This window comes from Nesoenas mayeri (genome assembly GCF_963082525.1).
Source record: "Nesoenas mayeri genome assembly, chromosome: W".
Taxonomy (NCBI): Eukaryota; Metazoa; Chordata; class Aves; order Columbiformes; family Columbidae; genus Nesoenas; species Nesoenas mayeri.
This window is the reverse complement of record NC_137553.1, coordinates 6,107,179-6,179,267: the sequence shown is the minus strand read 5'-3', so window position 1 is coordinate 6,179,267 and position 72,089 is coordinate 6,107,179. Positions and strand designations below refer to the sequence as shown.

Genomic DNA, 72,089 nt, shown 5'->3' with positions numbered 1-72,089 from the left:
CAGCACCCTCAGTGTAAAACATTTCTTCCTCATGTCCAGCCTGAATCTCCCCTCTTTTATTTTAAAGCCATCACCCCTTGTCCTGTCACAACATGCCCTGCTAAAAAGTCTGTCCCCATCTTTCTTACAGGACCCTTTTTTGTTCTGGCAGGAAATCAGCTCAGATCCCAATTGTTGTTTATCCAAAACATGATGACCGCAGAAGTCAAGATTCTTAGAAGCATCCAAAAGAAAGCAATTATACTTTATATCGGATTGATTAGGGCCTCTGGGTACTTCTGCAATCAAATAGCAAAAATAATAATAATTGGAGCTCAGGGATACTGTATAGTTATTGATGCATAAATATTTTTTTTTTCCTTTGCATCTTTCAGTCCAATTGGCTGAAGGGGGTGATTTGCATAATCACTCTGATTTTATTTCTCAGTAATCATACAATACACAGACTCCTTAACTCTGGATGGTTGATAGCTTTTATTACTCAATCAGGGTGCAATGATTTGCATAATCACTGCACTTTGATGGTTATTAAACTCATTCATTGTAAAAGAAATGATAACTTTGTTCTTAATGTGGTGGACTGGAGAGACCCCATCTCGATTCTTTGCCCTGCCACAGACTTCTGATACAATCTGGGTAAATTATTCACCCTTTATCAATATTATATCTCCATGCTTCAGCTCTGGGTTAAGATCCACTCACCAGCAAGTGCGAGATTATATGATAATTCAGTGATTAATTAAGTGTTGGGACCATATGATCAATAATGTGAATTAACCACAAAGAAACCCACACCTCAGCTGCCTCTTGCCTTCAGTTTTCCTTTCCAAAACTTTAGTCAATGATGTAGTATTATGCCCCTAATTAATCATTACTAATAAAATACATTACGTTTTAACAATTGGAACTGGAAGGGAGAGAAAGCACCCCATCAGCAGAAACACAGCATATTATCCCCCAAATTACTAATACTAAGTAAGGGGGATAAAGAACAAAAATCAAACATATTTATCAGAGTTTTTTCATCTGGTCAAAATATTTGTCATTTCAGTCTCAAAAAGAAATATATTCTCAATTCAGGGAAGTGAGTAAAATGTCTATTGCACTTCCAGTGAAATGGATATTATTTAAGCATATGCTGAAGTGTTTTGTTATATGAAAACTCAAAATATTCCCAGGTATTGGCTCTGATTCTGCAAACGTGTATGATTAACTTCATGTGTGCCAGCAGTTAGTGGCACTACTCGAGTGTGCTGGCACTTGTGAACACACACACTTGCAAGCTCAGGAATTCCAACATAACTCCTTTATCTCTCACATATTTTTATTCTGTGTATAACTACAAACCTCCTAAAAACTATTAGTTTAGCATTTAAAAATGGAGCCATTTCTCGCGACCCAGCAGCCCCCAAAGTTTACAAAAAGGGGTTTTTTTAATAATTCAAACCATCTTTTTTCGTATGTCTATAAATAATATGAAAGGCTGATCTTCATTTTACTGTCACAGTTGAGACGGACAAACGACATGGACCAAGTTCCTTCAAGATTGAAGTAATAGGGTGCCATTTATTGCTACAAGTGCATTTTTATACAATTCTACCAGTTCATGTGTCTTTTCACTATTGGTTACAAGTTACAGCACTAACATCTCATTGGTTAATTTTGCTATCATCCATGTTATTCTTCTATCCCCTTCTCTCTCACGGGTACAACTCCATACCTCCGGATACTCCTTTACTCCCATCCTTCTCAAGGGTAAATCTTAATATATCAAGGCTGATCTCTACTCTCATATTTTCTGTCAAGGATTCCACAGACCTGCTGCAGTTTCCCACATTTTACCAAACTCCACACACAGAGAGAAAATCAATATGGGGCTGAAAAGATTTAATCCCAAAGGTTGTCACTATTTTATAAGAAGTTATGAGTGCTGGCATATAATGGTCAGATAAATGGAGCCACCTTTTGTTCTTGGACATAATTTAAGGCATTATGGCAGTAATTCTATAATTAAATACAAATAAATATGAGGGGTCACGAACAGGCACATATAACCACCACCATAATCAAATAGCATTTCCTGGGCTACCTTCTTACAGTATCCAACCTATAAATAAATATAACCTCAGTGAAGAGCTAATGTTTAGAATTATGGCACTGAAAAAGAAAGAGGTTTTAAAAATAAGTATACAAGTTATGGCTTAGTATTTTTACCCATAATTAAGATGTATTTCCAAAGAGCAGTTGCTATCAAGCTTACATCAACTCAACATGATTTTCCCCTTTGTAAAATCCATCATGGCAACCACATGAGTCTTATCTCTGAATCATCGTCTTAAGTGGTTGAAGGGAAAACCGGATGAAGTTGCTTGCATTAGAAGGAAAGCTTTTATTTTTTATTTTTTATTCATTAAGGTATAATGTTCCAGGGCAGTAAATTCCTGCGGTGTCATCTGCAGAGTGCAGTCCATCACCATAAAGGAGAGCTTTAAACCACCTTACAGGTATCAAAGGATTAAACTTCAGGCTGGTGAAGTATTGTAAAGACCTTGGTATTTTTTCTCCTCAGTTTATTGCTCAATATTGTCAGACAGAGCACAGCTCCTTGGGTCTAACTATCCTCTACAATTAATGAGATTTGAGCTTGTTGCATCAAAGTTTTGAGGATTATGTTAGTTTATTTCTGATCAGCAAATACCAGGTCGAAGGAAGATTTCTCACAAATTCAGTCCCTGCATCCTTTGCCTCACTTCACAGAATCACACAGAATCACAGAATGTTAGGGATTAGAAGGGACCTCGAAAGATCATCTAGTCCAATCCCCCTGCCGGAGCAGGAACACCTAGATGAGGTTACACAGAAAGGTGTCCAGGCAGGTCTTGAATGCCTCCAGAGTAGATTCCACAACTCCCCTGGGCAGCCTGTTCCAGTGTTCTGTCACCCTCACTGAAAAGTTTCTTCTCAAATTTAAGTGGAAACTTCTGTGTTCCAGTTTGTACCCATTACCCCTTGTCCTATCATTGGTTGTCACCGAGAAGAGCCTGGCTCCATCCTCGTGACACTCACCCTTTATATATCTGTAAACATTAATGAGGTCACTCCTCAGTCTCCTCTTCTCCAATCTAAAGAGATCCAGCTCCCTCAGCCTTTCCTCATAAGGGAGATGCTCCACTCCCTTCATCATCTTTGTTGCCCTACGCTGGACTCTCTCCAGCAGTTCCCTGTCCTTCTTGAACTGAGGGGCCCAGAACTGGACACGATATTCCAGGTGTGGTCTCACCAGGGCAGAGTAGAGGGGAAGGAGAACCTCTCTCGACCTACTAACCACTCCCCTTCTAATACACCCCAGGATGCCATTGGCCTTCCTGGCCACAAGGGCACAGTGCTGGCTCATGGTCATCCTGCTGTCCACCAGGACCCCCAGGTCCCTTTCCCCTACGCTGCTCTCTAGTAGGTCATTCCCCAACTTATACTGGAACCTGGGGTTGTTCCTACCCAGATGCAAGACTCTACACTTGCCCTTGTTATATTTCATTAAATTTTTCCCTGCCCAACTCTCCAGCCTGTCCAGGTCTCGCTGGATGGCGGCACAGACTTCTCGCATATCAGCCACTCCTCCCAGCTTTCTGTCATCTGCAAACTTGCTGATAGTACACTCTATTCCCTCATCCAAATCACTGATGAATATATTGAATAATACAGGCCCCGGTACTGACCCTTGAGGTACTCCACTAGATACAGGCCTCCAACTAGACTCCGCCCCATTGACCACGACTCTCTGGCTTCTTCCCTTCAGCCAGTTCGCAGTCCACCTCACTACTCATTCATCCAGACCACACTCCCTCAATTTAGCTGTGAGGATGCTGTGGGAGACTGTGTCAAATGCCTTGCTCATGTCAAGGTAGACCACATCCACTGCTCTGCCATCATCCATCCATCTTGTTATGTCCTCATAAAAGTCAATGAGGTTGGTCAAGCACAACTTCCCTTTGGTGAAGCCATGTTGATTGCCCCTAATGACCCCCTTATGCCTAGGATGCCCTGAGATGGCACCAAGGATAAGTCGTTCCATTACTTTCCCAGGGATGGAGGTGAGGCTGACCTGTCTATAGTTACCCGGGTCCTCCTTCTTGCCCTTTTTGAAGACTGGAGTGACATTTGCTTTCCTCTAGTCCTCAAGCACCTCTCCCATTTCCCAAGACTTGGTAAAGATGATGGAGAGCGGTCCAGCAATGACCTCAGACAGCTCCCTCAGCACCTGCGGGTGCATCCCATCCGGACCCATGGATTTATGGATGTCCAGATTGCATAACTGCTCCCTAACCCAGTCCTCATTAACCGAGGCAAACTCCTCCATCGTCCTGCCTTCCTCTGGGGCCTCAGCGGTACAGGGCTCCTCAGGACAGCTTCTGGCAGAGTAGACAGAGACAAAGAAGGCATTCAGTAACTCTGCCTTCTCTGTATCCTCTGTCACCAGGGCACCCACCTCATTCATCAGTGGGCCTACACTGCCTCTAGTGTTAGTTTCATCTGCCATGTATTTGAAGAATCTCTTTCTGTTGTCCTTGACCCCTCTCGCCAGGTTTAATTCTAAGGAGGCCTTAGCTTTCCTAGTTGCCTCCCTACACCCTCTGACAACAGCCTTATATTCTTCCCAAGTGGCCAGCCCCTCCTTCCATGATCTGTAAACTCTCCTCTTTCACTTAAGTTCATCTAGCAGTTCCTTGTTTAGTCAAGCAGGTCTCCTGGCTCCCTTCCTTGACTTCCTATGTGTCAGGATGCTCTGATCTTGAGCCTGGTAGAAGCAGTCCTTGAACACTAACCAATTGTCTTGGGCCCCTTTACCTTCAAGCAGCCTTGCCCAAGGGATTTCCCCTAGCAATTGCCTGAACAGGCCAAAGTTTGCCCTGCTGAAGTCCAGGGTTGCAATTCTGCTTGCTATTCCGTTCCTGCCACACAAGATCCTGAACTCCACCATCTCGTGGTCACTGCAACCCAGGCAGCCCTCAACCTTTACTGCTTCAACCAGACCCTCCTTGTAAGTGAGGATGAGGTCCAGCAATGCAACTCTTCTAGTTGACTCCTCCACCATTTGCATCAGAAAGTTATCATCAAGGCACTGGAGGAACCTCCTAGACTGTGGCTGGCCAGCCGAGTAGTCCTTCCAGCAAACATCAGGGAAGTTAAAATCCCCCACCACAACCAGGGCCTGTGATTGTGAGGCTGCTCTCAGATGCCTGTAGAAGGCCTCATCAACTTCCTCACCCTGATCTGGTGGCCTGTAATAGACACCCACAATAGTATCACGCCTGCCAGCCTGCCCCTTAACTTTCACCCACAGACTCTCAACTCGGTCCTCATCCGTGCCTGGACAATACTCAATACATTGTAGTTGCTCTCTCACGTAAAGAACAACTCCACCACTATGCCTGGCTGGCCTGTCTTTTCTGAAAAGGACATAGCCATCCATAACCACATTCCAGTCATATGTGCTATCCCACCATGTCTCTGTAATTGCCACTAGGTCATAATCTCCTGCCCTAACATAGGTTTCTAACTCCTCCTGCTTATTCCCCATGCTGCATGCATTGGTGTACAGGCATTTCAGAGAGCGAGCTGAGCACTCCGATTTCACCTCAGGGGTATGGGGGGCCTCCCAGCCCTCATGAACTCTAGAGTGATGCCCTACTGCTGCAAGCCCAGCTACCACCCCATCCCCCTTCAAATCTAGTTTAAAGCTCTGCAAATGAGCCCTGCTGATTCCTGTCTCATCATCCTTTTGCCCCTGCGAGATAAACCTTTCCCACCTATCACTGTTTGGACTGCTGTCTTGTAAAACCAGCCCTTATCAAAGTACCCAAAGCCCTGCCTGTAGCACCAGTCCTGTAGCCAATTGTTTAGGGACTGGATTTTTCTATTCCCTCCCACATCATCATCCAAAACTGGAAGGAGGGAAGAGAAAATCACTTGAGCCCCAGACTCTTTTACCATCCATCCCAAGGCCTTGAAATCTTTCTTCATTCCCCTCAGACTACGGGAAGCAGCTTCCTCCCCATCTGTCTGGAAGACCAGCAGCGAGTAGTAGTCCGTCAGGCGCACCAGGTTGGGTAGCATTCTGGTGATGTCCCTGATCCGGGCTCCAGGTAGACTGCACACTTCCCTATGATGAGGATCAACTCTGCAGATTGGGCCCTCCATCCCTCTCAGAAGGGAATTGCCTACTACAATTACCCTTCTTTCTTTCTTATCTGAGGTGGTCTTGAGATGTGGGGTCAACTGCCTCTTTCTATGTGACCTCGTAGGTGGGCCTTGCACCACATCCTCATCTACCTCCTCTTCAAGATCCAGGGCCTCAAACCTATTACGGAGGGGCACCTGGGGAAGTAAAGCAGGTAGGGAGGGGGGTTGCCCATGGCCCCGAACTGGAAATAGCTTTTAACCCTCGTCATCTTTTCTGTCCCCTACCTCTGCCCGACAGCGACAGGGCAGGGGCTCTCTCAGGTCTTCTCCCTCCGCCCGACAGGGCAAGGAGTTCATCACCTTTTGGGGAGTATCCCCCTGGAGCCTCTCTGAGTGGCACGCCAGGGAGTTACTCCATCAGTCAATTTCCTTTTCACACTCCCTGATGGTCCTCAGCGTCTCAATCTCCTCCTTAAGCTTCGCAACCATGCTGAGCACTTGCTCACACCTCACGCTTGCCACCATTTTCTGAGTTTATTTCCCAAACTGACTTTGACAATTTCCTCCTTCAGATATTTTACACATCCAGACATACACATATCAGTAAGAATATTTTTGACACACAAAAAAGGCTGGAAATTGGCCCAACCAACCCCAAGCTGGAAGTGAAGAAATTCATTTTGTTGGTGGCAACTCTTGACTTCTGTCATTGCCAGTGGAAAGTCCCTTAACGGGAACATGGCATCAGTCTATTATCGGTGCTTCATGCCAAGTAGTTGCTAATTAATGTGTCTGTCTAGATGAGCTTTGCCAGTGAGCCAAGTCATACCTCATGAGCAATAAACAAACTTTAAATATTCTGAGTCCAGAAGGCAACTTGCTACATCATGGTTTTACCTTAACGAGGCACTGAACAGACACAAACCATCACATGATGTGGAATGGGACACTGAATCAAGGAGCTGAATCCTAACAAGTACCAACCTCTACCATTAGTAACTCCATGACCTGAAAAATTCTAATAATGTGAAAAATATAGGTTCTGTAGCTCACTTAGGTGCTATAAATAAATCCTGTAGCTACATTCCACAGTTAAACTAAAGCCTTTGTCATCCTTTAGCGATCAAACCCATCACGCTACAAAACTACTGCAGAGGTTCATGACGCATCCTACAGACATAACACGTCTCTTGTAAGCAGTGTATGGGTATTGCGCAAGAAAGGCGAGGAGGTTAAATGTAAATATGCTCAAGTGACTTGCAGCTGTGGTGTAGAAAAAGCACATACATCACACTAATTGTTTTACTGACCTTGTATGTCTGACAAGTAGAACCTCTGTGTACGATAACATGGGCCTGTGAGAAACTCTAAGGCACCTTATCACTATGCCTGAGATTCCTGCTTTGTTGTGAGAAAGTGCAAAAGGCTCTACCTGCCTGAAGCCTTGAAATACAGGCAAATGCAGCAGGCCCAGTGATCTTCTACCGGGGCTGAATTCTGCAGCGCCTGCGTGCCTGCTTGTTAGCTCTGCATGGGAGCTTAGGTGCTACTTCAGAGATTCCCCAGTAGAGAGGTAACTAAAATAAAACTTGCTCTTTGCAAATGCATTTGTGGCCTTTGGCTCTTCTTGTGACATGCCTGCGTTGGTCCACACAGCACAAATTGAGTATTTAACTGATTTAATGCCCAGTTGTTTACTTTAACGACCAAAGGTGGGAATGCAATAAGGTTTTGTATATTTGAGAGAATGTGTATCTGGTTCTTACCCTTCAGCAGCTATGTGTAGAAAATATATTTATCTTGCCCATGACTCTGAATGTGCCGTGCAGTATTATTTCCACTCTTGCTTATTTGGAAATTGCCATCCCCTTCAAAAACACAGCCTGCCGGCTTTCCTAAGATTTGTACCTTGAAAAGACGTTAATATCACTTCATACACAGAGATATTGAAGAACAAAGGAAAAATAAATCAAAAAACCTGAATTTACACCTGAATTTATTGATGCCATCTCCTAACTTTATTGTGCTTGGCTCTGTGACAGCCTTTAAATGCCATTTGTTGTCTAGTGCATGCACACACATGCATGCTGCTGTTCATCTTGGTATTATCAATAGCACAGTATTGCGAGGGTGAAAACTCATGGACTCCACACAATTCAATATGAATTCAAGTGAAGCCATTTATTACAGAAACAAGCCTCCTTATATATGCAGTTATTTCCTGATCACGCGTCCACGCTCCAAGCATGCATTAGCTGATTGGATATTGTCCATGTTCACGAGCGGTCCACGCGCCCGAGTCTCACTGCTGTTTTTCAGGGTGCTGTTTTTCAGCCTTCGAGCTGGCCTTGAGATTCCTTTGGCTAGTTCAGAAATAAATCTCTGTCTAATAGAAACCCATCCACACAACAATATCAAGAAAATCCCTCAAATCTCCCACAATTTCCCCTTTTTGTTTTTGAACCAGCCAGGCCTTGTTTACAATGCGCTGAATCATCTTTGAAATACACTGCAGCATACAACATACGATTAACAACAATGATTACAGTTACATATAATGTAGCTAAGCCTTACATAATAAGATCAAACAACTACCCACCATTTGTCAAACCCTAATTCTACTATGACAATCTCATTAACGTGCTGGGTTAGTTTGTCTAAAATACTATTAATAGATCCAGAATGATTAAACAAGTTAATACAACATCTTTATCTCAAATTCATCACAACCATGTCCTTACGATAACAACAGAAATCTATGGCAACATGATTTTGAAGTGTAACATGCCTAATACCATCAACATCTACTATTAATTGAGTTAGTATCTCAGAACTTAGATTAGCCTGTTTAAAAGACCAATAGCTTAACTTTGATATGTCTCCTAAAGCTTTACCAGCTGCTAGACTAAGGAGAAGGAGTGCAGTAGATACTATGGTAGGAATGTCTCATAATTTTACCTCATTTTTGCATTGACTATCTAAGTGTAATATCACCCTTTTGGCTCTCCTGCTGTTTGCTCAAATTGCCATTCTCAAGAGAAGGTACACCATCTGCTTGCTAATGGGCTTCTAGACAACCAGGTCTGTGAGCATCCATAACAGTGAATTAGGATCCATGGTTTACGTCTGAAACAGTCATCACAACTTAGCTTCCTCCTGTCCGTCTGCATCCGTTAAGTCTTTGTTGTCCTTATTCAGCCATGGCTTAACCCATTTTGTGGGAATCCACTTCGATCCTTGGCCTGTAATGACACAAGCATAACCTTTTCCCCAGGTTATCAATTGATGTGGCCTTTTCCATTGACCATTAACTAGTGATTTGACCATAACTAATGTAGGTTCTTTCTGATTTAGCATGGTTTTGGGTCATACTTGAAAAGTGTTTCATCACAGGACAAATTTAGGCTGCACCACTTAGATATAAGTGATTCATCACATACAATGCTTTTGACAACTGGTTTTGTGGTGTTTCCCCTACTTCTCCCCCCTTTTTCTTTAAAAACAAAAACAAAATTAAAAAAACCAACTCAGAATCAGATACATGCATTGGACCTTGACTACATACTCAGAATCACAAAGCAAATTTAGAGGTTCCTCCTTAAAAAGCTCTAAGTAATTTAAAGCTGTGCCAAGTTCTGCTAATTGGGTTGAACCTTCAATAATTTTTACAGAATGATGTCAATTGTTATCCTCACGCCAGACCACTACAGCTTTATGAGACTTCCCAGAAAAATCAGCAAAAACTTTGCAAGTATGTAGGATCAAACCAAATACAAGTATGGTCTGTGACCTGATATTAAAGACTTGCAGGTTCTGCAGCAGTTTACGTTTTACATTTATGCATGCCAAAAGCTGTGCTTTTAAGAAAATCAGCTAGTGCAATTTACAAAGATGTAGATTGCAAATAAAAAATCTAAATTAAATTTCACAAATGGTACATATATGACAAAAGGATCATGGCCTATTAAGACTTAAATTCATTCCCTGCATTTCTTGATCAGAGTAACAACTGCTATATCAGTCTGTTAGCAATCTCATCATACTGTCCCACAATAGCCACAGGTTGTGTCTATGTTGTAGCTATAAATAGACAAATCTGCAAGTCCAACTGAATGAAGTAAGCCTGTAAGGTTGTCATAAATTTATTCCTCCAAGTTTCCAACTCCATTTTAGCTCTCATATTTATTGGATATTGTTTTCCCTTACTGGATCAAAGTCCTGTTTCAGATCTATCAGTGTAGTATTTGCTTTATCGAAACATTGGCTGTTAATACTAGTGGAAATACAGCATTCAAAATTTCCCTGGAGATTTCTCACTTGCAGCAAGCAGATCTGCACCATCCAAGCAGCTTCTTGTAGGCCATGCAACTAAACAGAATTCTCAGAAAATGTTATTTGGGCTTACAATTTATTTAACAAATCTTGACCCAAGAGAGGTATAGGACTTTCTGGCAAATACAAGAATTCATGTATTAAAACTTTGTTCCAAATTTGGCATTCTATTGGTCTCAAAAACCAGCCTTTCTCTCGTTCTCTCCCATGACCTCAAAAACTAGCATGGTGAATTTACTAAGAAGTCACTTACAACTAATTACCACAGAATAAGTCTATTAAAAAAAAATAAATAGGTTTAATTTCCCAGCTTCATTAGAACTATGGATCCACTGGCAATGCCTTTAAATTTCAACCCTCAGACTCCTTGATGCAGTATTACAGTTCCCTAGCAGTAACATCGCTGAGGAGGGTGGAATAAAACCTCCCTCTTGCCCCCATCTGAGATGGCAGGATCTCCAGCCCAGCATGAAAACAAATCAGTTCAAACTCCACATCAAACCAACCCGGCTCCACTCCACACCCAAATCAGTACCACTCTGACCCAGATAAGCACTGAGCACGCTGACCCCCAAAGCTAACCAGTGTGAAAAGACCAACCTCAGCAAGGAGGTAAAATGATGAGCTCTCTCCCCAGATGTGCCAAAACCTAGGAGACAAGACAGAAGAAAAAATAAACACCACCAACACCACCTGATTCAAAGCCAAGAAGCAACACAGTGCCACAACAAGGATGGATGACAATACTCCAGGAAAAAAAAAAAAAAAAGGACAGAGCAGGGGGAGTAAAGCCCCCCTTTCTCCACTTAGCAGAGGGAAAACAGTTTTTTTCCATTTTTTTGTTCTTCTTTCTCTTCTTGCTGCAGTTCAGATATAGCCAAGGCCATGCAGCTGGCGTAATCGCTGGTACGAAGTGGGAGGTTCTGGCAAACTCCTCGGTTACAATGAGCTGAGTTTTATACACAATTCCAGTTAGCTCAACAGTTGTTACATTCCTCAGCCCCATTTACCTTTCACAATTTACAGATGTCAAAATACAGTATATTAAACATCAATCCATTATTCCATTTTCCTCAATCCAAATCAGTTCATATTCCAGCAACTTTTAAATACAACCTCACACAGTACCAGGTTCAAATCCATCATAGCATTTAGGTGTTTGTTTGGTTGGTTGTGTGTTTTTCTTTGTTGTTGGTTTTTTTTGTTTGGTTTTTTTTGGTTGTTTTTTTTTTTTTTTGCAAAGCAGAATTTAACAATTTAAATTCTTTTCTGGTCTCAAAATTACTAGATAACAATATAAGCAATTACTCTAATGCATAAGGATGCATCCTAAGGGGGAGCAAGGTGGACTTTTACCAGTGGAACCGGTTCCCATTTTGTAAATATCTCCCCAAGCAAAATTATTTTGGTACCAAATAGAAATATGCAAATTAAAATACTGAGCTCAGATATGAAAACCAAATACCAAGTTCAAATATGCAGATAGATCAGAGTTATAGTTATTCAAGATAATATCTCAAGTTTTGCATTGCACCTTTGAACCGCTTACTGCTCAGCCAGGTGGAGGCACCGCTGGGTCTCCCTGACAAAACAGGTCAGTGCACGCTGGAGCCCCATGGGCACGCGCCCCCCCCCGCCGCAGCAAGCTGGACTGGGCAAGGCTTTTATTAGTGTCTCATCTGGTGTGCTACAACTGTTATCCCAAAACCAGGATTCTTTACTTGGTATGCATACAAAAGAGCCAAATCCAGCACATCGAGATGAGACACAGCATATCACAGAGTTGTGCAAATCTGGATATCGGAATAAAGCTAGCATTCTAGAAAGAAAAGTAACAGCTATTACACACAAAATCTTAACATCACGTTCACGCACTAAGGAACTAAATTACTCATGATCTTCTGTACTATCACAAAACGCACTTTTTGAGTCAACCGATTCTCATGATTTAACTGTCTGTGAACTTACTGTACCATATAACAGACAAAGACTTACCAAGCTAAAATATGCTTAAACAGATAACTACAGGTTAATAAGGAAAACATTGTGCAGACTTCAGCAAGTTTACTGTGACCTGTGTGTTATCAGTTAACTCTCAGCTTGCTGAAGTTCAAACCGTTCCACCTGTTAAACTGTCTGAAATGATTTAATGATCTCTTGTAGGGATTTGTTTTGTCCTGCTCTTCTCACCTTAAAAACAACATGAATTGCAACAAAGTGTTATACTTGAAGATTCTATTCTCCGGACACTTTTCCCAATCATCTAACTTATACAGCAGCCACCATTAATTACAATATTTCACAGGATATTCCTTCCTCATATTTCCAAGTCCTTTCCTATATTTTAAAACACATCCCAATACCAATTTCTTAGGAACACGACTGAAAATAGTAATTTCTGACCCCATCTTGTAAGTAAAAACCATGAGAAGAGGGAGGGAGGGGGGAAAGCACAGTGCTGCTTGCAGCACGAGTGGGAAAAGTGGGGATAAAGTTTTACGGTGTACTTATACCACAAAGAAACAATTCTAACAACAACCACTAAAACAATTAACTCACATTCCTGACAAGCTGCTTGATTTTCAGAGGGGCAATACACAGAAGCATATAATATATACTGTAAAACTCGCAAATAACACGTTGATAGCAAACAATAGCATTCTCTCCTGCTAATTTCAACACCAGTGCTTCCTTAACTTCTAAGTTTTCAACCTGCTTATTGATAGCCTCTTGAAGATGGTCAATAAATTGCATGTAACTCTCACTGGGACCCTGATAGTAGTTGTAAAAGATTTGGCTGCTTTGTTGGTTTCAGACACCTCTACTATAGCTTGATATGCAAGGTCTGTTGACTGCCTCAGGATTTCAGAAACTTATCGTGCCTGTAATTGTGGTGTGTCAATTAGTGTCTGTTCCAAAAACTGATAACAGAGAGCAATAAAAGATCCTTTTTTTTTTTTTTTTCCTCTCCTTTATCAAATTCTTCTTCTTCCAGGTCTGGTCTAATCTTTGTCTGCAACTCAATTATCTATATACCAACTGTGCTGGGTTCTTAGCTTCTGTGGTCCTTAATTCTAAATACAGAAAACTTACAAGAATTGTTTTATACCTCAATATCTTGCTATCGGTACAAAGAACTGAAAGGGTCTCCCTACATCTGGTACATTCAAAACAGGAGCAGCCATATTTTTTTTTTTTTTTAAATTTCTAATCATTTTTTATTTTCAATACTTCATCTTGATGACTTTATAGTTATTTTTTCATACAAAGTTTTATCTTCTCACTTTAACTTTAATCCATTGTCTACAATATTCAAACAATCTTAACAATTGTCTTTTCCCTTTTATAAGCCAATGTCTTAAATATCTTACCTCTGGTTCTACAAACTTCAATTTACTCTCTGATACTTTTAATCTTTTGTGTCCAAAAAAGTTCAATAATCCTATGGTTCTTTTTCACACTGTCTCTTCTGCTTTTTCTGGCAATTAATAAGTAATCTATTATATTAACTTTACTCTAGAAGGGGGTTCAAATTCTAACAATAGTTTTTCTAATGCTTATTCAAGTACATTTTGTAATTCTGTAAAACCCTGTGACAATACGGTCTATCTTAGTTGTTGTTTTCCTCCCATTCAAAAGCAAAATAATTCCTGCTACCCTCGTCTAAGGAGCAGGCCCAAAATACATCTTTTAGATTTACTCCGCTATACTAAATGTTTTCTGGGGACATCTGGTTTAGCAATGTATATAGATTTGCTACCACAGGAAATTGGGATTTGGTTGGTTTTAACTTTGTCCTGCAGCGTTAATACATATAGTTTTATTCCTGTTCAATTTCTATAGTCATTCCTAATGCCACAATTAAATCTCTCCCCAATAGATTATTTTCAGCCTCTGGGACTAATAATAAGTCATTTAGGCAAATTCTTATTTAGATTCAATTTCCACATTATCCAGTATGAGAACTTTAAAGGCTTCTCCCTTTGCTTCCACTACGAGGGCAGTCTTTAAAATGCATCCTCTGGGAAGGCGTTGTATGGTAGACCTTCCTACCCCCATTTCCACTAAAAAGATCACTTCTTCTTTATGGGGGCCTATCTTGAGTTTTATTAAGGGCTCTGTTGTTGTCTTTGCCCCTAATATATATCGAGCCCCTGCTCCTCTAAACATCTTCTCATCTTGCTCTCTATTTCTACAACTTCGCTGCATATGTCCCTTTTTCCCACAATAATAACAAATAGGGACATTCTCTCTCTGTGTTCGATTCATGGGAGGTCTGTTTACTGGGACCGATCTCCCCCTTTGCTCACTTTGTTCTTCTCTAACTGGTGTTATTTTCTCTTTCTTTTGACTCTCCCTTACTGCGGCTACTAAGAATTTTTTTACTTTGCTCTTTGTTTCTCCCCATCTCTTTGAGTTTTCCTAATTTCTTTCTTATATCTCCCCAGGATTTTGCTATAAACTGGGGGTCTACTCCTGAGTATATTTATCCTTTTTCTCAAATACATATATTTCTACAGTTCTCAAACTTCCTTTCCAGCATGAAACATAATCGCTTTCTTCTTGACCAAAACGTTCTTTACCATTTACATACAGTAATAGACTATTTTCTCTTTCCCCTTCCCCTGGATAAATTCCTCATTCCAAAATTCTAACATGACCCCCTGCCAGGGACTGTCAGGGGGGTATCTCCAGCAGGTCACTCCCCTTCAACCTCTTGGGCCCCTTCTGTGGGTCCCGCTAGACCTAAGGACTTGCTTGTTCCCTGGCCTATCCTGACTGGTTCACAATGTGTGACTCAAATCCACAACCAAAAGAAATTGTTCACTCGCTTTGTCCCTTCAGTGGCCAAGCCCCTCGCGGGGTGTTGGAACCACACTTAGAAGGACTCCGCACTCACTTCGCAACCAGTTTGTGTCTCAGCCAATACCAGTCACACACACTACCCGACCCGGCGTGTCTCAGCCAACACACACCACCTGACCCGGCAGTACTTACAGTCCACTTTTCCCATCTGGACCTTCGTGCACTCTGGATTACGGGTGAACTGCAGTATGGGGAGGAGCTCAGTTCTTTTGCTTATGCTTTATCATGTAATAACATTGGATCTCCAGACACTCCGAGCACTAGGGCCACTGGTTAGAGTGGGGCGCCTCCCTGAGCTCAGAGTGGCACAGAGATATCCAAGGTTATCATGTCGGGGTCACCAACTGAAATAAACAACTCAAGCTACTCCAATCATGTGTCCTGGTTTTGTTAAAAACAAGACCAGTTCTCTTTTAGTGATTTTTCTTTCAGATACGTTCTTCTAGGTGGCTATACTTTTCTGAGTTTTAGCCTGCATATTTTTTCCTCGGATGCTGTACTCGGTGCTGATAAGAAGACCAACGGAATGCTGAAGAAGCTCGTGTTTAGATTTATTACTATGGTAGCCAAGAAAGACTGATAAGTTTTCCCACGTTCCGTTGTGAGAGGAGCGTGTTTGAGGAGGGGTGGATGGAACAGGTGACTAAAACTGACCAACGGAAGTATTCCATCCCGTAGTCATCATACCCCCTATATAATAGGGTGATCATGAGGGTCACTCTCTCTTCGACCATGGCCGGCATCTAGAGAGGACCTTGTCTGTCTGCCTGTGATCTGCAGGCCTCAGGCCCTGCATCCCTGCAACCAGTTTCCGGTTTGCTGCGAAGTCCCGCTCATGACTTCTGGGGGCCTGAGCTGCACCTGCTGGAGCCATGCCAGCTCTGCTCACCCAGCTCCGCCGCTGCTGGAGTGATGCCAACTCCACATTGAGCATTCGAGATTGGTTTTGTATATTTTGTATATATTCTCTGTTTATTAGTAGCATTAGTAAAACCCTTTAAAACTCTCCAACTTGAAGTCTAAGTCTGTCTTCCTTTCCCCTTATCTTTCCTATCATCTTTCCGATCTAAAGGAAAGTGGTGACAGGAAGTGAGGGGATAACAGGGAGCGTCTGCCACGATTTATTGCCGCCTTGCCTTAAAACTTGACATCACGGACAGCAGCACTTAATAGCATTTATTATAATGTGTTCGATAAAGCATAAGCAAATCAGCGCTGGGTGCGCGGGGAGTCTGCGCTCTATCAACATGCACACTAAGATCTCCAAACTGGCCTTTTTTATTGTCCTCGAGTTCCACATTTCGGTTAGTTTCAGCCTATTTTCGTTTCTTCGGTATTACTTGTTCTTTCCTTTGCGGTCTTCAGGAGGCCTTCTTGCAGTTGGTCATTCTGGAGGAAGTTCCTCTTTTTTCCTCCGTGTCTTCTTCTTACCTTGTTACCTTCTAGTTTCACAATTAGTCTTACAGTTGGTTTAAAGCAAACCAGGTTTACATTAGCCACAGTTTGCTCAAAGCTTAGCCGTTATTTCCTTTGTCTTAGTTCCATGCCTTATTTGGTTAAGAGGGGGTCTTATTAGCAATCGCAATGTCTTTTGTAACTTTCGTAATGTCCTTTTTGTAACTTTCCATGCAAGTAGAATAGCTGCACTCTTTTAGCACGAATCATAATTACATTTTTCACATTAACACACTCCAGATTGGCAGGTGTTCCAAAACTAATGTCATGGAGGGACCCTGAAGTTAGTTTTAGGTGGACAACCAGGTCCAAAACAGGCTTTTATTCTGTCCGGGAAAGTCCAGGAAAACAACCAATTAGAAACGGGATTTATACAATCAGTTACTCCGGTAACATAAAATACAGGTTCGGATATCAACTTTGAGGAAATTATTGAGGTGCAGCAAATAGTAACAACGGAGATCCACAGTGTGCATACATGTGGCTCACCAAAAACAATGCCAGAGCCATCCCTGACTCCAGGAAACAAATACACGTGCTCATATTTAGGCATTGAAATAAATAACTTACGCTTTTTCTATGGATAAACAACATTTAATCCAATTCCTTGTATTCCTTAAACATGTGTTCATTAGAGCATAAGCAAAACAGCGCTGGGTGCATGGGGGATTCATTCCACCCAACACGCGCACCTTTAAACAATAAGAAGTGTGCTTAAATACAGTAAGGTATTACATATTCATAATGACCCCAGGAACACCTATACATATTCATAAGCTTTCCCCGCTTCTGATTAAAATGAGTCTCAGATAACCATTTCCATAGACCCTCCCCTGTTGCGCCTGCGCAGTGCCACTTGGTGAATTTGAGGAGGGGTCTTTGGGGGTCTTTGGATGAAGGCTCCTTCAGCTTTGTCACAGTGAACTTTTTACCTTTGGCTCATTATGTTGAATTGACTGGGACTCAAGCTGCCAAGTCGATTGAAACCAGACTGGCGCCCCCTTTTGCTGTAAATCTTCGTTATCTTGTCTCCTCAAGTTTACAGCTAGGTGCAGTAAAACTTCTTATCTTGGCATTCGATGGGGTTCTGTTCTTCTTAACATAAAGCTCTAAACTAAGCATTTATTGTGTGACTAAGCCTTAAAGTGTTAGTTCGTTAGTAGGCACCCATTATAAGTTTTAGTTAACCCTTAAAATGTTAGTTCCCTCTGTCAATATAACTTCATATACAAGTTTCATGGAACTTAACCACCTTTTCCTTTTTCCAGGTTCAGAGCCCGTGCCTCATTTGGTTATATCTGTAAACATTAAACCTCTTACCACGAATCACAACTGCATTTTTCACAGCATGGAATATCCTCACTTTGCCTAAGTGAGGAAAAACAACACCCGGATTCCTGTGAGGAAATATTAAGAAGTTTATCACTCACCCACACGGTTCGGTGAGGCAATCCCAGTCCCGGGAGATTACCTTAGGCAGTGATCCTGCCTAAGGGAAGGGCTCTCGGCGGTAGCATTTGGCCTGCTCTCCGAGAGGACAGGCCAAGCACATGCCTTGGCGGGGGGGAGGTGTCACGTTTATATACCCAAGTCAGATCTGACTGTGGGCATTCCAGAAGCTTCTCTGCACCCCCACTCTGGCTGTGGGGTGCCCTGAAACTTCTTGGCACCCCCCCCACTCTGGCTGTGGGCACCCAGCAGCTCCTTGGTGCCTCTGTGCCCCCTCCTCCTCTCTCTTAATGACCCTGGCCAACAGGCTCTGGGGTCAAACAAAAGAAGCTGTTACCCCCATTGCAGGATGGGGGGAAGAGAGGATGTGTTGAGGGAGAGGGGGATGTGCCTGCACCTTCCGTATCCAAGGAAGGCGGGGGGAGGGAGAGAGGGGTGTGCATCTGCCACAACTAACAATAGAGGTTGAAGCATTTTTCTGTTGTGCCTTGATAAATAGCTGCAAAACAATTCCAGCTCCTCTTCCCTCACTGCTGATATCAAACAGGACCAAAGCACCTCTCCAAATTCCCTGGAGACTGTTTGGCAGGGTTTCAGATGTTCACAGTTCAAATCACTATGCACGTTTCAGTAATGACCATGGTTGTGAATTTTTCTCTGTGGAGTAAGTAAATAGCAAATGAACTACATTAAATAGATTTTATGGAGAGGTGAACAGCAGAGAGCAGGCCTGTAGATATATGTAGGTTTGTTTTTTGGTTAAGCCACACACCAATTTTCCATTCTGGACCTTCCATAGAGGAGGACACTCAGTATGTAAGTACCTTTTCTCTCTCCTCTGGGGCATCATTGGCCTTTTATTTGGCTTTGAGCCAGAGCAAGTATGATGTTAAAAATCATTTCCATGTTATACATGCCACAAAAAACTTCCTGAGAAGGGAGGACTTTCTATTCAGGCAGATGCCAGTGCTTTCCTTCTTTATCAAACAAACAGAAAGCTCAATCCAAAACCTTAAATTACTTTGTAGCTCACCATTCTGAGTCTGATTCAAAGCTCACTGAAGTCAATGGGAGTCTCTTTACTGACTCCTCTGGTGCTCAGACCATGGTCTGCAGGGAACAGATGCTCAATAGAAAGCAGACCTCATTCTTGCAAGTCACCGAACATCTCCTGAAGGGTACTTAAAGCCATCCATCATGTGTGAAGACATGATGGAAGTGTCTGAGACACGTTCTTCTCTGCTAACATCTCTTATGAATGGAAATTCCCTTTTATTGAACCTTTAGAGACATTTATTAAAAAAAGCAATGGGATGCTTTGAATATTCCTGAAGAGGATGTATAACGTCTTAATATTTTTTGTTTTGGTTTTGGTTTGGTTTCTTTTGTTTTTTCCTTTTTTATCCTGGTATCTGCCTGACTCCAAACTGGAGAAGCTTGAGATCACAGAGTCAGGAGCTGAGATGGAGAAGGCAGATCTTTCCTGCAGGAACGCGTTATCTCATGGGGACTGGGTGCAGTCCAGCACTGCAAATGGCCAGCACAGATAAAACCAACCTGGTGAGACCAGTGTTAGCAATCAGGACACATAACCACAGGCGTAGTTATATGCGGTGCTTTATTTCAGCGCTGGGAAACCAGGGGTTCGCACCCAAAGCTGGCTTCGACCACTGATTTGAACTCTACTACATTTATACAGTTTGGTTACATACATATTCATTAGAGTTACAACGTGTATACTGCATATTCATTAGGTTACACAATTATTTCACAATATCAGTTGCAACACCTTGGAACTACCCTAAGCATGCGCAGTGTCCTCTGGTGGTCGTTTTGGGGGTCTTCAGGATGAAGTAAGTAGTCTTCATCACTAGTGTACTTTTCACCTTTCATCACAGCACATGCGCACTCTTCACAAAATTATATAAATTCTTGGATGATAGTAAATGTACCTTCTCAGCACATCCTATCTTCTCGAGATAAGTACTAACTTTTAGTTCCCTAAAATATGAAACTCATATACAACCTGCATAGTTTTTAAGATAAGGTAAGAATCTTGGATACAGTTTACGAAGCAAAATGCAGCTAACTATAACATTTCCCCCCTTTGAAAATGCTTTTCTATTCCTAGACAATGCATTTTCACTCCATTGTTTTAATTATAGCTGGGTATCTTTATAAGCCGGAGGGTTGTCAAAAAGTGGGTTAGTATAATTTCTGCTAAGAACAGTAAAGATGCGATCGTTCCTGGCGTTTGATTGACCTATTTGACGCCTAATACAAGCATACAGCAGAAAGAGAAGAGCAACTGTAACTGCAAGCAAAAATAAGCTTTCCAATAATGAATGTACCCATCCTCCCAAATTCAGGTTCAATGTGCCTAGCAAGGCCCCAATCCAGCTCTGCTCTGCATCTTGTTTTTCCTTTTGTAGCTCCTTTTCCGTTTGAGTTAATTGGGAGATATCTCTCTCCACTTCAGAGGTTACGTTTGGGATATGAATGCAGCAATGATCAACCCTATCTTTTAAATATCCGCAAACACCATTTTCTTTTAGCAACATTATGTCAAGTGCCATTCTATTCTGCAAGGTCATTTTGGTCATAGCTTGCAATTGTATATTGAAATCTCGAAAACCCTTTTTGGTTATCCTTGCCAATCGATCCATCTGCCCAATTAATTTGTCAATCATTTCTCTGTTTCTATAAGCTGCAATTGGTGCAAAGAAAGATTCTAATGCCCAGCCGAATTTAACACTGCTTGATGGTTCATGCCACACATCATCTTCATCTATCTCTCGTTTGTGCCTAATTCATAAAAGTTCCTGCCTATTCTTCAAGGGTGACTTTTCCAAATGGGACATAGGGTTGGTAACCCCAAAGTAATTTCCCTTACAGGTCCTGCTATTGGTAAATGTGTTGCCCAGGTTCCATCACTTAAGGCCCAAACTAAATGTCCCACGCTACCTATGGCTCCTCTACAATCTAGTTTGTCTCCATCAATGCCTATTTTGATTGCTTCTTTTGGATCCAATTGTTTCTGACAGATGCAACCTGCAATCATTGCGACTTTAATGATAGACAGAGGTATCTCTCTCACATCTGTTTGGCAGGTTATTACTTGTGAGCAATTCCACCACGGTACCGTTACTCCTTTTGTTACATTGGACCATCGTACACACCATGGGAATGCTTCACTATATTGATATTGTACTATACTCAACGTCCACATATTATTCCATGATTCAGTTATGTTCTGATTATCCTGATCTTTACATTCCCAATAGGTTCGATTAACTTTTTCATGTACTGTCTTGGTAGTCCACTTTTCACGTATGCACAGTATCCCTACTGGCTTTCCTGATAGGCTGTATATGATACGCGTCACTTTTCCTTTATGATTTGTACAGTCTTCTTTGGACTTCACTATAGTTTCCTCAAGTCCACTTAATGCCCATTGTTTGGTTGGCACTTGCTCCAACCTGGTACGAGATTCACATACTATCTTACCAGTTCTATTTATTTCTGGTAAGGTCGTAGATATTATTCCCCATTGTATTGGGTCTTCGGCCGATTTTGGGATGGGAAGGCAAGCAGTGATGCTACTGGTATTCTGGGTCAGTGCAAAATCTCGAATTAATCCTATCATCAAATTCTCTACTTGGTTCTGTACACTCTGCACTATTTGTGGCATTTGAGAGTCGTCACTTTCTCCTATATCCCTTTGTGTCCTACATAATTGTTCTCCAGTGACTTTGCAGATCAGAGTGGCATTCTCTGTTCCTTCCTCAAGAGGTGTCCCCACAAAAGCAAACAGTCTGGGTACATTTACTACTATGAACACAATACGGTAATAAAAGCTAGACATCCTGCGTCATGATTTTAAGTGTGGTAGGACCCACTAATTGCGATTGCCACCGTTTTGGGACTTTCTTCACTCGGGTGTAGTGTATCCAGGAATCTACTTCAGCAACTTTGACTGCGGTAAATGTAGTTAAAAGTACTTGGTAGGGTCCGTCCCAACGTTCTTTTAAAGGATCTTCTCTCCAAGTCTTTACATACACCGTGTCTCCAGGCTCTATATCATGTACCGGATTCTCAAGTGCTAGTGGGCGATTCCACACTAGTACGGATCTGAGTCGATTCAATGTCCTGCCAAGAGACAACACATAATTGTATACATCCTGATTACCTTTTACATGTACACTTGGATTTGTATCAGGTGCTTCATATGGTTTGCCATACAGAATTTCGTACGGACTTACTGACATTCCGCTCCTAGGTTTAATCCTAATTCGCAGTAACGCTATAGGTAAGGCCTGAGGCCATTGAATTTTTGCTTCCTGGCAAATTTTGCTAAGCTGTCGTTTTAATGTCTGATTCATTTTCTCCACCTGTCCACTAGACTGGGGTCTCCATGGGGTATGTAATTCCCATTTGATTCCCAAACATCCGCTGACTTCCTTTACCACTTGAGCAACAAAGTGTGGTCCCCTGTCGGATGATATTCCCAATGGTACCCCAAATCTAGGAATTATTTCCTTCAGTAGCCATTTTACAGTTTCCTGTGCCCGGTTGGTGCGACAAGGGAAGGCTTCTGGCCATCCTGAAAAGGTGCATACCCCAACTAATAGATATCTGAATCCTCGAGTTTTGGGGAGTTCCATGTAATCTATTTGCCAATAATCTCCTGGTTGTACACCTGTCCTAATTTTTCCCATATCTACTTTTCTTTTCACTAGAGGATTATTTTTCAAGCAAATTTCACACTTGGCTGTGATAGATTTTGCCATTGTTAACATCTGGACCGAGATAATCCATTTTCTCAGATATGTTACCAATGCTCCTGCACCCCAATGACACTTCTGGTGCTCCGCCTGAAGTATTCCTCTCATGATTGTTATTGGCACCACAATTTGTCCATTGGAGGTTACATACCATCCAGAATTATCCTTGACGGCTTTTACTAGTCTTGCCAATTTCTCATCTTCTGTAGAATATTTAGGTGCCTCTGAAGGTGTAGGTAATAAATCAATTGCTCTTACCTTCTGGGAGACAAGACCCACCATAGTCCAGACTTGTCGTGCCACTGATCGAGCTGTCTGATCAGCAAGTCGATTTCCTTCTATAATTTTCAATGTTCCACTCTGATGAGCTTTACAGTGCATGATGGCAACTTGCGATGGCTTTTGAACGGCATTAATCAAGTTTAATATTTCCTTCTGGTACTTGATGTTTGTTCCTTGAGAGGAAAGTAGTCCACGCTCTTTCCAAAGAGCTCCATGCACGTGAACAACTCCGAATACATATTTTGAGTCAGTCCAAATATTGACCCTTTTGTCCTCGCTGAGCTCCAATGCCCTGGTTAGGGCAATCAACTCAGCTTTCTGTGCTGATGTGTTTGGTGGTAGAGATTTAGCTTCAATCACTGTTTTGGCAGTAGTAACCGCATATCCTGCGTACCGCACTCCGTTTTCCACAAAGCTACTGCCATCAGTAAAAAGTTCCCAATCTGTCTCCTCTAACAGGATGTCCTTCAGGTCAGGACGACTTGCGTGGGTATATTCGATGACCTCCACACAATCATGTTCCAGAACTACTTCTTCAGTCTCTGCGCTTAAAAACACAGCTGGATTCATTAGGTTAGTTGTTTTTAGGATAACATCATCCTGTTCTGTCAAAATCGCTTGGTATTTCATCATTCTACTTGGGGAAAGCCAATGGCCCCCCTTTTGTTCCAATACAGTAGTCACCATGTGGGATACAAATACTTCATTCCTTTTCCCCATGGTCAGTTTCCGGACTTCCTGGATTAATACAGTAGCAGCCACCGCCCACAAGCACGTCAGCCATCCAGCACTTACTGGGTCAAGTTGTTTAGAGAAATAACCTACGGGCCTTTTCCAGGATCCCAGCCGTTGGGTTAATACCCCCAGGGCAAGTCTCTGTCGTTCATGTGCGAATAACTGAAAGTCTTTACTCAGATCAGGTAGGCCCAAAGCAGGTGCTTGCATTAAAGCTTGTTTCAGTTTTTGGAAAGCCTCTTGCTGTGGCTTTTCCCACACTAAGGTCTTATTCTTCTGTGCCTCATATAAAGGTTTGGCAATAAGTCCATAGTCCATAATCCAGAGCCTGCACCATCCTGCCATTCCTAGAAAAGATCTTAATTCATGTAAGTTACGGGGTTCTGAGATAGCACAGATAGCATGCACACGGTTTATACCTAATCTTCGCTGTCCTTGAGAAAGCTCACATCCTAGATAGATCACAGTCGTGGATGCAATCTGAGCTTTGTCTTTCGATACTTTATATCCATTCATTCCTAATTGGTTCAATATTTCAATTGTTACCTGGATGCAGAGTTCTTGGGTCTCAGCAGCAATCAGAATATCATCCACATATTGCAGCAACAAATACCATTGTCGGGGAATTCCGATATGGCCTCTTGTAGTCCACTCCTCAAGCTCTTTGGCTAGTTGACTTCCAAAGATAGTCGGGCTGTTCTTAAATCCTTGTGGAAGGCGCGTCCAGGTTAATTGGGTCTTTCTTCCGTTGTGTGGATTTTCCCATTCGAAAGCGAATAGCTTTTTGCTTTCCTGGTCAAGGGGTATGCAGAAGAAGGCATCTTTTAAATCAAGTACTGTAAACCATTTATATTTCTCTTTCACAGATGTTAACAAGGTATAGGGATTTGCAACTACCGGATGTATGTCCTTAGTGATCTGGTTTATTGCTCGTAAGTCCTGGACTAGTCGATAGCTACCATCAGGTTTCTTTACTGGAAAAATTGGGGTATTATATTCTGATTCACATTCCTCTAGAATTCCATATTTCAAAAATTTCTCAATTAAAGATACTATTCCTAATCTGGCTTCCAATTTCAATGGGTACTGTCTTAACCGTACTGGTTCTGCACCTTCCTTCAGCTCCACTTTCACAGGTTTAGCTGCTTTTGACTTCCCAGGTATGTCAGTTTCCCATACCGTGAGAATCCCTGCATCTTCTATTGCCTGTGGTATTTTTACAAGCGGTTTTTCCTTTACTAGTAAAATTTGTCCTACCTTTGACTCTGGAATTTTCATTACCAAATCTCCATCCTCAAATGTTATTGTGGCGTCTAGTTTTGTCAACAAATCTCGTCCTAAAAGAGAAACTGGACAATCTGGAACATACAAGAATTCGTGGGTTAATTCCTTTTCTCCAAAGGACAAATCCAAGGGTTGCAGGAATGGCCGTACTTCCTCCTTCCCTGTGGCACCAACAATTGTTGTAGCTTTGTGACCTACTGCTCCCTGTAAAGAATTTAATACAGAGTAAGTAGCCCCCGTGTCTACTAGAAATTTTACATCCCGGTCTCCCACTTGTACTGTCACTAAGGGCTCCTTATTCTGAGTTCTCACTTCCGTGCCTTCATATAGTCATCTGTCAGTACTGTATTCTCCCAACACCATTGTTCGTGCCACATTTCCCGCAGCATTGGACACCTGACCCGCGGGGTCCCTAACCGGACATTCATTCTTCCAGTGTCCTTCTTGCTTACAATAAGCACATTGATTTATGCCAAGCCTCACAGGGGGTCTCAGGGGAGTTCCTTGGGTACTCCACAAACCACGTCCCCGACCTCCTCGACTATTTCCAGCTCCCCTGCCCCGGACTCCTACTCCCCTACCTTGTTCCTGGATCAAAGCTAACAAATTTTGCTGGTGACGCCTCGACTGTTCCTTTTCTCTATTATTGTAAACCTTCCAAGCTGTTTCTAGCATTACGTCCAAATCCCTTAATTGCGCTCCCTCTAATTTCTGCAATTTCTTCCGAATGTCATCTTGAGACTGCCCCAAGAAAATTAAAGCCAACTGAGTTTTTGCCTGTTCCGTTTCCACATCTAAATCCGTATATCTTTTGGCAGCTTCTTTTAATCTTTCTAAAAAGGCTGAGGGAGACTCATTCTTTTCCTGCCTTACGTTATACAATTTTGACCAATTCATTTGCTTCGGTATAGCATTTTGAACACCGATCAATAACCAATCCTGGTATCTCAGGAGATGGCATAACCCGCCTCCTGTATTATAATTCCATCGGGGATCCTCTTTTGGAAAGTTTTCATCAACATTACCCTCTACTCTCCTGTTCCGAATATCTTCTCTCACTTTATCCCTTGCAACCCGTATAACCATATCTTTTTCTGTGGAATCCATTAATGTATCCAAAATAACTTGTAAATCATCCCAATTGGGATTTTGTGTCTTAATTATCATTTTCATTACTTTTGCAACCTTATCTGGGTTTTCCCGATAAGGACCGGCTGACTGCTTCCAAATCACCAAATCCCCCGGCGAAAACGGGACCTTTACATAAACCGGTTCCCCCCCAACGCCTACCGCCTGTCGCAGGGGTGCTATTACATTTGATGATCCCCCCCCCTTTTGCACTTCCTTTTCTTTTTCCTTGTTTCTAGTTCGGTGAGACACTGGGGTTACGGTTATTTCTTTCACACCGGCTATTACCTCTTTTTCATCACTTGAATCATCATCACTATCAGTGAGAGGGATAGGCGCGGAGGACCTAATTGGTACCATTCCTTCAGAAGGCGCAACATCGAGGCATAGTAAACCCGTCTTTGAATCATTACCACTGCTATTTTCCACAGCCAAACACGTCATGCATTTATTTTTCGTTGTGCATCTCGTGCACTTATTACTGCTGTCATTCTGCACTAACATTAGCCCACAGCTCTCTCTCCAATCACGCTTTTGCTCCAGATAAAAGAAAAGATCAACATACGCAACTTCATCCCATTTACCCTCTCTCTGACAAAACCTCATTAATTCAGCAATAGTTTCATAGTCCAAAGTGTCCTCTGGGGGCCACTGTACTTCATTTGGTAACTTATACTCAGGCCACCTATGTATACAATACTCGATTAACTTCTTTTTATGCATAGACTGTTCAAACCCAGCCTCCTTCCAATGTTTCAGTAAACAACTCAACGGTGATACCTTTGAATTAGACATATCAACACAGAAGGATACAGATAAATGACACAGAAAGATAACACAGATAACTTTACCAGAACAACAATAAACAGGATCAAATCACCGGTTTCAACAGTAAATACAGATTAAATCACCAGAACTACAGACCAGGTGCTGAGCAGCACGAATAACCAGACCAGGTGCGCGCAAATAACCAGACCAGGTGCCGAACCTGCGGCACAAATAATCAGACCAGACCAGATGCCGAGCCTGCAGAGGTTTCCCTCCGTCTGACGGACGGCTGCCTAGGCAATACCCCGGGAGCTCCCTGCCCAACCGAGCGTGGCTTTCGCCACGTCTGACCGGCAGGCTACCAGATGCCTGACCAGCAGGCTACCAGACCAGAACCAGACCAGGTGAGTACCCAATAATCCAGATAAAGCACCTTCTTACCAGTCAGAGGTCCGTCGTGAGCAGCAGAGGGTCGGTCGCGTCCGATGCACTCCCCAAGAATACCTCAGTGCTAGCCGGAGCAGGATCGAGACGCGATCCGCCTCAGCAGCCCACAAAGTCCCATCTGGGTCGCCAAAATGTTAGCAATCAGGACACATAACCACAGGCGTAGTTATATGCGGTGCTTTATTTCAGCGCTGGGAAACCAGGGGTTCGCACCCAAAGCTGGCTTCGACCACTGATTTGAACTCTACTACATTTATACAGTTTGGTTACATACATATTCATTAGAGTTACAACGTGTATACTGTATATTCATTAGGTTACACAATTATTTCACAATATCAGTTGCAACACCTTGGAACTACCCTAAGCATGCGCAGTGTCCTCTGGTGGTCGTTTTGGGGGTCTTCAGGATGAAGTAAGTAGTCTTCATCACTAGTGTACTTTTCACCTTTCATCACAGCACATGCGCACTCTTCACAAAATTATATAAATTCTTGGATGATAGTAAATGTACCTTCTCAGCACATCCTATCTTCTCGAGATAAGATAAGTACTAACTTTTAGTTCTCTAAAATATGAAGCTCATATACAACCTGCATAGTTTTTAAGATAAGGTAAGAATCTTGGATACAGTTTACGAAGCAAAATGCAGCTAACTATAACACCAGGGCAACCAGCCAAGTGTCGACATGTCCACAGAGACATTTTGTTTCATATGAAACATTTCATATCAGTGTATGTATCAAGGATAATCTTACTGTAGTGGAAAACAAACAAACAAACAAAAAATACAAACTCTCAACAATGTACTAAATAATCCAAGCCAGTTGAGTAAAATTGTGTCAAAAGATATTTAAAATCATAGAATGGTTTGGGTTGAAAGGGACCTTAAAGATCATCTAGTTCCAATCTCCCTACCATGCTCATCCAGGCATAAACTCCCTGGACAAACCCCTTAGAGGTAAAAAAAAAAGCTACAGAAGATGATAGGAAACTAGTGAGACATCCAAGAGCTCTCCCAACAGTTTTGCTTTGCAGAATGATTCTGCTTTGAAAGCCCAGGGGGTAAAAGTGATTATCCAAGAGGGTCAGAGCAAATGCTGGGCTTTGTTTTTGTTAATTCCTTGTTGATAAAGCCTAAAAAATACAGGCTTGCTGAGAAGGTGCTACTTTTTCTACACTACAAAATTTATCCAAAACTGTTGGTACAACTGCCTTGAATTTGACATAAAAATTATGAAAAAGGAAGAATAAATTTTGAGGAAACGTGAACAGAAGACAAAATTCCGTCACAGAAGACAAAATTCAAAGAAACAGGTGAGTGTTGATCAGCTTTACAAAAAACACAGAAATTTGATTTACTATTCACTAGCAGGGCCTTATCTTGCTTGCCATACTGAGTTCAGACAACACTTCCTAGTCTTAACAGTAACACCTTTGTTAATTGGCCCTGTTCAGCTTTTTATAATAATCAAGGTATTGATTTGTCAGTACGATTGATCAGAAGAGCTGCAGGTGCTGTATTTCACCTACCATTTCAGAACAAGGCCAACAAAAGCACAAAAGGTCTTTGAGGGAGACGGTTTGAAGGCACCTAAACATAAGGTCCTGCAAGAAGGTTTGTTCCCATGATTTCATAGAACCATAGAATTGTTTCAGTTGGAAGAGACCCTCAAGATCATTGAGTCCAACCATAACCTAATTCTAGCACTAAACCATGTCCCTAAGAACCTTGTCTAAATGCCTTTTAAACACCTCCAGGGATGGTGACTCCACCACTTCCCTGGGAAGCCTGTTCCCTGCCTGACAACCCTTTCCGTGAAGAATTTTTTTCCTAATATCCAATCTAAACCTCCCCTGGCACAACTTGAGGCCATTTTCTCTTGTCCTATCACTTGCTACTTGGGAGAAGAGACCAACACCCTCCATACTACAATCTCCTTTCAGGTAGTTGTAGACAGCGATAAGGTGTCCCCTCAGCCTCCTTTTCTCAAGGCTAAGCAGCCCTAGTTCCCTCAGCTGCTCCTCATAAGACTTGTGCTCCAGGCCCCTCACCAGCTTCATTACCCTCCTCTGCACTCTCTCTAGTACTTCAATGTCCTTTTTATGATGAGGGGCCCAAAAGTGAACACAGTGTTCAAGGTGCAGCCTCAACAGTGCTGAATACAGTGGCACAATCACTTCTCTGGTCCTGCTGGCCACACTATTCCTGATACAAGCCAGGATGCTGTTGGCCATTTTGGCCACCTGGGCATACATTGGCTCATATTCAGCTGGCTGTCAATCAACATCCCCAGATACTTTTACCCCAGGCAGCTTTCCAGCCCCTCTTCCCCAAGCCTGTAGTGCTCCATGGGGTTGTTGTGACTCAAGTGCAGGACCTGGTGCTTCGCCTTGTTAAATCTCGTACAATTGGCCTCAGCTCAGCAATCCAGCTGGTCTAGATCCCTCTGTATGGCCTTCCTGCCCTCCAGCAGATCAACACTCCCACACAATTTAGTGTCATCTGCAAACTTACTAAGGGTGCACTCAATCCCTTCATCCAGATAATTGATAAAGAGATTAAACAGAACTGGCCCCAATACTGAGCCCTGGGGAACACCACTTGTGGCCAGCCAACAATTGGATTTGGCTCCATTCACCACAACACTTTGGGCCCAGCCATCCAGCCCATTCTTTATCCATCCAGGCCATGAGCTGCCAGCTTCTCCAGGAGAATGCTGTGGGATACGATGTCAAAGGCCTTACTTCGAGTAAGGGCAAGCACATGCCTTCATGATTTTGCTTGATGCACTTCTTCGCTGACGTAAATACCTGTGCTGAAGTATCTCAGAAGCAAATGAGATAAGTCGTAAGTCCTGTAAAAGCACCACCATGTGTGAAGGACAGAACTCCAAGCAGTTTGGAGACATGGGCAGTACAAGGAAACCCAGTTCTGTGGAAATAAAAGGAACTAATGAGATTTCTGTATCTATTTATTGTTCATTCAAGCACCCAGGAAAATTCAAATCACAGCCCATGCTGTGGGGTTTGCCATTCTCAGAGGATTTTGATGGAAGAAAATCTAAAATCTAAGATGTGTAACACAGCTATTGTTTTGCCTCTCTTGTGGTAACAGCTGTAAAATTAATATTTGGTCAACCTTGCAGCTTTCTTAAAGGTGTTGACAAGCTGCACATCACGTGTATGAAAAGATGAATGTTTATTTTCCACTCCAACACAGTATTAATTTTATATTATGGATGACAACAATATGGGCAACCCTGCACCAGTAAATTAATGGTTGCTGGGACCATTCGCACACCCCAACACCTGAACCTTTCAGCTCAGGGTGACCACATCCAAACTGCCATCGGGAAAGGCCACGGGGTTGGGTTGATGGGTCATCCATGCCAGGAACTGTTCCCCAGGACATCGGTGGGCTCAAAACCAACCCTGTCAGGGCCGAGGATGGAGAAGATCAGTATAGACACAGCCTTGGGGTGTCATATACAACCATATCAACTACTGGGTGAATCTTCCAGCATGCTTTTTTTTTTTTTCTTTTCTTTGTAGGATCATAGAATCATTTTGGTTGGATTGAGTCCAACTGTTAACCCAACCCTGGCACTAACCCATGTTCCTGAGAACCTCATCTCTGCATCTGTTCAACCCCTCCAGGGATGGTGATTCCACCACTGCCCTGGGCAGTGTGTTCCAGTGCCCGACAGCCCTTTCCGGGAAGAAATTATTCGCAATATCCAACCTCAACCTCCCCTGGTGCAACTTGAGGCTGTTTCCTCTCATCCTGTCACTTGTTCCTTGGGAGATGCTGGTGGAAATGTTGAGGGTTGAGTCTGTGGAACACAAGTGTTTAATGGGACCCTCATCACTTTAACATGCGCAAACTTTGGTGCAAGAGGAAAGCAAACAAAAAGCAACCGATGATAAGACGTTTCCTTAGAAGTAGATTTGTATAGGAGGTGGCTGCTCTGTGTTTGCTTTCTAAGATCTCATTCTTGAGCTTTATCAGTGTGAGGGATGATTTTTTAATTCAAAACACTTCATTCATGCTTAATCCTGAGACATATGTCCCATTTTAACATTTGCAGTTGGGGTCTGTAGATCAGTTACAAACCAGAAAAGTGATATTTCCATCTCCTGACGGGGAGTTCAGCATAAGTAACAAAGTGCAAATTGGACATTTACAGTTTGAATATTCAATTTGAAATGTATTTGTTGTGTGTCCATTCTGTCTGAACTATGCATTTAATACACAGTTTCACAATTTCAACAACATACGGCCGTACTACTTACATGCTGTGGGAAGTCACCGGGGTCTGAATGCTGCTGAGCATGGAGTAAAAAACAAATAAATCTGCTGTAGATCCTTCATGTCTGGTCCTGGGCTTCAACAGGCTGGTTCTCAAATGGTGAGGGACGATGGGTTACTCTGTGTGCCTGACTACATCCAGGAGCTCTGGCACTCAGAAACCATTAGAAAAGTAATTTTATATTGAGCAATGGGATTATTTTACGTCTGGGCAAAAGTTTTGATCTGTAGTGGTAAGACATTTTACCATCATGCTACAGTTGAGTTCATTAAGCACAGAAAATATCATGTCATTCTATACTATAATCTAGATAGTATCCTGAATACGCAGCTAATTATCCATCTCAAAAAAAAAAAAAAAAAAAAAAAAAAAAAAAAAAAAAGGATATAGCTGATCAGTACATGAAGGCTACAAAACTGCGGGACCACTTCTTTTGGAAGGATGACTCTGACTCTTCAACCTGGAAAAAAAGCAACCAAAAAGGCTCAATAGATGCTTATGAAATCACACCTGGCATGGAGAAGGTGGACAAGGATTGCCAGGAGTCAACTGGCAGCTTGTCTCATCCAGTACAAAAAGCTCAGGGCATAAAATGAGACTAATGGGCTCCAAACATCAAAAGCTTGTGGAGTTTTTTTGTTTGTTTGTGGTTTTTTTTTGTTTGGTTGGTTTTTTCCTCATAACTTGTATTTAAGCTGTGGAGCTTATTGCCACAAGATGCTGGGTTTTAAAAAGTCACTGGACAAGCTCATGGAAATAAAAATCCATTGAGGGTTAAAAAAACAAGACATCATGTCTAGATCAGAAAACCCATGAGTCTTAAATCATAAGATGGCAAAATAATAGTCTAGGAACATTATTTCTACCTGCTTGTGTGATTTCACCTGCTATGGGGAACAGGGTACTGGCACAGATCAACTTTTGGTCTGACCTGGTCCAGCTTTTCTGGCACTTTTCATTGCTTTTTTTTTCCATGCTACAAAAACCATAATGCTGACAGTTCAGTGAATCTTGTATTTGAGTCTTGTCAACTCACCTACTACAGGAGCAAACAATGCAGGGAAGGGCACGAAAATAGACTGTGCCTTTCCTTCCAGATCTGTCAGGTTGCACCACAGAACTGTAAAAACAGCTGATTTTATCTCCCAGGGATTTGCTGGGAATTAGGGGAATATTAAAAGAGCAACTCTGCGACATTTCCAAATGCTTTCAGATGCTGGTGAGGACAATCTTTGCCACAGGCATGTGCTTGGGGATGACACCATGCTTGGGACTGAGACCTTCTGCATGAAGACAAGTTTCCTTCAGGAAAGCCCTGGCAAGCGGGGTGTAGCACATCATCAGGAAAAGACCTAGAAAAACAGGGCTGTGGTCTTCAAAAATTAACTGGTTTTGATGTAAGTCTCCTTTTATTTCTGTGTAAGGAGAGTTAAATCTACAAAGCATATCCTGAAATGCCACCAAATCTACTTCCAAACCTTTTCTAAATAACCAGAGGTAAAGGATTTCTGCCATATAATACTTCAACACATTATTTGTGAATTAAAATATTCCTAAAAATATATTATTTGGGATAAATTTCCCAGTTCTTTTCTTTAGTGGAGTAAGCATAGCATTAAATTACAGGGAAGCTCATCTATTCTCTCATAGTTTTGTTTGGTTTTTTTTTATTATAGACTTTTTATCCACATGAATGATAAAGAAACTACAACAGAGTTAAATACCTTTTTTTTTTATACCAGTGATTATATTCTTAATTACACTCAATATTGAATTGTAAAATATTTCCAGAGGAGTACAATCTTAATTCATACAGTAGGCAAAATACCAGAGGAGGAAAGGACTTGAGGGAGAGGGGTGTGAGAATTTCCAGTCTGCTTTGTAAAAAGCACTGTGTATGGCTAATGCTGCTCTATCTGTCCGTCTGTCCATCCATCCATTCATCCAAATGTGGTTCTGGCCCATCCAGTAAAACGCACATTTCTTTCCATAAACAATCGCTATTCAAAAGCAACAGATGAACTGGCAGATGTTGTCAGTGTTTGTGGTATTAAAAGTATCAGCAGTTCCTTTCACAGCTTATCTGTACAATTCATCAAAAGCATTTTCTCTATCAAGTTCAGTAGTCCTTCTGAAAACACAAAGACTTAAACTCTGGTACTACCAAAAAAGATCCAGGACAGGAATTTGTTGTTGTTGTTTTGTTTTTACTAATAAATGGCTGCTACATTCTATTTTACATGGTTGTCCATGATGCTTTGAGGTCACTCGTCCTTGGGTTCAGAGGAACCTGATTTGTTTTGTTTGTTCTTTAAATTCCCAAGCCCTTCCATTTTCTCAGTCGTTATACAAGTCAGGTTTCTGAGTGGTGGGTTATAACTTACAAGGGAACAGCTGCAAAAGATCCTGTGCTTCTAGGAATTAAAAAAAAAAAAAAGAGAGAGAGAAAATGTTACTAACACTAAGCCCAAGTTTGAGATTTCTTTACTCACAGAATTACATAATTTATTTACAATCCTTGAAAAAGCAATATGAGTAAGTCACTCACTCCAGAAGCATCCTCTGAGATTTTGCTAGTTAATATTTGTAGAGATACTAAATAAATGTGAATAAAGAGATAAATGTGGAAATACTCATATTAAAGATGAAGTGCAAAATAAGCATGACTAAACACAAGACCTGCTGTGGAAAGGAACAAAAAGCCCAATGAGGGTAGCAAAGGATTAAAGAGAAATATAGAGCATTAAATTGAGTGGTTGCTCTGCAATGCGCAGAGTCTTCACCCCCATGGTGTATTGTGTGGGTATGTACATGCACACACATTTCTTCTTGAGGCAACTCTTCTCCGCTTGGAACATCAAGAATCTGAAATTGCTTCTGGACAATATTGTTGTGATTCTCTGCTTGACTGATTTAGCTTAGCAGTTAAGTAACAACTAATCTTTCAAAAGCACCAGGGCCTACTTAGAGAAAACCCCGCTGTCTGCAGGGATGACGTGTCACTAGAAACAAAAAAACAGCGTGAGAAATGCATCCATCCTTCACGCTCTTGGCAAATAAGCAGGAGAGGCTCGTAGCTGCGATGCCAGCACCCTCCTTGCAGGGTTTGCCAGCTGCTGAAAACCTGACGCTGGGAAAAAATGCCGTTCGTCTGATGTTGCCATCTTCAGGCAGATTTTTTGTTGTAAATCAGAGCTTAGGACAAGGTGCTTGGGGCAGGACCCACTGTGTCTCATCTGGGGGAGGCATACTGTTTTATTCAGGATATTAATATCACTGAATTTATTTTAAATCAGCACTCAGATTAATCTAGGCTCAACTAGAAAACACTGGCAGTCAGGAAGAAAGTATGCACAAAAGAAGAAAAAAAAACCAAAACAGACCAACTTGATGCTTAGATTAATCTCTTTATCTCAGTAGGCAGAGCTCAAGGCCACAGATACTGGTTATCTCGTTACTCCTAATGTTTTTATATTTAAGTATCTGCTTCTGTCATAACTCAGGCAAACCTCCATCTGATCTATACTATCAAAACCTTCTCAGGTTCCCCAGACTTCCTCCTGAATATCTCTACTTCGTGCATTACTGAGGTCTCTACGTATGAATTACTCTTTTTTTCTAATCCACCTACTGCACCTCAGGGATTTTTTCAGTGAATCCACAAACCAGATTTTGTGGTCCCCAAGCCCTAATCTTCTTGTTTTACCAGAAAAAAAAAAAAAAAAAAAAAGAAGAATGTCATTTAAATGTTAAGGCTTTAGCACCCAAAACTGGAATCTCCCAGGCCATTGATGATGGAGATGGTACTTATTCTGAGTGCTTCTAAAAAACTCCAGGAAAATGCAGTATTTGGTTTAGGAAGATCCTGCATATGGGCAACGGGGTAATCAGTGTCTGCAGGAGAAAATTACAGAGGACAATGTTGGTGTAGTTCTGTAAAGCTCCCAAAATATACTGCTCTTTCCTGGAGCTGAAGAAGCTCCATTATGGGCAGAAAAAAAAAACAATTCCGACCTGCCCGTGTGTGAACTTTTACTGCATTTTGAATGCCAACATATTTCCCTCCTTCCACTGATGATACATGACCTTGTCACCACTTTCCAGTGCTCAGGCGATTAGGGCTGGATTCACCTAGTGGTACATCCTACCCCAGTGAAGCCTCGTAATTCATAATTTAGATCATAACTAGACACCTCCACAGACAGACCTTTTAGACCAGAATCAGTAACATCACGCAACAGAACAATTCTCTTAATTCTTGCGACGCCTGCAAAGGAAAACACGATGGCCAGGCAGAATAAAATCCTTTTTTTCTCAAGCTCACCTTTAGCTTTTGCTGAGGTGTGCACTTAGCTTTTCTTTCCTGATCAAGCTTGCTGCATAGGGAATCTGCAATGACACAGAAACAAAGCCACCGCTTTATACCAAAGTTTGGCTAACGAGATAGATTTGATAATTTGGTCTTAAGGGTCTCTTCCAACCAATATGATTCTATGATATCTGAGCTAGAATCCCTGTAAATGAAAGGTTTTGTTTGCCTCCTTATATCATTTTAGAAAACAGTGCCCTAAAGGATTTAATTATTTATAAAACTGCAAGAATGCTGAAGCAGAAATAAAATTTAAATGGTCCAAATTAAAACAACAGATCTTAAAATCTAATGTAAAAGATGTCTTCCAATGTTTGTTTAGATCAGTTGTTGGCAAAAATAAAGTCACCAGCCATTCTACTACCCATGAGATGACAAAAATCAGCTGTCTGTAACAGAGCAGGAAACACGCATCGATCTCTGCACAGCCAAAATACAGCAGGGTGGGAGTATGAGACTTCATATATTTATATCCCCATAATTAGGAAATTCATAATAGTTATCTCTGACTTGCACCGATCTGAAGAAAGCCAGTGAAGTGGAACAAATAATTAAAGAAAAAACAGAGAACATAGGCATATTAGGGAACATAGTTATATTTAGAAACAGAGTGGGATGACGTGCTAACTGGCTATTGGGAATACAGCACAGGGCTGCTCTTTTTTCAGTGCTGGGCTTTTAGAATGCAACAAAACTAAATTGCTCTGAGATTTCTCCATAGCTGGGAATCCAAGTGACTACAAATTCACTGTTCTTTGATGCTGCCTTTTGGAAGAATTCAGGTTGGGATCAGGAAATCTATGTCCCTACACTCCCAGGTGCTGCTGCACACTGAGGTGACCTGCTTCTGCTTCCAGGCACTCCAGAATATATTCCCCAAAAATGTCAAATATGCTACTGCAAGCTGACAAATAGGCTGGGTTCAAGTCAGGAGCAAAGCCTGAAGCTGCACAAACAGCAAAAGGGACAGGCAAATGCAGAGTTCAAGTGACCTGCCCCACATAAAACATAGAAGCATGTGAATTTACATCCATATCCACTGACTATATACCTAACATGCACTCTTGTACATCCCTGTTTTGTTTTTAATTACGTTACATCCACAGTTTGTGAGAGCATTTGCGTGAGTTGCACTCAGCATGTCTCTGGGCTGGTGTAAAGTGCAGTATCCGCAGTGTCATCTCCATCCCTGCTTTTCTGAGTAAGGAAAAGAGCAGAGAAGGCTCAGGATCAGAGATCTTATAGGCAAAGAAACTGTTTACCTGATCACCCATTTACACAGTTTAAATTCAAAAGGGAGCCACAAACAAACTGCCTGAATAAGCACATTTCAGCTGAGACCCGTGATGCTTCACTAATTTTTTTTTTCTTCCTCTCTCCCACTCACAACGGCCAACAGGCAACATTGGTTTGCATGGCCGACAATTATATAGGACATCTCCCAAGCTGTATTGACCTAGGTAATACAATGGGGTACATTCTGTCAGAAATTAACTGTTCTTAATCCACTTCTCTGCTATATTTGGCACATTGGCATCTTTTCAATGTGTGTTGGTTTATCCGTTCTCCTGGTAATAAATGACACTGGGAGAGGTGGGTGTCCAAGAAGGAAGTTACTACATTCTTCATGAGTTAAATCACCTACAACGTCATCTTCTACTTTTGTCATTGGAAGAGCATTTGATAACTCCAGTGCTACGGTAGAATAGTATTTAGGGCTCTTCATGACAATACAATCTCCTTTTGCACATCCACGGTGACTGTTGCAATGCAGGACAGGATCAGCACTCAAACAGGCACAAAGATCCAATGTGTGGCCCTTCCCAAAGTGCGTACACCCCTGCCAGCAATAACACAAGTGCAGATAATTTGGTTTTAAGTAGCAAGAAATCTGTTTTTTATTACTAAGTCCACATTAACAGGAAATATGTTGCAATGGAAGCAGATCTGTAGGGGACAGGAGAAAGATCCAGTGTCCATACTGCATTTCTCTTGTGTTTTTTTTTTTTTTTCTGTTTGTTTGTTTATTTTTGTTTGCTTGTTTGTTTTTGTTTGCTTGGTTGGTTGGGTTTTTTTGGTTGGTTTTTGTGTGTGTGTGTTGTTTTGTTTTGTTTTGTTTTTTTTCTTCAGACTAGTCTGGTCCTGGGTACTGATCACATGTTAAGAAATCCAGTTTGCAAGCTCTCAGTCTGCTCCACAATAGGAACCAAAGCAGGGATAAGCAGAAAGGATTTGGGATGAATTTCTAAAGTGCGTGTTTGATCCCCGCTATGCTTGGACATCAAAAAAGCTTCTGTACACCATCCTCTTTTGTAGACTTCACCTTTGCATCCCATCTCTAGGTGGGGTACACAATGATACATCACCCTGACTTCTGCTGCTTAAAGAGGGAATTTTCAGTACCCCAAATATCTGATGCGTATCTACAGGGTTTTAGTTAAACAATTTTTATTTCCAGGCACTGCACTTGAAACTTCACTCAGAACCCTGTTCGGCTAAGACAGCCCTTCCAAATGCAAAATATGTTTATGCAGGAAAGGGCTGAAATGCCACTGGAAAACTACAGTCTCTGCACACATGATGCTTCTGGATGGAATGACGGGTAGGATTAAGCAGAAGAGAAAGCCTATACTGAGTTTTCACAGCTGGAAGAGAAATCCAAGTGCCAACAGCATGTTCTAGAGCATGAGTCTCCACTATTGCCCTGTGAAAGTACTTACAAGGCAGCGTACCAGTCTGGTTTTAATAACCATTAATTCTACAAGGCATTCCTTTTTTTTAACATTTGAATTTACTGGAGAAAGAGGCACAGCCCCATCCCACTAAAGCAAGGCATACCCAGATGTTTTGTCAAGACACAAGTTTCACTCACCTGTCTTAAAAAAATCAGACAGCGGCAAACAAAATTCTGCTGAAAATAGTACATGTTGGCTCATTTTTCTTTCCTTTTTTTTTTTTTTTTGGGGGGGGGGTGGTGGGCAAGGTAATGAAATCTGCCTTGGAGTCTGCAAGACACAGTAAACACAGAATTCCAGAAATGCTCTTTTACTTGTTATTACCTGTGTCAGTGAACAGGCACTTCAGCACAAGCTGCAGCTCAAGAAATCCAAGAACGATTCCGCTGAACCAATGTTTGCCTCTAACACTCTTGTCAAGGTAAATCAATCTCGCTGGACCACTTTAAGCAGAGGCCCAAACCAGAAATCCCAATAAAGCACTGCTATTTCCTATTTCTACTTTTTGAATGTGGAGTGACAGGCATGCGGTGACCAAGGTCTCTGCATATAGAAATGAAGATATTCCTTGTTTGTATAATGAATACATTAGTTGTACAAAGCACCTGCTTTCCATATGCAACCTAAAATAGGAATTAAACCTACTGGTGCTTTTCTTAATTACAGTACGACCCAGAGGAACATGATTTCATACCTCTAAAGATCTAACAACATTACCACAAAGTGGATGTTTTCTTCTTTTAAACACTCCTTGTGAATCTTTAAAGATCAGGATGAAAGATGATGCAGAGATAGAAATAAATTTTGCAGGTAGATAGTTCCTGATTTATTTTATGGTTGATTCAAAGCAGCACTGAGAGTATAAGGCCATGGAACATCAGAGGAGTTTCAGCTGGATCCAGTTCTGAGCTCTGAACATGATTATCAGCCCAAAGTTAGGCTAGCGAGGAGAAAGTCAGTTCATAGTATAAATAAATTAAAAAGAACCCAAACAAAACCAAAGCAATTGTCTGGAAAGACAATTCACATTTCTAACATGTCTCAAAGACCTTCCGCCTTTTACTCCTTTGTAAAATGAGGGGATTGATCACTATTCAATTTTAATTATCTAAACAACAATGGCTGGGTGACAAACACCACCTTAGCTTTTCCTGATGGATGGGTTAAAACTGTGGTCAGCCCTTCCCAGGAATCTATAAAACAACTTGTAAAGGACACCAGAAAAGAAATTAAGCAAATCTAGCCTGTTCGCAGGAGCTTAAATTTGCTTCTTGTTGCTCTGCTTCTCTGTGGCAGTGGTTTAGAGGGCTTCACAAAAACATAAAAGGATCAAAATGATCATGCTGGGAATGCTGCTTCTGATCTTCTCCCACTAGGCAGCTAGGAAGAAAGTTCATGTTTTTTTAAATTTGATCCACTAACACAGTTGCACAGAAGACAATACCAGACAGGTATGGAATGTCAAGCAGGAGGTGACTCAGTCCTGTGTTGGGCTGGCTGGGCTGTCCTGACAGATTAATTCTGGTCACACCGGACAAAAAACGACAACTCTAAAGGCAGATGAGCTCTTCTGAGGCCGTACCACATGTGGCATTTTGGAATTTATCCAAACCTGCTGGGCAACGATTTCTTCTCAGTGGCCCTTTCTGTACAGCTTAATAACAGAAGCCAGATGGTCCATGACTGAATCCATATGTAAAATCCGTACACGCACCGTACTTTGCCAATTTGGGAGAGAGTGCTTTGAAAGAGCAAGAAGAGAAAAATCCATTCAGTGATTTAAGTTCTATTTTCTTGTTCAATACCGGTTGCTTCCTGGCACTTGGCCGAGAGCTTGGCAAGAACAGGTTACAATACTTTCTGGTAGCTGCTCTGGATACTCTGACCCACTCCTTTCTCAACAGAAATTGCCAATGGCAACACAATGTCCCACTGCTTCAGCTATGTACCAAGCCAGGTTATATCCAAAGACAGCAACATCCATTGCAGAGGATGCAGCAGGACCCATCCTCCCAATGATCTGAGCCTTACTCCTGACTTTCAGAAAGCCATAAAATATTTTTTTTAAAGTCCAGAGCAGACAGAGCATTAAAATAAACCTCCGTTGATTAAACAGTGCTCTAAAGGAGGTTTTTAATACAGAATATTAACGCTGCAGATGCAGTGATGGCTGGGGAATGGCAGAGGGCACCCAGAGCCCGCAACAGCCCCCCGATCTGCCACCCCGCTCGGCCCAGCTGCCCTCCACGTGTGACAATTTGTCATCTCCATCTGCATCGCAGTGAAACAATGTCATTCAAGAACTGGGAAATAAAAGCGTTATGGTCAGTGTTCGGTACTGGCGAGGCACAAAGCACTACCTCCAAGCAGTCCTTTCCGTGTTACTGTCAGCTTATGGCGGGTGTTCGCACTAGAAAGTTTTCAAAAACAATTATATTTGGTTAATTATTTCATGCTTAGCTTCATCTTCTTGTATTCTAGACATTCCTGACACATCAAACATGCCAAGGCAGTTTATTTGAAAGTCTGACTACTCAGTTTTGCAGCTTGAAGAATTCCAGTTCAAAGTGAGTGGAACCACAACAAGAAAAAATACAAAAAAAATAAATTTAACCATGTTTTTTGTGCATTCTGCACCAAAAGCTTTAATTCATCCATGCCATAACCCAAAAAGGCCAAAAGAGTTCTATCATTAACACATGCAATTCATTAGTCTTAATTCTAGATACAACCATATAAGATATATTCACATGAATGCATTAAAGTAACTGCAAGGATTATCACATCAAAACTGCTGACTCCAGTTATCAACCAGAACATCACTGAAGACAAATATACTGGTTATTTGCAGCAGTATCTCAGTTTTTCACGTGCAAACACCCTTTTATCGGTCTCACTGATACTCAACCTGCCTCAACGATACCAGGAGGGACACCCAAATGGAAGTATCAAGACTTACTGATGATTTGGCAACATTTCTATTAATAATAATTAAACTCAGGCAGCCACAGTGAGTAAAGAGGTCTTGAATTTTTGGTGTAGTACATTTAATGTTGAAACCAGTCCCTGCAAGTACATTCAAGCAGCGCTGTTTAATGATTAAATGACTATTAGTCTTTCTGTAGCATGAGCAAGTGAAAAGGGTGTGAATTACACAATCATATTTATTTTCCTGCCCAAGAAAAAGCACTACACTGAACCTTACAATTTCTCCACTTCTTGTAAATATGAAAAATCACCACAGCTGGCTTGCTGGAGGTCTGGGACAACTAGTTTCAGAAAAAAAAAACTTCACAATAAGGCTACAAAGTGAATGGCAGAGATGATCCATTCTCTCCCTGGGAGGAAAGTTAGCTCCAAGTTCAGCTGACACAAGAGATAAATGCTGAAGTGGGCCCATAGAATTTGTGCTTAAGTGTGATTCACAGCAGGAATCGGGTCACCTGCCTCAAGTCCAAAGCAGCAGAAGTACTTTTCAGGATAGGATCTTAATTACCATCTTCTGTGACAATATAATTCACAGATTGAGCCAAGCTCCTTGCCTGGTATCGGAAGGCAAAGAGGAACACAGTAACAACTGGAAGCATTAAAGGAAGAGTGGAAATCAGCAGCAAAAAATCTCCAAAGATGTTTTGGACTTAAATTTCCTCCATAAACAACCTCCCTCAAGCACTCTCCATCTCTCATTGAAATCTCTGAAGTCAGCAGCAGCAGCAATGTTTGACAGCTCTAAAAATAAGGCCACTCCTAAATGCCTCTAAACATAGGTGCACAAGCTTGACAATCCTGGCCTTCAGCTTTATTTTTATGTCCTAACCCATCAATTAGAAAATGACACTATCAGAAGGCTGGACAATTCCTTCTCCACACCAGGGTCTGTGACAAGTGCCACGAAAATTTAAATGCTTGAGCGCAGGGGCTGATTCAGGTAAGCGGGAATATTTGGCAAGCCTGCCTCAAAAAAAAAACCCAATGAATAACATTAGACTGATCACAGAAAAAGCACTAGGAAAACAAGCATTAGCTGACGACCTGCCCCCGTTACGATGCCCTACTCTTAAAATCGCACTAAGCAGCTTCACATATTCCACCCCTTGCTTGTACCGGATTAAGTATGTCAAGTTTTCAAAACAGCACAGTTGTAGGCAAAGATCTAGAATTGGACTAACACACACAAAATCCCTCTTGATTTTAAAATAACAAGCAATGTGTGCCTACACTGAACTGTGTTTTGGAAACTAGATCCTTTACTGCTGAGTAAAAAAATAAAAAAAAAAAGACACATCTTAAGGTTTATTTGCCAGTGAGAAATTGGCCTCGCACCAATTTCCTACTCAGGGTTGAAATGCAACTTGTACAAGGTAGAAACATTTAACTGCTTAAGGTTTGCTGATTTGGTGCTCACATTTCGCCCTGAAGAAGCACCTCTCGGTGTGGAGTCCACATATTTCGTTTAGTTGAAACACGAAGACCCATCTGGTTACTGTACGAAAGTAAATCTCCAGGTAATTAGATTCTAAACCAGCTGAGAACTGCACGCTTACGTCTCGCTAAGTATAAGGTAATGCGAGCTCAGTACATCTGCGTGGCTCACAAAGGAAAAGTTCAAGGAGTGCATTTAAAAAACATGAAGCCACCCGTCATAGCATTTTTAGCAGAGAAGGAAAACTCACAATTTGTAGCTGCTGTACCATTTCTTCTCTGTATGCCAGTTCCCACTTCATCTGATCTTGAAAATTATCTGTAAGGTGGGGGAGGGGAAGTAGATGCAATAATTAAAACAGAGACCACACAGCAGAATTCATATAAATCAAGTTAAATCAAACCAAATCGCTACTGAGGAATTGTGAACCACTGCAAAGCCCTTCCTCCAATTACAAGGTATGCCTAACAAAAATGCCTTCTCTAGTAGGAGACACTGTAGACAACAGAAAAACTGTGGAAAAATCAGATTCTGCTGCTTCCCCAATTAGCAAATGTAGGCTACTGAGTTCCTGTCACTAGCATTTATTCTCACAGTGATTTTCTCAATGGGCCAGACTCTGCAGTCACTAGTGAAACTTCTACCAACACTGAAGAGCAAAAATATCTCTTCTTTGCTCTGGCATAAATCAGTTGACATCAATAGGGATGTCCAATATGTGAGAACAGAAAGCGTTCAAGGCTGCAGAGTTTGATTTGTAGTTTGTAACAGCGCTGACGGCTTTGAGCAAATCTCAGGCTAAAGCTCCATAAAGAATGATGTGGAACCCAGAAGGGAAAAAGTCTTTGAAAAACAGATCCTAGAGAGCTGGGTTACAGCACAGGGCAGATTTCCTGCTCCAAGGAGCTTCTCCTTCCCTTATTTTCCTCCTCAGTAACTATTTCAGACAAAACTTTGTTTGGTAGAAGATTAACTGCTGGTCTGTGTTCCATAACATTGCCGTTGGAGGTTGGGAAAAAGACAGAAAAACATAAACAGAACTATTGACAAGAAGTAAATAACTCAGAGAGTTGCATGATGGAGACCTGAGTGTGATGATGGACCATTAAATGGAAGAGGAAAGAAAACCCATCCCTGTGGAGGGGTCTTGATAGATAAAGATCTGTTGCTGAATTAGTCAGGCTCAAAGGTATCTCAAGGCCGCTTCGAGAAGCTGAGGGCAGAGTCTGCTGTGAGAAAGAGGGGCGTTCCTCAATCACCGGGGTCCTGGCGTGGCGTGAATCATCGGACGTATCATCAGTGAGACTCCAGCGCACAGACAGCCCACGATACTCATTTAACGAATCCGTGCTTGGAGCGTGGACGCGTGATTAGAATATAGTTACGTATATAAGGAGACTTGTTTCTGTAATAAATGGCTTAGCGTGATTCACATTGAATCGACTTGTTTTGCTGAGTCCTTATCTTGCTCTAACACATCCCAACCAACATGATTTTGATCTGGGAGACTAAAGCCTGTCCTAGACCATGGGAGTATTGAGGTGAATATGAATAAAAACCAGCACGGAGCACCTCAACATCCAGAGCTGGGAGAAGAGCACTAAAAGCCATCTTAAAATGATTTACAAATAAATAATTAAAAGAGTTATATAATCATGCTGGTTGATGGGACACGAGCCCAGAACTCAGGAAGCCTGGGTTTAATATCTGTTCTACATGTCTCTCCACGTCTCCTTTCATCACCACTGAAACACAAATAGCACTGCTTCATCTGCCAAGTGCATTGGGAGAATTAATGAATTAAATGACTGTGGGACACTTTGATAGCACAGTAATGGGAGTCACAGAAACACCTCAATTGCAATGGAAAGATTTAAGCCCAGGTGAGAACAAGTGGCTCCTATTAATACTCTGCGTGCTGCCGCGGTGCTGGGAGCTCACCCGCTCCCAAAAAAAGCCACACAGCCTCACCATGACTTCTCAATCCCAAAACCAAGGATATATTGGTGTCCTGATTTTGTTAAAAAACAAGTTTCTCTTTTAGTGAATTTTACCTGTCAGCTAAACCCTTCATATTAGCTGCATTTTCCTGGAGAACCAGATACGTGTTTTGGTAAACATAGCAATGGAGTGCAAAGTTATTGATAAGCATGGATGGACATCTTGCGAGAGGGGCAACGAGAAACAGGTGGCCAACAAACTGACCAACTGTGTATAACATTCCATTCACGTGAATACTTCATATAAAAGTGGGAGATCACGAGGATCTTGTCCCTTTTTTCCCTTCCTTTTTCATCCCTTCTGCTTATGGACGACATTAGGAGAGGACCTTGCTAGTCGTCCCTGCGAACTGAGGCCTAGTGAGAGACTGAATCCAGCTCCGGTTGGCTGCAGAGTCCAATCTAGGACTTTGGGCGCCAGGTCTGCAGTTGCTGAGACTTTCAAGATTGGTTTTGTATATTTTGTGTTATTTTCTCTATTCTTATTAGCAGCATTAGTAAAACATTTTTAATTTTTCCAACTCTTCTCTCTCTGTCCTTCTTTTCCTCCTGATCACCTGTCCTTAGTGGGAAGAGGGGGAGAGGGAGGGGCAAAAGGGGGAAGTGGGTGGGGGAGAGGAGGTTAATAACACATCTGCCAGGGTTTTATTGTCACCCCGCAATCTAAACCCTCGACAATTGGATCTACTCTGTGTCTATGATTCTATGATCTCAACTGTGGGGAAAGGGGATATGTCCCCATCAAGTGTGAGTGTACGAAGGGGTGTGAAGAAAGTACAAGGGGGCAGAGCTCTGTCCTCCTCATTCATGCAAGGATTTTGCCCTCTCCCAATGAGCAAAGGTTGTTTAAAAGGCAAGGAGGGACTTCAGGACAAAAATAAAATAGCAAAGAAACAAAGAAAGAGTGAGAACATCTGTCTGGGTGAAACTGTCCAGCACAGTTACATGAAAAAGGACATAAATGCTCACAGAAGTTTTCAACCTATTCCCTCTACTCTGACTTGACCAGAAAAAGAAGCTGACAGAAATAAAGCAGGTTTGCAATTCCTCTCTTCCTAGCCCCCCAAAAAGCCATGCAGTATAAAATGTGATCACCTCCTGTCCTGGTCACTAAAGGCTGATAAATCTGTGCTAGCTACTACTGAGATACTCCAGTTTCACTCCTAGTAAGCTACATAGAGAAATTTTCCTTTTCTCCTCAGCATTTTCCTCCTGACTGGCTCTTCACAGGCTCATCACCTCTCGGGACAAATAGCTCAGAAATCTCGCCCAGTCCTGCCCTGCAAATGTCCAAGCTCACAGTGGAAATGGGGTGTTAATGGTAAGGACGGTGGTTTTCCATGGCGGCGTTTATCTGAGTCTGAATGCTTACAGACAAAGCCATGAGTGATACACAAGAGAAAAGATATTAATATTTAAATAGCTTTCTTTACACAAAATTAAATACTTGAACTATCCAGACTACGCCTCTGCCATTTTATTACCACATTGTTAAATGCAGTCAGAAAAAATACGCGCAAGCTGACACCAAAAGTATAAAACAGCGGAGGGTTCTGGGAGAACCTGCTGTCAACTATATACAGGTGCTCATATTTCTGACAGGACAGCAAATTATTTGATTTTCTTCAAGTCATCTGATCTTCTTTTATTTTCTTCAAGTGATCTCTGTGTTGAGAAAGGCAAAGGAAAACCTCATCTGCAGCATTCAGGTATAATAGCAATATCAAAAATAAAGGTGCAAAAAGCAGAAGACACGGTCTGCTGGTTCATAAATTATCACAGGCCACATTTCAATGAGCTTGAAAATAAGATTGTTTCACATTTAACAGTGATTTCCATGAGGAGAACATGGAAACCCAACACTGTTTACACACAACACCGCATAGCGCTGCTGTGGGAGGTGGTTTGATGCTATAATATTAACGTGTGATGCCCCAAATGCGCTTGGTTCCAAATGCAAGACCCCTGAAAAGGTGATTTTCAAGTTAACTCCAGATAACTCGACAGGAGTATTTTCTAAAGCCATTTTCTAGTAACTTGGGAAATCTGGCAAAACAAATATTTTCCACTACCTGACCTAAAGCAGCAGTGAGAGCCTGGAACAGACCCCATCTCTTTTGCTGGAATACATACTGCTCTAGAGGACAAACCGCACTTATCTTGAATTTTACACTTATTTGCCTTACAAAGACCCTTTTTTCTTGTTTTACTGTATGCGGAGGAGGGTGTCTTTTTTGGTAAATCTAAATCTGTAAATAGGTTTTATGGTCATTTGTATATATTGTTTATAGCACATTATCTGTTTTCTATTTTAATCTTGAAAATTGACCATTACTTTGCGGTACATTGAAACCACATATTTTTCAAGCTGGCATACACAGTCGCCACTTCCTTGGTCGGCCCTATGTGTTCTTTTCTTTTATTTGAATTGTATTTCATGTGGTTTAATTGCAGTGTTTATTTACATGGCAATGACAGAGCATTAATTTTACCGTAGAAGAGCAAATGGATAAATGAGTGACCACAGTGGTAAAACTCCAAGATGCCATTTCACCAGTACCACGCATCAGTGTTTTGATCTACACAAATTATTTTGAAAATTACCTCACTCCCAAACCCAAGTAATGACTAGATTTATACTGAAGGATGAGGTTATCCTCTTGTCATTAATATCCGTATCACCTCAGACAACTCTTCTCCTTTATTTATGAAGCTGTCTACATCTTTCGATATTTGGGCTAAAAACTGAGACATTCTCAGAGTCATCACACTCCCTCACTTCCCTGAACTTACCCTATCTGATCCTATGGAAAGGGGAAAAAAAAGTATTTTCTTTAAATAATAGGAAAATTCTGTCTGTATTTCCACCTTTTCCTGCAATCCAGGGAGGTGAAACATTCCTCACCTTGCAGCAGTGGTTTTGGTTGACTTGCTTACTGGTAATACTGGGTTTTATCCCTGGAGTTTTTGTGTAGGAACTCAGGAGGGCTAACAAAAGAGTTTCTAAATTCTTCAAGAAACGAGGATAAACCATCATGAGGGCATTTTGCACTGAACAAACATTTCAGTCACGCAGGAGTTAAGAGAAGTTGGCAATTGGCAGAAGAGCCTGACAATTAGTCTGGGAATGTTTTAATGTATCTGCCTCAGTTTACTGTGAGTGCTCTGTCCACATCCAGTCTCACAGGAAAACAAGGACAAAAATTGTGAGTTTTAAAAAGCAGAGTATAAAACAAACCTCACATCATCAACATGAGAAAAATATTGAATGGAGATGCTGTCAGACTTCCTTTGGACTTCATGAGGAAGCAAAGTTGGGTGCAAACACGCTTTTCCCTTTAGGCTGTATTTAATATTGAACTGTGAGGACTGTCAGAACAGGCAACTACAGAGTCATGACAGGGAAGCCAGCACGACAGTACTGATGGAGACGCCCTGAGCACTCCAGCTCTGTAAAACTACATTCACTGCATGCTGGAGAGCCCTCACTGTGTCTTCTAGTTTGTCCTGATGTACGCAGGATTTATCCTAGAAGTGTGTTTTCCTATGTCGCTACCAGTGTAATTCAAAAGGTTTCAATCAATTGGTCTTTTTTCCATATCCTTGTGCACACAGCTGAACTTTCTGGGAGCTTTATGAAACCTGTACTAATTGTCCATTTTGTTTTCTTTTATTTAACACATGCCCAGCACATCCCGTCACCCCTCACTAGCACCCATCAGCCATGGTGAAAGGACCACCTCGAACAGACCATCTCAAGAGAAAAAAATCCAAACACGTCTTTCTGCTCCTTAAACACAGGCCAAATCAATTCTCCAGCATCATCTAGAACCACCTAAAAAAGACTATGATGTACCCTGTCTTCAAAAGCCTCCAAGAAGGTACCCCAAGAAGCCCCAGGCATGTTTCTGTCCACTCACTGTATTCATTGTTATCAAAACCAGTAAAATATACACCAAAATAGACATCCAGCTTCATATTTTCCCTTCAAAAGATCTGCTTAGGCAGCCTGAAAAGCCACCACAAAAGCACCATCAATCTTAGCAGAACTAAGCCAAAGATCTTGGCAATACAACTAAGAACATACCTCTCCCATTTTAACCATCTGACGACAACCAACCACCCACAGATAACACCAAAACCACAGAGATGTGTCTTACTGAAGACTGGGAATGACGCGTTTCCTTTCAACACCTGGAATTCCTGTTCTAGTCTCCTCCGTAAGTCGATCTGTTCAAACAAAACCTTCTGTAGTTCCTCTAACAAAGATAAAAGTGGTTTTGTTAATCTGTATAAATAATTCTTGAAAGAACAGTTGCAGAGCAATTCATTACTATAAGACAAAATATTTTAGCAGTTATATAAAAAAAAAGTGTTGCATAGACCTACTATAGATTTTGTGCAGAAAGCCATGAATATAAATCAATGTAATATATTATTTTAAATTATTATATTACAGTGTCATGTATTGATTGATATATATGCATTAATCTCAATTATATCCACCCAAAGGTCCATATATTATTCATATGTTACCTGACAAGCTAAAAATATGGTGCAGAACAAAAGTGCCCCCTATTATTCTCATATTCTATTAAAACAAAGAGCAGTTTTATAACATAAGAGGCCCTTATTTATTTTACCTTTCCCCATGTTTTCTACATCCTTCTTCAGTGAATGAGGTGAATTGGTTTCTTGTGTGTGTTCGCCTTAAAAAAAGAGAAAGAAAAAAGTTATTGATTTACTTTTCAATCAGTATTGTCCTTACTATGCAACTGCTTCAGACAACTTGGAGTAAAAAGGAAAAACAATATGCAGAAATAGTAAGATTGAGGTTTATCTACATATCTCTGCGTGTGTAGCACAAATGTTTGTAGGACTTTTATTTGCTGCCAGCGGAAAGTATTTACCAATATCACAGCCTCCTGCAGATGAGAGCTGGTGTCTCCTCGATACATAGGAGTGCTCCTCTTAAACCTTGTCTGCCAAACTGATCCCAGCTTTCGCTCTAAACCCTCTTGAAGATCAGAAAATAACTCAGTCTCATCTCCTCTCTTCACAATGGGAAGTCCACGCTGTCTAGTTGGGAAGACACTGTTCCCAAATCTACGAGGAAAAAATCATTTTTTTGCAGCAGCCTCTTTGCCTTCATCAGCTCTTTTTATAAGCTCTACAGCATGAGCTTGTTTAACTGGATATAATTTATATCCAGCTGAGATAAAATTGACATTAGTGGTATTTGCATCTAAAGGATATACCTCGGAGGTCAACCAATTCAGAGACTTCTGTCTTAGGTTGCTCATGTAACTTTTACTCATATAGTAGTAAAGAATTTTCTAGATAATAAAATTAGGCTGTTTCCTGATACTTAGAATCACAGAATCATTTTGGTTGGAAGAGACCCTTAACATCATTGAGTCTCACCATAACCTACCTCTAGCACTAAATCTTTCTTTCAGCCCTTTTCCTTTACAAATAAAATAAAATAAAGTTTTAAAAATCTTCACAAGGTGTTAAGTTCATGTGGATGACCACTTGACTGAAATATTAACTTTCTGACAGAAGGTGTTATTTTCCTTATCCTCTGGAATTGTGAAATTTTCGTCTGATTTCTGTGAACAGCGTCTTGGAACAAAAAGCAAGGAAAAAATGTTTTTAAAAGCAAAAATACCACAATAGCTGAAATTAATGGAAGATTTTCTATTATTTACAGCTGAAGTAGAAATGGACTCTAAATAATTAAGAAAATCTTTGGTAAATATCCAATTATTGGACTAATCTTTGGTTTAGTCCAGCCAGTAAATACACATAATTAACTCTACTGATGAGTAATCACAAGAAAGAGATACATATAAAGCTACTCATGTTTACATATTTGGAAGAAAGAATGATGGAGGAAATACCTTGTTGTTTTTTTTTTAATAAAAAGTCATAGCACTGAATAGGTCACCACACAACAGATATGATAGCAGCTACTTAAAAACTCCTACCGTCACCATGCATTTGATAATAGCTCCTCAAAATAAACCAATTTTAAAGTTTAATTGGAAAGTCTTGTTTTATAGGCAGTCAGAAATCCTTTTGCAAAACATTTATTTCTGTTTTTAAAAATCAATGCATTCTTACATCCAGTAAACCTTGAAGTCTGAGTATATGAAACATATCCAATAGCTATGCATTTTAGCATCTCCTGTCTCTCTGTTCCTTAAAAAAAAGCAACCCCTCATTCAGGCATATACATTTATGCAACTGACACCTGGTGCCAGCAATTCCACTTTAAAAATCTGTTTATGTAACACAATGTTTAAAAAAAAATCATTTTTGTATGATATTTGATATACACAAAGTATTTTCTAGAGGTAAGTTGTCACACCACTCTAAAAGAAATAGCAAGACTAAAATACATCACCTTTTGAGCAATGGTTTGAGGTGTTTCCATAATGTAAAATGGTATTTTTATTTTAGTTAACGTAATTCTCTTTTAAACAGGATTGCTAACAAAAGAAGTATTTTGTTAGATGAATTAGAGTACACAAAATCAAAAAGAAGGAATTTAAGTTTAGGAAGAGTATTTATTTAATTCTAAATAATTGTATATTTTTCCAATCAATTTCTTTCATTGAGGCATTCTTTTCTGAATGTTTTATGTGCAATTTTGAGGGATAAGAGACTCAAAGGCAGAAGGTAAGTGGATTTTTCAAGGAAGGGGGAAGAAAAAGTAAGAGAGACTAGATCCTAGCACAGCTCATAGTGCTTTTCCAGCTTGGTTGAGCTTTCAGGGCCAGATGGTTTGAGGCTGCTGACTCACTGGGAGTGAAAGAACTGCATCAAAATGAAAATAAGGGCATGTAGCATGAAGAATAACTTCTCCAGCAGCTGCAGCCTCCTTGCTGAGCTTCCAAAAAGGCTTAGAAAATTCCTCATCGTTGCGCCTAAAATAAGAACAGGATGGGAAAAGGGAAGGTATTTAAAGGCAAACACTCTCACATACGGTTTTAATGAATAACTGCATTTTTAAACTGCTTTCTGATGTTCAAAGCCTCGACATTATTATTGCTAACGGTAATAATAATCAGACGGGTTTCACCTTTCCAGTCCCCCTGAAAATGATAATCAGGAGCCTGCACTTCTCTTTTCCGTACTTCCCAGAGGCCTCATCATGCCTTGTGTACTGCTCTACCTTAATTGAAAGGGAGGAGGTATTGAATATTTAACCAGCTTCCTTTCTCTTAAAAGTTAATTAAAAGCTAAATAGGTGTTTAAAACCAAACAAACAGGAAGCCCAAAGAATTTTAATCAGCCTAAGAAAAAAATCACTTGCCCTTCTAATAGCTCCACCATAACTCTCTTGGGTCTTGTCTACACACAAACTTATAACAGCATTTAAAACGGAAAGGCATGTGGTACGGACACCTAGGTTGTCTTTGAAAGAGATCTATTTCAGTTTATTCCGAAAAAAAAAATCAAACTATACCTCCACCTGGCTGGCTGGGAAAAGGGGATGAAGTATTCATAGCCAGTTTGCACTAAAGCTTTTGGTAGCTCTGTTCTTCCTGATCGCTATAGCTGCACAGACATTTATTCTGGAATAAAGGTAGATGGATTGTATTTTTGGTTTATACAAATGGTCTTTTTATCTGGAACATGAACATCCACCCGCAGAGGAAAGCAGAAATGATGGCTGCAAGTAGACACACCTCGAATTACTTTATCAATACTCTGAAAAACAGCAGTTCCTACTTGTACATTGACACAACCTCACAGATGCCACCGTTTTATTAGGTCTACACGCACGGGAGTAGCTCATATTTTAATTCTCAATAAAAGAAATGAACAGAAAAGAAATGCACATTCGCCCTCATTGTACAAAACCAAACCAGACATAAGGCAGGTTACCTCTTCATGTTGGGCCACCTAGAGCAATCCTTCCTCGGGAAGCTCTCAAAGCGCTTGGCAAACAGCAGCAAAAAATTTCCAACCTGGCCCAGACAATGCAGCTCCATTGATTTGCAGAGCTCTGGACCGAGAAAAAAAATCATCCCTCCTACCTCTCGGCCCTGTCCCTTGTCCTCAACTCATCTCCTTGACAATTCTCACTGCACCCGCAGTGACAGACCCCAGCAACCAAAATCATCCACCCGTCCGTGTCTCAGCACTGGGACTGATTAATCCTGGATGGAATTTAATTGTTGCAAAGTACATGATGCTGCCAGCCACCTCTGCAGCTCGCTCCTACCAGGTGAGCTTTAGCCTCAGGAAGCCCACAACATTGATGATCTACTATAACTTAAACATCTGTCTTGGTTTTGTTAAAAACAAGTTTCTCTTTTAGTGAATTTTGCCTGTCAACTAAACCCTTCATATTAGCTGCATTTTCCTGGAGAACCAGATACATGTTTTGGTAAACCTAGCAATGGAATGCAAAGTTATTGATAAGCATGTATGGACATCTCGCGAGAGGGGCAAAGAGAAACAGGTGACCAAGGAACTGACCAACTGAATATAACATTCCACTCACGTGAATACTTTACATAAAAGTGGGAGATCATGAGGATCTTGTCCCTTTTTGCTTATGGCCAACATTAGGAGAGGACCTTGTCAGTCGTCCCTGTGATCTGAGGCCTAGTGACAGACTGAATTCCAGCTCCAGTTGGCTGCAGAGTCCAATCCAGGACTTCAGGTGCCAGCTCTGCAGTTGCTGGGACTTTCAAGATTGGTTTTGTATATTTTGTATTATTTTCTCTATTCTTATTAGTAGCATTAGTAAAACATTTTTAATTTTTCCAACTCTCTTCTCTCTGTCCTTCTTTCCCTCCCAATTGCCTGTCCTTAGTGGGAAGGGGGGAGAGGGAGGGGCTGAAGGGGGAACAGGGGGGAGAGGGGGGTAACAATACATCTGCCATGGTTTTATTGTCAACCTGCAATCAAAACCCTCGACAACATCCACTGGTATTAACATAATATTTTTAGCTGGAGAACGCTACATCTACAGATACAAAAACCACAGCAGAGAAGATGTCGGTATCTTCTAGGTATAAACATATTTAGTTTGGAGAAGAGGAGACTGAGTGGTGACCTTATTAATGTTTACAGATATATAAAGGGTGAGTGTCACGAGGATGGAGCCAGGCTCTTCTCGGTGACAAACAATGGTAGGACAAGGGGTAATGGGTGCAAACTGGAACACAAAAGGTTCCACTTAAACTTCAGAAAAACTTCTTCTCAGTAAGGGTAACAGAGCACTGGAACAAGCTGCCCAGGGAGGTTGTGGAGTCTCCTACTCTGAAGACATTCAAAACCCACCTGGACATGTTCCTGTGTAGCCTCATCTAGGTGTTCCTGCTCCGGCAGAGAGATTGAACTAGATGATCTTTCGAGGTCACTTCCAATCCCTAGCATTCTATGATTCTATGATTCTATGATATCAATTTAAAAAATATAGGCAGATGTGAACCGGCAGACTTTCAGAGTTCCAAAGGCTCAATTTGTATTTGCAATTAATTATTCGCTTTAAGACAAACACAATTCTCGCATATGTCCTGAAGAAATCCTGCCCTTACTGAAAATATTCATGCATTATGCATATTCATGCTGCTTTTGGGAGGAATAATCAATAGGATAATCAGGACTTGGGAAAATACATCTATTTTTGGAAACTCAATGAGCATCTTTTAAGTGCTTTTCTGTACTGGGGCTGATATATTACAAAATCTGGAACTTCAAATGTTGATTTGCCCTGAAAGTAGTTTAACTTTAAAACAAATCAGTTCTAATTTTTGCACAGATAAAGTCTAATTTATAACCTACATTTAAAGTTTAAAACATGGACGTTTAATTAAAAAAAATCCACACTGAAGTACTAACAGATAGAGGAGAAAACAGCTTTTGGATTTCAAACCAAAGGTTCAAAAACAGTGACCAACTTAAAAATATGAATGTTTTAGAGTGACAACAAATCAGTTGGCTTTTGGTCTGAACCTTATGCATGCATTTGGGAACTATTTCATAACTTTATTCTAGAAGCACGAGGGCTAAAAAAATTCTAATTCTTGATTTGTTTTAAATGGAAGGTGAGATTCTCAACATATTCCAGAAGATGAGGCTTTAAAAAAAAAAAAAAAAAGAAGACAACACACCTGATATTGTGAGACTTGCAAAAAAATAAAGAAATTCAACATTCCACCCTCTTTTAATAATTCAAAGAGAGCTCCTGAACTCAATAATAATAGAAGAGAAAAGAGACAGGAATAGTAAATAAGGGCCCAGTCCTACAGTCCATCTGCAGTTTTGTCTGTTGTTTATAAATACCCACATATTTATACATGATCTTATCTATTAATATGCAATTCTGGGTCCCACATCTGAAGCTTCGCCTTGTCTTCCCCCATTTCAACTTTTAACTTCTTTGCCTTTTTTTTTTTTTTTTTTGCAAACACCTTCTGTAATAAAATTTTATGTCACAACTTATGGCTTCAATGCTTTATCCACCTATGCCAGTAAAGACTACACAACTGTCCAGTCTGCTACATATATAATTCCAGACTGTTTTCAACCCTCTATGAGCTACAGTAAATATACAGAAAATGCACAAATATTTGCAGTTATTCTGGATATATATTTAAGAGTAAATAAAATAAGAATGTCTCCCTGTGGGAAAGCAAGATGTGCAGTTCCAGGCACCTGGATGATAAAGGAAGATCAATACTAACATGACCATCTGGAAGGTCAAAGAAATAATACTAACATAATTAGATCATAGCAAAATATAAAAGGCCTTAGACAGATTACGTTGAAGTACGTTTCTCATAATTGTAAAGAGTGATAGCCCAGATTCATGAGAATGGTATCTCGGGCTGGATGACCGCCCCTAAGTGCATGGGATGTGTGAATGTCCTTGGGCCTGGTCTGTGAATGAGTGGGAACGTAACTGAAACAAACATAACATGAGTGTGGTGTGTTTTTAATAACAGTTATTGGAAAAACATCTTATGTAACATCTTAGTCCAGGCCTGTATCTGTAAATCCTATAAATTGTCAATGGCTAATAAAGAGGGCCTCAGCCTGGCTCAGCTCTCTGCTCTGCCTGGCTCTGCGCTCCTTCCTGAACAAGATCTCTGTCTGTGCATGCATCTTTGTCTGTGTCCTGGTGTGTGTCGTTTCTAATCGCCGCACTCCCCATTTCTGAATTTTCCTGAAGTGCCTGCCAAATAATCATTTACAAATAAAAAAAAAAAAAAAAAAAAGGGAAATTGTAACAAGATTTGAGAAGCTGACTTCAAGCTGTTATTAGCATCCAATTTTTAGAGCTCACATTTCTTATTAAAACAGATAAAAAATTAGATTGGTTAGGGAACAGCTTGCGGAACTCAACTTCTCTTTAAGAAATACGCCATATTTGCAAAGCAGTCTCGCAACACTGTTGTGCGCCAGACACATATAGCTACTTCTACTCTTCAACTCCAGCTGCTGAAGGAGGGTCAGGATGGCAAACAGTGACTTTTCCGAAAAAAAAAATATGGACCAGTTACATAAGTCAGTCACAGTTATCTTTTAAAACTGCCGTAGGAATTTGAATAATTTTAAGCACTGCCTGACAGAAAAGGAAGGGGGATTTTCACTGAGAGAATGAATGGCTACAGGATCTCCAAGTCCGCATCTGTTTTGGCCTTGGAAAGAGCTCTGTTTATTATGAATTTTTAAGTTAATTAACAATTTGAGAGTACGAAGCAAACACATGCGCTTATAAATGATTGTCTCTGGCACAGAAAATACTGGGTTTGTTTTAAGACTCTCTTTACCAGGTTTAGTTAATAAATTTAAGTCCATCTCATATGGAAAGGAATTTCAAGGATAATTTCATATTTCTTAATCTTATTAGGAAGGCACATCTTTAACTAACTCATAAATGTATTAAGTGTATTAAAGAAACTGGAGAGTCAGAAAATTCTGCAGAATGTTTTTGACAACTGAGCAGAAAAGCACAGCAAATACAACCACTAATTCTGGGTAAGATTAAGGTGGCCAAATCCTACCCAGACATACTGCTACAAATCTCTCTGAAAATAACGGGACAGCTCTTGCTTAGAAAATGCACAGAAACCATCTGCAGAAAATAGCCCTTAAACATCTTGCATTTCTTTATAGTCAGTTCATCTCAGAACCAGTCCCAAGACCTTCAGACACCAGAGTGGCTCGTCTCAGTTTACTTAATATATTTAAGACTCTCCACAAGAGTCAGAACATGCACAGGAGTAGGCTTTTTTGAAAACTAAAATTTACATTTCAATTTACTGTGAAGATAAACATATAGCTACCATAGCATCAATGAACACAAAACATTTGGAGTTTTAGAGAGAGAGGAGCTACAACATCTAAGTAAAAAGCAAAATATCACCATAATTTACTTTTTAAAATGAGCATGGATAGAATAATTTTCTACAAAACAAAAAATGATGTATTTTTTCCAAAATATATTTGCCACACTGCAGGACACTACTGTATTTCTAAAAATTCTCCAGTTCTTAAGGTTTGCATCTGCCTAGTATCACTGCTATACCCTCAGTGGTAATTATTTGAAAGTATAGAAGATAATTAGGTACTATCCATTGGTCCACAACCTTGACCCCTCGACCACAAAATTTACAAAAATCTCAAACACAGATACATTTCGTCCTCACACACCATTGTTACAGCAGGTCTTATTATTAATTATTTCTAAAAAATACCCTTTGGAATGGGATACGTTTGCAAATGTTTGTGATCTTTCAATTGTTCTCTGCTATTATATAAGATTTCTATAAGATCCCATTTCTTCATTTCCACTCCTTGTACAACTCTCTCTCTCTCTCTCCCCGCTTGCCCTCTCTGTCTCATTTGACAGGCAAATTTGCAGACATTGCCTGAGGATAACAACCTCGTTTGACAGTCAATTAACCGTGAATAGTCAAAGCCAAGGCAGTTTGCATTACATAAATGGAAAATTAGATTTCCTTTTTCCCAAGAAACAAAACCCTCTTCTTAAGACACTGCAATAGACAACTTAGTATCAAAACTTGTAATCACGTCTTTCCCAACCCCCTTGGAGACATTTAGCAATCAGTAAAAGGTGGTTTCATTTAATTTGTATAATGTAATTTTTGTAAATGTATTATACATTTTGTGTAGAGATCATTATCATGGAGATAATATAAATGTTGGCATAGATGTCATAAAACACCTTTAATGTCTTCCTGACAGATATTAAAAGCAATAAGCTGTGATCCTTTTTAATGGAAGGTTTCAAAGTTGTCATTTTATGCTTTTCCAGCCTGTTTCATAGTGTAACCTGATACGTTTCTGAAATTTCTGCTAAAATATGTCCAGCAATTAATAATCTTATTCCTATTAATGTCACTGCTTTCCACCTATTTGTTTTTTTCTCAGTTATATTTGCTTGGAATTTTTTTTGTCTTTACCCTTGTACTAAATATACAGACATTTGATTATGAATTTAAGTCTCTGTCTCTTTATCCTCTACCTTCTTCTAAGCCTTACCTGCTATATCTCTCCAGAAGTCTCCTCCTGAAGGTTCTGAATCTGTGATGAAAAAATTATGCTTCTTGTTCTTATCTGAAATCCAAACAAAACACAGCGCTTAAAACAATTTTACCAGCAAAAAAACGCAAACCACTATCACAATCCAGAAAAAAGTAAATATATATTTGTATATTCAGCATGCACAGAGATGTATTTTGGATGTGAATGAATATAATGCTAAATTACCATCACAGAGAGACTATTAGAATGTTTAATGGACTTTTTTAATTGAAATCATGGAAGTGATTTTTTTTTTTAAATCAAGCAATAAATAACAAACCTCGCAAAACTGTGAATTCCCACACCATGCAATGAATGGGCAGATCCATGCCTGTACTCACCTGAGAAGGTGTCCTCTTTTGTAGACAAGATGATTTGATTACTCTCCTTGCTCTTCTGATTCTAGAAAAACAGAAAAGAGTGAAACATACAAAATAATATTGAAAATGAGCAGGAGTAGATACGCGGTTTTGGTTGGTTTATCAACAGTGAGCACAAAAAGCGCCCAGGGAAGCAACATGGTGTGGAATCCCACCGTGGCATTTCCAAACACCTTCATGGAAGGATTAAATGTCTTGTTGGAAACTTGCTGGCAACGTGCAGGGTAGGTAAGGGCAGCCGGACCAAAACGGGATCTGGATTATTTTCTCTCGTGTTAATCTGGGATGAGAAGGTCAAGTCATCAAGCAATACCCACACATATTCTGACAAGGCAGACACTGGACAAGGCACCCACAGAATAAATCTGCCCTTTTAATTTTTGTTAGGCTCCAGGGCTGGCCTTTGGACACAGTGTCCAGGCCTGACGTGCTTGGCCTGTTGTAAAAAAACGTCACCATCAAAGCGGCTCCCCATAAGGATGGGCCTAGAGATCAAGCCTTCACCCCCTCGTCAGTGGGGGTTTGGGCCAGTCTGCTTTTACGGATGGGGAGGTGGGGTAGACCTGGCACCCCACAAGACCCCGGTGGGTCATGTCCCACTAGGCCCAGCCTTGTTCTGACAGGCTGGCAAGTGTATGGCCCCTGACATGGCAGCAGAGGGTACCACACACCTGACATGGCAGCAGGGGGGGTACCTGGCTCTCGGTCCGCTCTCACCCCAGGGACCCCACCCGCCCCGGGGGGTGTGTCGGTAGTCGCAGGCAGCGGGAAGGGCCCTGACAGGGACATTTACATCTTTGTAGCTGGGCTGCTCCTCCAGGGAGGGATGGTGCGCCGGGCTGCTGCCGCCTCTGCCCGCCTGGGGCGGCGCGGGAGGTGGCTGCGCTGGGGCCTGGCTCTCCCCGGGCTTCTCCTCAGCGGGCGGCCGGGGGAAGGAGTCGGCGGCGGGGCGCTCCCGGCCGCCCTTCTCCGGCAGGCCCCGGGCGGGCGGAAAGCAGCCGCCGACCGCCAAGGGGTCTCCGCCAAGGGGCTCTTCCTCGCCCTCCTCCTCCTCTTCCTCCTCTTCGGGGGGCTTGTGCCCCTCGACGTCCACCTCGGGCTCGTCCTCCTTCTCCTCGTCCTCCTCCTCCTCGCTGCTGTCCTCGCTGGCGAAGCTGCAGCTGGTGCCGCCGGGCGAGAGGAGGCGGTGGGGGGGGTACGGCGGGGGGAGCGGGTGCCGCTCGCAACCCGCCTCCAAGGGCGGCGGCGGCAGCAGCAGCTGCAGCGGCGAAGCGGAGCGGGGCGGGCCGCCGCCGTGCAGCTTGGCCAGGCTCTCCGAGTCCTCCTTGCCGCCCACCGGTCGGAAGGCGCTGGAGTGGTGGTACCCGCCGCCCGCCTTCCGCCCGGCTGCCACCTCCAGCAGGTGCGGGTGATGCGCGGGGACCCGCACGCCGCCGCCACCCTCCAAGGCGCCGGGCGAGGCGGGCTCCGCGCCGCCGCCGCCGCCAGAGGGCGACTCGAAGAGCGGGTCCCGCGCGGCAGCGGCGGCGGCGGGAGCGGGCAGGGTGCCCAGCCCCGCGGTCCCGGTGCCCAGCCCCGCGGTCCCCGCTTCGCCGCCGCCGGGCTCCGAAAGGTTCAGGAAGGCCTGGCGCAGCAGTCCCGCCCCGTTGCTCAGAGAGCAGCCCAGGGCACCGGGGGACTCTGGCGGCGGCTGCAGGTAAGTGGGTACCGGCAGCCCGCCCGGTGTGCGGGGCGGCCAGAACATGCAGAAAGGCGAGTAGAAGGCGGCGTTCTTCCTTCCCGGCCAGAAGAGCCCCGAGAGGCCGCCGCCCGCCGCGGCCCCTCCGCCCTTTTGTGCCGCCGCCCCGCCGAGGGCATCGGCCCCGCCACCGCCTCCCTCCTCCTTCTTGTGGCAGAGACCAAAGGCGGCGGCGGAGAAGCTGTAAGGGTGCGGGAAGAGCCCCCCGCAACCGGGGAACTTCTGGAGCACGCCGCCGAAGGAGCCCTTGCTGGGCATCGGAATGACCGGATAGCTCCGCGGGCTCTTGCCGCCGTGTGCCGCCGCCGCCACGGCCTCCTGCATCTCCTCGTCCTCCTCGAAGCGCGGCCGCTTCTGGTGCAGCTCGGGCGGAGCGGCCAGGAGGTGCGGGCTCAGCAACCCGCCGCCCACCACGGCGGCTGCCGCCTTCACCGAGCCCAGCGGGTGGCAGGCGGCGGTGGCGGGAGCGGCGGGCGGCAGGGCCCGCTTGCGGCTGCCGCCGTTGAACATGGCCTTGACGTCCTCCCAGGCGAAGACCAGCTCGTCCTGGGGGCTTTTGTCGGTGAGCTTGAGGTGCCGGCGCCAGGAGTTGAAGTTGGCAGCGTCGGGCTGGGTGTACTTGACGTCGGGGGTGCGGTGGGAGTGGAAGATGAACTTGTTGGGGGAGAGGTACATGCTGCAGTAGCTGCACTTGATGCACTTGGCCCGGGAGCTGTTGTAGCGGGCAGGGATAAAGCTGCCTCGGCAATCCCAGGCGCACTCGTGGGACACGTCGAAGGCGAAGTTATCCGGCAGTTTGGGGGGCCAGTTCTCCCCCAAGAAGGATTTGCAGAGCCGCTCCGCCTCCCGTTTGGTGATCATCCCGCAGCGACGGGAGGAGATGGGCATGGCCCCAGCCCGCCGGAGGATCTCCAGCTGCACCGGCGTGCACTGCACGCAAGTGATGCCCAAAGCCACCCGCCGGTTGTGGATCTCGTTATAGCTGAAGTTTTTAAGGAGGGTGTTGGAGATCTGCGCCAGGCACAACCTCTCCTGCCCGTCGATGACCAAGGAGACGATGGGAATGCCGTAGAGGATCACCTGGCCCACTTGGTTGGGCTTCATGGCGGCGTGGCCGGCCCTCGGCTGGTTCATGGGGTCCGGCGGGTACGCGCTGGACAGTGAGGGCAGCAAGATGTCGGTGGGACTGGGCAGCGGGCTGGTCGCCATCGCCTCAGCGCCGGGAGGGCTGCTCTGCTCCAGCTGCGGGTGGGGAGGGGCAGAGAGACACAGCGCCGTCAGCCGGGGACCCACAGGGGATGGAGGGTCCCTGCCGCAAGAACCCCCCCCCTCGAATCTCCAGTGGGGAGGCGCTACCCTTGGCGACCCCGGCCCCCCAAAACCCACCCTGGCCTCGCCGGGGGCGTGCCCGGGGCTGCGGGCATCCGCGCACCTCGGTTCTTCGACGTGCGCATCCCACCGCGGGTGTAAAGTTGGCGGTAAATGAGCGAACCGTCCCCGTTAGAAAGATGCCCCAGCCCACGGGCGGTTCATCTCGAAACACGTGTGTCCGCCGCCTCGTCCTGGAAACCCGCCGCTGCCCCGGAAAGACGCTCCGTGGGCACGGCACCCGCTCTGTGCCTGTTAGCTCGGCCCGACGGCTTCTCCTTCCGCACCCCCAGGGACGGGGCAGCCGCCGCCTGCATGCAACAGGAAAGCGTGGAAAAGGACTGAAAAAATTAAAAAGTTTCGATGCTCTCCGCACATCCTCCCAGTCCGATGCGCCCTTTACATCCGCGGCCGCGCTCTAGCCCTGCCACCGCCGGGCCCTCCTCCGGAGGCGCATCCCAACCTCCTCAGCCGCGGAGCAGCGCAGCCAGCCGGAGTCTTGCCCTCGGTGCGGCGCGCACGGCGGCGGCTGCAAGCGCGGAAGCTCCGCTCCTCACCAGATGAACGGCGGCCTCCCCGTGGGCACGGTGTCGTCAGCAGCCGGGGGGCGGTGAAGGGGGAGGGGGGTTCGGGCTCCCCCATCCCTCCCTCTCCTCACCGGGAGAGGATGCGGGCGCCCTGTCGGGGTCCGACCTCCCGCCGCCGACCCCCCGAGCGCTCCCCCCGGTCCGATCCGGCTCCGCACACTGTTTCCCGGCGAGGGGACACCGAGCTCGGAGGTGGAACGGTTGAAAGTGGGATGCACTTTGGCTTTTTCTGCCTTTTTTTTAAAAAAAATTGTTTTTCTGAGCCCGATCGCTTCCAAGAAACTGAATAAGTTCGGCAGAAAAGCCGCGTCTTTTTTTTTTTTTTTTAACGGATCTGTCCGAAATTACGGGGCGGAGAAGAAAGAAAAGAAAAGAAAAGAAAAGAAAAGAAAAGAAAAGAAAAGAAGAAAAGAAAAGAAAAGAAAAGAAAAGAAAAGAAAAGAAAAGAAAAGAAAAGAAAAGAAAAGAAAAGAAAAGAAAAGAAAAGTTGATTTCTTGCCACAGCCGTGTTGTCAGCCGCACTTCCCTTCCCAAATGCCTACACTGGAGTGATTCTCCAAAACCGCTTTCAGAAAGATCCGGTCCCAGGTTCTTGCTCAAGCTTCTCCCAAAGGGCAACGCGGCGCAAATATGATTTTTTTTTTTTAATTGCTTTATGTCCCCAATTAGGAAAAAAATAATCAAAACCTAGCAAATTATCTGCAGCACGGTTAGCCGCACCTGCCTCCCTTTTTTTCCGAATGTGCAGCAAAAATGTAGATTTTTCACGATCTATTCCCCAAAAAGCATCGGCAACCTCGTAGGTCCCGACCGCCGCGACACCTCCCCCACCCCGGTAGCCAAAACCGGTTACTCGGGTCCTTTCCAGCGAGAAAAACTGCGGAACCGGCTAAAACAACGGGAAAATGAGAAAGAAAAACTCCTTTCTAATTAAAACGGGGAGGACATCCGGACACTCGGGTGTTTCCTAATACCCCTCTAATTTTTTTTTTTTTTAACTAAATTGTTCCATCTCTCCATCTTGCCAATACAGAACCTTTCTGCACATTTAGCCACGAAACTATATATATAAACTATATATATAAACTATATATATATATATATATTTTTTTTTTTTTTTTTATTCCCCAGACATCACACATCCAGGCGAAAATCTCTTCGCCGACCTTTCCCAGGTCATCCACGCTAAAGCTCACCGACTCTCCGCTTTTTCTCGGGCAGCAAAACTGCAGAACCCCCCCGGATCGCTCGGGTCCTCGCTAACTTTGGGGGAAAAAAAAAACAACAAACACACCACATCTCTCCTTATTACTTCTGTCACTTCTTATTAAACCCTGCTTGCCCCCGTGCCGCTACTGTCAGACGGAGACTCCCGTCTTTTCCCCTCCCTCCTACTTTTTCCCGAGCATCTTTTGCACGGAGCCTGCTGTTTTCGTGTGAGCAATAGCTGTAAGCCTCACATCGGTGACATTTTAATCAATGCTTCCTACCCATACTGACATGAATTTTACACTTCAAAACTCTCCTCCGCCAGCTAATTGATTCAAATTGTTTTATTGGTTAAACCCGTGTCACACATTGTATGACACGGAGAAAATTTCCCCTCCTGTCTTCGTTCCCTGGTCGGCACCGAGAGGGATGGGGGAAAGGTTTTTAGGGAGAAACCGCCTGTTCTTGCGGGCGAACGGTGGCTGCATCCCCACGGCGACCTTCGAGCAGCTTCTCGGCCACCCGGTGGCTTTTCCCCGACGATTCTCGGGAGAACCGGGGATGGACAACTTCGCCCCAGGCTCTGAGACCATCGTTGGAAAGAGGAGGAAAAAGCGGTTGCAGGAGGTGGAAGGGATGACCGGGTTTTGCAAAGTGCCTTCAACGAAGCAAACATCCGAGCTCCGTCTTCGCAGCCCGGGAGAGGCTGAAAACACATGGTCGGTCCGGGGCAGTTGTTAACCGGCGTCTGCGTTTTATTTCGCGATGAATAAACGAAAAGCAAAACTAATTTTTTTTTTTTTTTTGTTCACCTGCTCGGTGCTATTGACTCCCTTGAATTCCGTTGGAAAAACTTAAGGGTTTCCTCAATTTCCTCTATAGGGAAAGTTGAAACCTATGGGGACTGGGTGTACTAGTCTTCATGGAGGGGAGGGCGGTGTAAGGGCAGGGGCATTGCCCGCAGACGCACCGAGGGGCCTTGGCTCGGTGGAGCCCTCTGAAGCGGGAAAGTAGGAACAGAGACTGACCCGCACCAGCACCTTAGAAAAGCGGGGCGGGAATATGCCGTTCTCTGCTTTGTGGGAGTAGTTGTTGTTGGTTGGTTGGGTTGTTTGTTGTTTTTTTTTGTGTGTGTGTGTGTGTGGTGTTTGTTTTGTTTTGGGTTGTTTTTTTTTCCTCCTGTTTAAACCTGTTGGGAAATCTCGTGGAGTAGCACGGGCATGGGGGGGAGCTGGAAAAAGGTCGTTCCACCCAGGGACCGAGCGGCTCCTGCAGATGGCCCCCAAGCAGGCGAGGATCCCGCGGCTGCTCCGGCCACAGCCGACCCCATCGCTGTCCCCGCGGGCCGGCTGGAGCCCAGCCTGGACCCCATGCAAGGTGCATGTGGGGAATCCCGACTTGATGGGGAGTGTCTACAGTCTTCCCTCGGGTAGCTGCAGACCTGGACTCCTTTCCTGATACCGCCTTCAGTTACCGCTGTTCATTTCATTATTTGCTGTTGCCATTTGCCACGGTTGGGTTGGAGTCGCCTCCTGAGAGGAGAAGGTGGACAAACTTCTCCCAGAAGCCTGGAAGCGATAAATACAAGTCCTGGCTCCTTTTCCCTCTTCCCTTTTCTTTCGCGATTCTGCCTTGGAGCAGCTGAATGAGAGGTGAGAGCAGCAGATCCTCTCGCTTCGTGTGAAAACGAGCAGCTGAGAAAAGTGGCCAAGTTTAAACCACCCCAACCCACCCTCACGGCCTTTATTTACTTCCACAGCGCTTAAATATAGTAGCAGAGAGGCCACGAGGAGTAAGATAACCTCGGTGCGTTTCAAAAACCACAAATAAAAACACCCCCAACGCGGAACCATTCCCTCCTCCCACCCCTCCACATCCCATTGAAACTTGCAGCCGTGTAAGTAGCAGACACACAAGGCGTTATAAAACCGCTTCTCCTAATAAAATCTAGGCAGCAAAGGAGGGTTTTAAAATACTTTTGGGTAGATTTCATTTGCACTGTTTGGTCTAGAGCGAAGCTCATTTCTAAGTTGCTGTTTTTTTGGTTTTGGTTTTTGTTTTGTTTGTTGGGTTTTTTGTGTTTTTGTTTGGGTCTGTTTTTGTGTGTGTGTTTGTTGTTTTTTGGTTTTTTTGTTGTTGTTTTTGTTTGGGCTTTTTTTTTTTTTTTTTGTTTTTTTGTTTTTTTTTTTTTTTTAAATTGCGTTTTATTATATTAAGCAGAAAGGGCATTTGGAATAGAGGTGGTCCCATCTGGAAAACCCCGGAGCTCATTTAGATCACATCGCTTCGGTCTTTTGTCTCTGCTCTTGAATAACCCAGCTAGACACAACAGGACAGAGATCTACGTGGAATTTTTCAGTGGCAAGAGGACGCCTCGAAAAGAGGCGATCTTCTCCTGCCTCTCTAAAGGCACCGGGAGAGTTTAAAGATGGGGCATTTCTGGGTAAGCTGAAAACCAGCACGGTGGCTGAAGGGTAGGAACGGTGAACGGCATCTTTTGTCCCTTAACTTCTCAATTTAATATGCTCCGAGCGATCAAAAAACGAGGTGGTCCTCGCCGAAGGTACGTGCAGGAGATACAGATACCCCCGCCGTGGGAAGGCTGCTCGCTAGCCCTTCCCCCAGCATCATCCTCCCGAATAGAAACGGCACCAAAAAAATGCCATTTGCTATTTTATTTCGACGTACGTGAAGCGACTCGCAACCAGAGAGGAGATGGATGGCTCCATATCCTGCTCCTCAGAGCTTAAAACCGCGAATGGGTTTATTTCTGTCCTGCCTGGGGATGGGGTGGCAAGGAGGAAAAGAGCTGGAAGTTTAGATGTGGGTGAATTAATCCCCGGGGACGGTGGGATGGAAGGAAAACAAAATCCCAAAGGGAAAACGCCTCAGTTATTGATTTTTTTTCCCCTTTTCTTTCAAACGCATAAATTAAAGCACCCTGAACATCTTCAAGCAGAAACCAGCAATAAACTTCCACAGCAGAGAAACGAGGTCCCGACCGGGGTGGGAAGGGGACCAGAGAGCCCAAACTTCCCAGGGAAATGGGACGCCATCGGGCGAAAACTCATCACATCAGTAAATAATTCAATTTTGCATTTTTCAGAACCCAGTAACCTTGGGTGTTTTCGAAAGTAGACTGTACAAACAGGCAATTAAGATGAGTACTGAGACTTGCAGAGGAGATATAATGAACCAGCTTTAATCACTATCTTGAAATTAAAAATGTAATATACAGATTTAAATTTATTTTCACCTAAATTGTGTATGAAATTATTACTTCTTCCCCCCCCCCCCCCCCCCTTTTCCCAGGCTAAGAAACGAATTGCCACCAAGCTCGCCATTAACAAGTCCGAAGTACTTTCCAAACCCTGTTCCCCAACCCACAGTAATAATGATACATTTATCATTATTGATGACCACCCACTGATTTATTATTGCTTTGTTGCAACTACTACAATCAGAGATTTCTTTATTTACTGTTAACATTCACTTAAATCTGGATTTTAATGACTCTTCTGAATTCACCAAAGAGTTTTCAGTTATATTTCAGGAGTAGTTACGGTTGGGTTTCAGAAACGGCATAAAAGAAGAAAAACTGGGTGATTTGCTCATTTTTTCCCCTTCTTTTTAAAGGGCTGTTTGATAGGATTTATCCAAGTTGGATTTTCAACAAAGAGTTGCAAAAGTCTTGGCATAACGCACGTACTTGACTGTAGCTAATTACGTATTTTATTACAGGAGATTCATTCATTATTGATAAATGTTTGCAGTAACTTCCTGCTATGTAGAGTTGTATTTTGTGAGGAATAAACAACCTATGGGGATTGGGATTGTTTGGCTTTTACGCTCCTGCACTCTTTGACAGTTCACATCATCCACTTAGGGGGCTGGCTCATCACCTTCTCCCTCTCTACACCCAAATGCAACTTTTCCACTGCTGCATCCCTCTCGTCCCCTCCTCCCTCGCCATAATTTCAGGATAATGTTAAAAAAAAAAAAAGTGACTTGCAAGAAGGATATTCTACTACAGGCACACTTTCTGTAAAGCCAGCTCTATATAGGCGTTTCCAAAGGGTTATATAGACCGCTATGAGCTCCTGCTGCGGGGCAGCCGATGAGCAGGAGCTGTGCAACAAGCAGGCAGCCTATCAAGTAAGGGTTTGGGGGGAAAGGGCTTTCCCGAGGGCTCCCTGCTTCGGCTCCAGCTCTCGGACTCCCAAAGCCCTGGGAGTCCAGACAATAAAAATTATATATATATCTATATATAGATATAGACATATAAATTTTTATTTTAAATCTATTGTTTTCCCCGGTTTTTAAACCTCGGAGCCACCGACAAAGCAGAGGAGACGCCTCTCTTCAGGATGGCGGCCACCTCTTATCCCACCTCTCCCCCCAAATCAGCCCCTTCCCGAATGAGAAGGGTCTCTCCAGGTGGGAGCTCTCCCTCCGACAGGACGCGGAGCGCTGCACGGGCGCGGTGCTAAGCGGAAAGCTCTGTGCACCCACCTCCCTGGGGGCCGCGAAGGTCCCCGCTTTGGCCTTGGGGACCAGCCAATCCTGCTCTTTCCGTCCGATCTCCAAATCTGGACCCAAAGTTCATTATTTCGAAAGAAAATTAATTAAAATATCTGTATATCTAGAAAAGCAACGGGAAGGGGGAGACGCGCAGCTACAAACCATCATCCCTTCCCTCCGCAGCAGCCCAAACTTGCGGGGGGCTCCTCTTACCCATCGGGGATCTCCCAGCCAAACCCGACACGGTTTCTGGCAGCCGCTTTCCACCCCCTGCCCCGAGGAGCAGCACGACCCCTGCGACCTGTCGCGACAGAAAACGACATTGCCATTTATTCCAAGAAGGAGAAAAATACACCCAAATCAGGAGGTTCCCCCGCGACTGCTCCAGTTTGTCCCCATGCTTACCTGAGCACCCGAACTCCATGGGCCCCTCTGGGCTATGGGGCACGGATGAGGAGGGGGAGGCGCGCGGCCGGTACCGGGCCACGCTCCGCGGTAGCTCCGCTAGCGCATGTTTGGCTCCCGGCTGTGCCGCGGATGGGTCAGGTCTCGGACGCCTTCTAGTAGCCAGGCAGCGCCCTGCAAGCGGTGCGGGGAAGCCACCCCCTTCCCCGGCCCCCTCCCCTTCCTTAGCTGGGGGTGGGGGAACCGCGGCCGTCCCCTTTCCGCCGCCACCCCGAGGCAGGTCTGCCCCGACGGCTGCGGAGGGTGGGAGGTGAGTACCCCCATCCCCCTTGCTTGTTACGGGGCAAGGGGAACCCTGTTGAAGGGGCGGGCTCTGCTTCTCTAAACTCCCCCCTCAATTTTCCTTTGCGTCTTCTTGCTTTCCCCACAAAAAGGGATCCAAGTGAAGATCCCCGCCGACCGTAAGCAAGAGGGATCCCCCACCCAGCATACGCCCCTGCGAGATAAGAAGAGGGTGGAGGACAGAGTCACCTCGTCTAACTCCCCCCTGCGCTACTTTTCATTATTTACGTGATGAGCCTATGAGCATAGTTACCTTTTCATCACAGCTCCAACATGCTGAAGGTTGCATTTGATTTTTTAGATCGACTGAAAGGTGGGTTGTTTTTTTTTTTAATCTATGTTTGGCATTTAAAATCTGAATATACAAAATGGATTTAGCAGATGGGAGCTGGTTCAGTCCCATCCCCGTTCACTAAGTGCCAGGTGCTTCAGAGAAAGACACACAAAACTGCCAAAAACCTTTCAGAAATAAGTTTGGGTGGGAGTTGTTTTGTTTTCGTGGGGTTTTTTTTGTTTGTTTTGTTTTTTATTATTATTATTTTTTTTAACATGTCAGCATTTAACTGATCCCAGGCAGATTCAGAAACCCTGATTTTTTTTGCCTCCCTGTTTGCCTGGGCCTCCTACAGTGTCTCCAGCCTGGCAGGGCTGTCAGGGGGGCACACATCATCTCTGCTGCACCCATATCCCCAAACCCAGGCTTAGCCCCAGCTCGCTGGAAAGAGGAAGGCCCAGGATCTCTGAGCTACCATGCAGTACAAAGGGGACTTCAGACTCCAAATCTGAGTTACAAATGACTAAATCCGTTCTGAAGAAGCCTTTAGGCAGACATCTCAAAAAGAAACCCTTAATAAAAGTCTCCTTTGGGGAATAGATTTTGAGCAGTTATCTCTTTAAAGCAATTTTTTTTTTTTTTTTTTTTTTTTTTTCCACATAGCAGGCCCTCTCTGCTGTAGTCTTGATTTTCATTTGGCTCCAGGCTTGCAAAATCAGATTGTCCGGAATTAGGAGATTTGGATATTGTTCCTCTTGATGTCAAAGGATTCCCCTCAAAAAAAAAAAAAAAAAAAAAAAAATACAGGATCAGGCCCTGGGGGAAGACAAGTCAGTGGGCTCCCTACTCAGGGCTCAACAGCAGTGGTATTTAACCTGTTGCTGTGTGTCGTGGTTTTGTTAAAAACAAGTTTCTCTTTCAGTAATTTTGCTTCTCAGCTAAAGCCTTCATATTAGCTGCATTTTCCTGGAGAACCAGACACATGTTTTGGTAAACCTAGCAATGGAATGCAAACTTATTGATAAGCATGGATGGACATCTCGCGAGAGGGGCGACGAGAAACAAGTGACCAAGAAACTGACCAACATAACATTCCATTCACATGAATACTTCATATCAAAGTGGGAGATCATGAGGATCTGGTCCTTTTCCCTTTTCCCTTCTGCTTATGGTCGACATTAGGAGAGGACCTTGCTAGTCGTTCCTGCGAACTGAGGCCTAGTGAGAGACTGAATCCAGCTCCGGTTGGCTGCAGAGTCTAATCCAGGACTTTGGGTGTCGGCTCTGCAGTTGCTGAGACTTTCAAGATTGGTTTTGTATATTTTGTATTATTTTCTCTATTCTTATTAGTAGCATTAGTAAAACATTGTTAATTTTTCCAGCTCTCTTCTCTCTGTCCTTCTTTCCCTCCTGATTGCCTGTCCTTAGAGGGAAGGAGGGAGAGGGAGGGCCAAAAGGGGGAAGTGGGGGGGGGGGGAGGAGAGGAGGTTAACAATACATCTGCCAGGGTTTTATTGTCAGGTCTTTTAAAAATTGCCCCCAAAGCTAAAAGAATATTGCTTATCTATTTCCAGAAACAACCCCCAATTCTTTGTCTTGAAAAGCACTGGCTTCTGGACATACAGGGGGCAATTTCTCTCCAGAACCTCCCAGTATAAATCTAAATATAATCTTGAAGCCAGTGGGCTACAATTCATTTTATTACCCCAGTGTTAATCTAGAATAGGTACATAAAAACTGTTAGGACAATTAATCTGAATTAATTTCCAAAGTGAATTAAATTAAATTGAATTGAATGAAGACCACCTGAATTCTGAATAAGAACAACCTTCACAGGGGTTTCACGCAGTTTAATTAGTCCACTTTTAAATTCTCACCTTCAGCTAATTTGGGTTATTTTCCTTAGTGTCTCCATGTAGGCAAAATCTTAGAGGCAAATGTGGTTCAGGGGAATTCCTCTAGATTTACCCAGATGTAATTTAGAACAGAAATATATCCTCTAATACTCTTTGACCGTGGCACAGAAATGACGCAGAAATAAAGGATATATACATTGTGCTGCTGCGTGAAGCTCAGCTTTATAAAGGAAATATTTTCAAAAAATGTATCTAGATGTTTTACTGTTTCCTCTCGTCCATAC

At 42.9% G+C, this 72,089-nt stretch overlaps 1 protein-coding gene across 1 annotated transcript; it reads right to left on the bottom strand.

Moving 5' to 3' along the window:
• Positions 1 to 36,349: 36,349 nt before the first annotated feature.
• On the bottom strand, positions 36,350 to 62,452 carry LOC308051449 (SKI family transcriptional corepressor 2-like; the record flags this gene model as incomplete). The annotated part of the gene is made up of 7 exons (XM_080361885.1): positions 36,350 to 36,412; positions 43,801 to 43,868; positions 49,711 to 49,809; positions 50,194 to 50,259; positions 59,084 to 59,158; positions 59,467 to 59,527; positions 60,299 to 62,452. The coding sequence occupies 7 exons, from the start codon at positions 62,450 to 62,452 to the stop codon at positions 36,350 to 36,352; spliced, it is 2,586 nt and encodes an 861-aa protein (XP_080218011.1).
• Between the last annotated feature and the right edge of the window lie 9,637 nt (positions 62,453 to 72,089).